Source organism: Atractosteus spatula, chromosome 24 (genome assembly GCF_055471065.1).
Source record: "Atractosteus spatula isolate fAtrSpa1 chromosome 24, fAtrSpa1.hap1, whole genome shotgun sequence".
Classification (NCBI taxonomy): Eukaryota; Metazoa; Chordata; class Actinopteri; order Semionotiformes; family Lepisosteidae; genus Atractosteus; species Atractosteus spatula.
In genome coordinates, this window is record NC_142729.1 from 2,103,993 (window position 1) to 2,164,940 (window position 60,948).

A 60,948-nucleotide genomic window follows, 5' to 3' on the forward strand; every position below is an offset into this window, starting at 1 on the left:
GAAGTTGTTAAAACGTGTTTTTCAGCACAAATAAAGACGTTTTTTCAACTTTGATCACCCCCATGTGACTTATTGGGCAGGAACTGGACACTTTTCAAAACGTGTTTTTCAGCCTGAAATAAACGCGTTTTCTCAACCTTTGGAATTCCAGTGTAACTGCCTGGCTCAGAAGAGTCCATTGAGTCAGCCCTTAACCCCAGTGTGCAGAAGTTGTCAAAACGTGTTTTTCAGCACAAATAAACACGTTTTGGCAACTTTGGTCACCACCATGTAACTTATAGGGCAGGAACAGCACACTTTTCAAAACGTGTTTTTCAGCCCGAAATCAACGCATTTTCTCAGCCCTTGGAATCGCAGTGTAACTGCCTGGCTCAGAAGAGCCCACTGAGTCAGCCCTTAACCCCAGTGAGCAGAAGTTGTCAAAACGTGTTTTTCAGCACAAATAAACACGTTTTGGCAACTTTGGTCATCCCCATGTAACTTATAGGGCAGGGAAAGCACACTTTTCAAAATGTGTTTTTTATCTAGAAAATAAATACGTTTTCTCAGCCCTTGGAATCGCAGTGTAACTGCCTGGCTCAGAAGAGCCCACTGAGTCAGCCCTTAACCCCAGTGTGCAGAAGTTGTCAAAACGTGTTTTTCAGCACAAATAAACATGTTTTGGCAACTTTGGTCACCCCCATGTAACTTATAGGGCAGGAACAGCACACTTTTCAAAACGTGTTTTTTAGCCCGAAATAAACGCGTTTTCTCAGCCCTTGGAAAAGCAGTGTAACTGCCTGGCTCAGAAGTGCCCACTGAGTCAGCCCTTAAGCACAGTGAGCAGAAGTTGTCAAAACGTGTTTTTCAGCACAAATAAATACGTTTTGGCAACTTTGTTCACCCCCGTGTAACTTATAGGGCAGGAACAGCACACTTTTCAAAACGTGTTTTTCAGCACGAAATAAACGCGTTTTCTCAGCCCTTCGAATCGCAGTGTAACTGCCTGGCTCAGAAGAGCCCACTGAGTCAGCCCTTAACCCCAGTGTGGAGAAGTTGTCAGAACTTGTTTTTCAACAGAAATAAACGCATTATTGTAAAACTTGAGCTTCTCAATGTAACTACTGGAGCCAGAAGAGATCACTGAGTCAACTCTTAGCCTCACTGTGCAGAAGTTGACAAAACATGTTTTTAGCCGAAATAAACACGTTTTTGCAAATTTGAAATCACAATATAATCGCTGGGGCCAGAAGAGTTCACTGAGTCAACCCTTAGCCCCACTGTGCAGAAGTTCTCAAAACATGTTTTTCAGCCAAAATAAAAGCGTTTTTGTAAATTTGAGCATCTCAATGTAAATAAAGAGTCTAGAAGAGCACACTGAGTCAGCCCTTAGCCCCACTGTGCAGAAGTAGTCAAAACGTTATTTTCAGCCGAAATAATCGCGTTTTTGTAAACTTGAGCTTTCCAATGTAACTACTGGGGCCAGAAGAGGACACTGAGTCAACCCTTAGCCTCACTGTGCAGAAGTTGACAAAACATATTTTTCAGCCGAAATTAACACGTTTTTGCAAATTTGAACATCACAATGCCACTGCTGCGGCCAGAAGAGCACACTGAGTCAGCCCTTAGCCCCAGTGTGCAGAAGTTGTCAAAACGTGATTTTCAGCTGAAATAAATGCGTTTTTGTAAACTTGGATATCCTAATGTATCTACAAGGGCCAGAAGAGGACAGTGAGTCAGCCTTAAGCCTCACTGTGCAGAAGTTAACAAAACGTGTTTTTCAGTCGAAATTAATACGTTTTTGCAAATTTGAACATCACAATGCCAATGCTGCGGCCAGAAAAGCACACTGAGTCAATCCTTAGCCTCACTGTTCAGAAGTTGTCAAAACGTGTTTTTCAGCCGAAATTAACACGTTTTTTCAAATTTGAACATCACAATGCAACTGCTGGGGCCAAAAGAGCTCACTGAGTCAGCCCTTAGCCCCACTGTGCAGAAGTTGTCATAACGTGTTTTTCAGCCAAAATAAACGCATTTTTGTAAACTTGAGCTTCTCAATGTAACTACTGGGGCCAGAAGAGCACACTGAGTCAGCCCTTAGACCCACTGTGCACTGAGCTACAAAAACCTAAATAAACACTTTTTTATAAACTTGAGCATCTCAATGTAACTACTGGGGCCAGAAGAGCACACTGAGTCAGCCCTTAGACCCACTGTGCAGAAGTTGTCAAAACGTGTTTTTCAGCCGAAATAAACGCATTATTGTAAACTTGAGCTTTCCAATGTAACTACTGGGGCCAGAAGAGCACACTGAGTCAGCCCAAAGCCGCACTGTGGAGAAGTTGTCAAAACGTGTTTTTCACCGAAATAAACACGTTTTTGTAAACTTGAGCATCTCAATTTCACTAATGGGACCAGAAGTACACACTGAGTCGGCCCTAAGCCCCACTGTGCAGAAGTTTTCAAAACGTGTTTTTCAGCCGAATAAACGCGTTTTTGCAAATATGAGCATCACAATGCCACTGCTGGGGCCAGAAGAGCACACTGAGTCAGCCCTTAGCCCAACTGTGCAGAAGATGTCTAAAGGTATTTTTCAGCCGAAATAAAAGCATTTTTGTAAACTTGAGCTTCTCAATGTAACTACTGGGGCCAGAAGAGCACACTGAGTCAGCCCTTAGACCCACTGTGCAGAAGTTGTCAAAACGTGTTTTTCAGCCGAAATAAACGCATTATTGTAAACTTTTGCTTTCCAGTGTAACTACTGGGGCCAGAAGAGCACACTGAGTCAGCCCAAAGCCGCACTGTGGAGAAGTTGTCAAAACGTGTTTTTCACCAAAATAAACACATTTTTGTAAACTTGAGCATCTCAATTTCACTACTGGGGCCAGAAGTACACACTGAGTCGGCCCTAAGCCCCACTGTGCAGAAGTTTTCAAAACGTGTTTTTCAGCCGAATAAACGCGTTTTTGCAAATATGAGCATCACAATGCCACTGCTGGGGCCAGAAGAGCACACTGAGTCAGCCCTTAGCCCAACTGTGCAGAAGATGTCTAAAGGTTTTTTTCAGCCGAAATAAAAGCATTTTTGTAAACTTGAGCTTTCCAATGTAACTACTGGGGCCAGAAGAGCACACTGAGTCAGCTCTTAGCCCCAGTGTACAGAAGTTGTCAAAACGTGTTTTTTCACAGAAATAAACGCGTTATTGTAAACTTGAGCATCACAATGCCACTGCTGCGGCCAGAAGAGCACACTGAGTCATCCCTTAACCTCACTGTGCAGAAGTTGATAAAACGTGTTTTTCAGCCAAAATAAACACGTTTGTGCAAATTTGAAAATCACAATACAACTGCTGGGGCCAGAAGAGAACACTGAGTCATCCCTTAGCCTCACTGTGCAGAAGTTGTCCTAACTTGTTTTTCAGCGAAATAAACAGTTTTTGCAAACTGAACACCACAATGCAACTGCTGGGGCCAGAAGAGCACACTGAGTTAGCCCTAAGCCCCACTGAGCAGAAGTTGTCAAAATATGTTTTTTAGCCGAAATAAACATGTTTTTCCAAATTTGAACATTACACTGCAACTGCTAGGGCCAGAAGACCACACTGAGTCAACCCTTAGCCACACTGAGCAGAAGTTGTCCTAACTTGTTTTTCAGCAAAATAAACACGTTTTTGCAAACTGAACACCACAATGCAACTGCTGGGGCCAGAAGAGCACACTGAGTCAGCCCTAAGCCCCACTGAGCAGAAGTTGTCAAAATGTGTTTTTTAGCCGAAATAAACATGTTTTTGCAAATTTGAACTTTACAATGCAACTGCTGGGCCCAGAAGAGCACACTGAGTCAGCCCTTAGCCCCCCTGTGCAGAAGTTGTCATAACGTGTTTCTCAGCCAAAATTAACGCGTTATTGTAAACTTGAGCATATCAATGTAACTACTGGGGCCAGAAGAGAACACTGAGTCAACCCTTAGCCTCACTGTGCAGAAGTTGACAAAACGTGTTTTTCTGCCGAAATAAACACGTTTGTGCAAATTTGAAAATCACAATACAACTGCTGGGGCCAGAAGAGAACACTGAGTCATCCCTTAGCCCCACTGTGCAGAAGTTGTCCTAACTTGTTTTTCAGCAAAATAAACACGTTTTTGCAAACTGAACACCACAATGCAACTGCTGGGGCCAGAAGAGCACACTGAGTCAGCCCTAAGCCCCACTGAGCAGAAGTTGTCAAAATGTGTTTTTTAGCCGAAATAAACATGTTTTTGCAAATTTGAACTTTACAATGCAACTGCTGGGCCCAGAAGAGCACACTGAGTCAGCCCTTAGCCCCACTATGCAGTACTTATCAAAACATGTTTTTCTGCCGATATTAACACGTTTTTGCAAATTTGAACATTACACTGCAACTGCTAGGGCCAGAAGAACACACTGAGTCAACCCTTAGCCACACTGAGCAGAAGTTGATAAAAAATTGTTTTTCAGCTGAAATAAACATTCTTGCAAATTTGAAAATTACAATGCAACTGCTGGGGCCAGAAGTGCACGCTTAGTCAGCTCTTAGCCCAACTGTACAGAAGTTGTCAAAATGTGTTTTTCACAGAAATAAACGCGTTATTGTAAACTTGAGCATCTCAATGTAACTACTGGGGCTAGAAGAGTACACTGAGTCAACCATTAGCCCCACTGTGCAGAAGTTGTCCTAACTTGTTTTTCAGCTAAATAAACATGTTTTTGCAATCTGAAAACCACAATACAACTGCTGGAGCCAGAAGACCACACTGAGTCATCCCTAAGCCCCACTGTGCAGAAGTTGTCCTAACTTTTTTTTTCAGCTAAATAAACATGTTTTTGCAAACTGAACATCACAATGCAACTACTGGGGCTAGAAGAGCACACTGAGTCAGCCCTAAGCCCCTCTGTGCAGAAGTTGTTAAAACATGTTTTTCAGCCGAAATAAATGCGTTGTTGAAAACTTGAGCATCTCAATGCAACTACTGGGGACAGAAGAGCACACTGAGTCAACCCTTAGCCTCACTGTGCAGAAGTTGACAAAATGTGTTTTTCTGAGAAATAAAAACGTTTTTGCAAATTTGAACATCAAAATGCAACTGCTGGGGCCAGAAGAGTTCACTGCGTCAACCCTTAGCCCCAGTGTGCAGAAGTTGTCAAAATGTGTTTTTCAGCCAAAATAAAAGCGTTTTTGTAAATTTGAACATCTCAATGTAAATAAAGAGGCCAGAAGAGCACACTGAATCAACCCTTACCTCACTGTGCAGAAGTTGACAAAACTTGTTTTTCAGCCAAAATAAATGCATTTTTGTAAACTTGAGCTTTCCAATGTAACTACTGGGGCCAGAAGAGCACACTGAGTCAGTCCTAAGCCCCACTGTGCAGAAGTTGTCAAAACGTGTTTTCTCAGCTGAAATAAACATGTTTTTGCAAATTTGAGCATCACAATGCCACTGCTGCGGCCAGAAGAGCACACTGAGTCAGCCCTTAGACCCACTGTGCAGAAGTTGTCATAATGTGTTTTTCAGCGAAATAAACACGTTTTTGCAAATTTGAACATCACAATGAAACTGCTGGGGCCAGAAGAGCACACTGAGTCAGCCGTTAGCCCCAGTGTACAGAAGTTTTCAAAACGTGTTTTTCAGCTGAAATAAACGCGTTTTTGTAAACTTGAGAATATCAATGTAACTATTGGGGATAGAAGAGCACACTGAGTCAACCCTTAGCCCCACTGTGCAGAAGTTGTCCTAACTTGTTTATCAGCTAAATAAACATGTTTTTGCAAACTGAACATCACAATGCAACTACTGGGGCTAGAAGAGCACACTGAGTCAGCCCTAAGCCCCTCTGTGCAGAAGTTGTTAAAACATGTTTTTCAGCCAAAAGAAATGCGTTGTTGAAAACTTGAGCATCTCAATGTAACTATTGGGGATAGAAGAGCACACTGAGTCAACCCTTAGCCCCACTGTGCAGAAGTTGTCAAAACGTGTTTTTCACAGAAATAAACGCGTTATTGTAAACTTGAGTATCTCAATGTAACTACTGGGGCCAGAAGAGCACACTGAGTCAACCCTTAGCCTCACTGTGTAGAAGTTGACAAAACGTGTTTTTCAGATAACATTTTTTTTACAAATTTGAACATCACAATGCAACTGCTGGGGCCAAGAGAGCTCACTGAGTCAGCCCTTAGCCCCACTCTGCAGAAGTTGTCAAAACGTGTTTTTCAGCCGAAATAAACGCGTTTTTGTAAACTTGGGTATCCTAATGTATCTACAGGGTCCAGAAGAGGACACTGAGTAAGCCCTTATCTTCACTTTGTAGAAGTTGACAAAACATGTTTTTCAGCGAAATAAACACATTTCTGCAAATTTGAAAATCACAATGCAACTGCTGGGGCCAGAAGAGCACACTGAGTCAGCCTTAAGCCCCACTGTGTAGAAGTTGTCAAAACATGTTTTTCAGCAGAAATAAACATATTTTTGTAAACTTGAGCATCTCAATGTAACTACTGGGGCCAGAAGAGCACACTGAGTCAACCTTTAGCCTCACTGGCAGTAGCTGTCAAAACATGTTTTTCAGCTGAAATTAACGTGTTTTTGTAAACTTTTTGCATCTTAGTGTACAGATGCAGCCATTCAAAATGCACGGTACAAACCCGCAGTATGGTAAACTACCCACAAGTCCCGCGGTGCCCCGTGGTAAGTGATTGGCTGGCCAAAATGACCGACAGGGGCACTAGTGGTGCATTGGTTGGTAGTGAAAAGATTTAATCATTTAATGTCTTTACTGTGCACATTTTAATCTGCTTAGTTTTGAATATTTATATGGAATTTTACCACTAAAGGGAAATTTTAGTAGCTGAGCATAAAAAGAAGAGGAGCATAACGCATCTGAAGATCATAAACGATATTAATTTAGGAACATAAACATTACTGTATGTACGTAAACTGTACTGTGTATGGCTGGTCTTGGTAGTTTAAAGAAAAAATACACACCAGTCTTCCATTTCTCCCTAAGCATTTTAAGCATGAACGTTTTATGAAACAGTACCCAAATATTCAATTGCTGTATAGAATGAATTTTAATTTCTACCGGACTGCTACATTTCTACCGGACTGTTACATTTCTACCGGACTGTTACACCAATGCATTAGCATGTTAAAGCGATTTCATTGAGGAGCCTAGATTTCTTAACTAGTAAGTACTGTACTTCCTTGGTTTTGGAGGGGGGAGGTGTCTTTCACTAGAAATCTCGCCCCCTTCTACTTTGAAAATAATGTGAAACCGGTTTAATTCGTCACAGCCAGCACTACCGCAGAGAGGGGGGTTGTACTCGTTAATGTCTCAGCCAGAACACATCATTATATCTCATTTTGTATTTCTATAAAAAAATTGTTTGCCCAGCCTAACACTATTGTTGTTATTGTTTTTATCCTGTAAAGCGCTTTGAGGAGCACAGCTTTCTCACCACTTAGATTACTTTTTGACACCACCTTACACAAAGCAGAAACTTCTTGTATTTTCTGATGACATACAAGTGGAAAGATTACAGATTTTAATCGTCTTTTTTCTGAACTAGGGAAAATCTGATCATGTTTTTCTATAATAATAATAAAAAACTTTATTTTACATATCACCTTTAAAAGTGGCATCTCAAAGCAATACAGTAGATGTAAACCACAGATCACAAAGTAAATACCCAGACAAACGCAAACACCTTTTTAATAAAATGCTTTTATTCATTCAGCACAGAGAGAGCGTAAAACCTGGGCGTAAAAGCTGTTTTCAAAACGTGTTTTTCAGCCTGAAATAAACGCGTTTTCTCAACCTTTGGAATTCCAGTGTAACTGCCTGCCTCAGAAGAGCCCACTGAGTCAGCCCTTAACCCCAGTGAGCATAAGTTGTCAAAACGTGTTTTTCAGCATAAATAAACACGTATTGGCAACTTTGGCCACCCCCATGTAACTTATAGGGCAGGAACAGCATACTTTTCAAAACGTGTGTTTCAGCCCAAAATAAACGCGTTTTCTCAGCCCTTGGAATCGCAGTGTAACTGCCTGGCTCAGAAGAGCCCACTGAGTCAGCCCTTAACCCCAGTGTGCAGAAGTTGTCAAAACGTGTTTTTCAGCACAAATAAACAAGTTTTGGCATCTTTGGTCACCCCCATGTAACTTATAGGCCAGGAACAGCACACTTTTCAAAACGTGTTTTTCAGCCCGAAATAAACGCGTTTTCTCAGCCCTTGGAATCGCAGTGTAACTGCCTGGCTCAGAAGAGCCCACTGAGTCAGCCCTTAACCCCAGTGTGCAGAAGTTGTCAAAACGTGTTTTTCAGCACAAATAAACATGTTTTGGCAACTTTGGTCACCCCCATGTGACTTATGGGGCAGGATCAGGACACTTTTCAAAACGTATTTTTCAGCCTGAAATAAACGGGTTTTCTCAACCTTTGGAATCCCAGTGTAACTGCCTGGCTCAGAAGAGCCCATTGAGTCAGCCCTTAACCCCAGTGTGAAGAAGTTGTCAAAACGTGTTTTTCAGCACAAATAAACACGTTTTGGCAACTTTGGTCACCCCCATGTAACTTATAGGGCAGGGAAAGCACACTTTTCCAATTGTGTTTTTCAGCCCGAAATAAATACGTTTTCTCAGCCCTTGGAATCGCAGTGTAACTGCCTGGCTCAGAAGATCCCACTGAGTCAGCCCTTAACCCCAGTGGGTAAAAGTTCTTAAAAATTGTTTTGCAGCATAAATAAAGACGTTTTGGCAACTTTGGTAACCCCCATGTGACTTATGGGGCAGGATCAGGACACTTTTCAAAACATGTTTTTCAGCCTGAAATAAACACGTTTTCTCAACCTTTGGAATCCCAGTGTAACTGCCTGGCTCAGAAGAGCCCACTGAGTCAGCCCTTAACCCCAGTGTGCAGAAGTTGTCAAAACGTGTTTTTCAGCACAAATAAACAAGTTTTGGCAACTTTGGTCACCCCCATGTAACTTATAGGCCAGGAATAGCACACTTTTCAAAACGTGTTTTTCAGCACAAATAAACACATTTTGGCAACTTTGGTCACCCCATGTAACTTATAGGGCAGGAACAGCACACTTTTCAAAACGTGTTTTTCAGCCCGAAATAAACGCGTTTTCTCAGCCCTTGGAATCGCAGTATAACTGCCTGGCTCAGAAGAGCCCACTGAGTCAGCCCTTAACCCCAGTGTGCAGAAGTTGTCAAAACGTGTTTTTCAGCACAAATAAACATGTTTTGGCAACTTTGGTCACCCCCATGTAACTTATAGGGCAGGACCATCACACTTTTCAAAACGTGTTGTTCAGCACGAAATCAACGCGTTTTCTCAGCCCTTGGAATCGCAGTTTAACTGCCTGGCTCAGAAGAGCCCACTGAGTCAGCCATTAACCCCAGTTTGCAAAAGTTGTCAAAACGTGTTTGTCAGCAAAAATAAACACGTTTTGGCAACTTTGGTCACCCCCATGTAACTTATAGGGCAAGAACAGCACACTTTTCAAAACATGTTTTTCAGCCCGAAATAAACGCGTTTTCTCAGCCCTTGGAATCGCAGTGTAACTGCCTGGCTCAGAAGAGCCCACTGAGTCAGCCCTTAACCCCAGTGTGCAGAAGTTGTCAAAACGTGTTTTTCAGCACAAATAAACACGTTTTGGCAACTTTGGTCACCCCCATGTAACTTATAGGGCACGGAACAGCACACTTTTCAAAACATGTTTTTCAGCCCGAAATAAACGCGTTTTCTCAGCCCTTGGAATCGCAGTGTAACTGCCTGGCTCAGAAGAGCCCACTGAGTCAGCCCTTAACCCCAGTGTGCAGAAGTTGTCAAAACGTGTTTTTCAGCACAAATAAACATGTTTTGGCAACTTTGGTCACCCCCATGTAACTTATAGGGCAGGAACAGCACACTTTTCAAAACGTGTTTTTCAGCCCAAAATAAACGCGTTTTCTCAGCCCTTGTAATTGCAGTGTAACTGCCTGGCTCAGAAGAGCCCACTGAGTCAGCCCTTAACCCCAGTGTGCAGAAGTTGTTAAAACGTGTTTTTCAGCACAAATAAAGACGTTTTTTCAACTTTGATCACCCCCATGTGACTTATTGGGCAGGAACTGGACACTTTTCAAAACGTGTTTTTCAGCCTGAAATAAACGCGTTTTCTCAACCTTTGGAATTCCAGTGTAACTGCCTGGCTCAGAAGAGTCCATTGAGTCAGCCCTTAACCCCAGTGTGCAGAAGTTGTCAAAACGTGTTTTTCAGCACAAATAAACACGTTTTGGCAACTTTGGTCACCACCATGTAACTTATAGGGCAGGAACAGCACACTTTTCAAAACGTGTTTTTCAGCCCGAAATCAACGCATTTTCTCAGCCCTTGGAATCGCAGTGTAACTGCCTGGCTCAGAAGAGCCCACTGAGTCAGCCCTTAACCCCAGTGAGCAGAAGTTGTCAAAACGTGTTTTTCAGCACAAATAAACACGTTTTGGCAACTTTGGTCATCCCCATGTAACTTATAGGGCAGGGAAAGCACACTTTTCAAAATGTGTTTTTTATCTAGAAAATAAATACGTTTTCTCAGCCCTTGGAATCGCAGTGTAACTGCCTGGCTCAGAAGAGCCCACTGAGTCAGCCCTTAACCCCAGTGTGCAGAAGTTGTCAAAACGTGTTTTTCAGCACAAATAAACATGTTTTGGCAACTTTGGTCACCCCCATGTAACTTATAGGGCAGGAACAGCACACTTTTCAAAACGTGTTTTTTAGCCCGAAATAAACGCGTTTTCTCAGCCCTTGGAAAAGCAGTGTAACTGCCTGGCTCAGAAGTGCCCACTGAGTCAGCCCTTAAGCACAGTGAGCAGAAGTTGTCAAAACGTGTTTTTCAGCACAAATAAATACGTTTTGGCAACTTTGTTCACCCCCGTGTAACTTATAGGGCAGGAACAGCACACTTTTCAAAACGTGTTTTTCAGCACGAAATAAACGCGTTTTCTCAGCCCTTCGAATCGCAGTGTAACTGCCTGGCTCAGAAGAGCCCACTGAGTCAGCCCTTAACCCCAGTGTGGAGAAGTTGTCAGAACTTGTTTTTCAACAGAAATAAACGCATTATTGTAAAACTTGAGCTTCTCAATGTAACTACTGGAGCCAGAAGAGATCACTGAGTCAACTCTTAGCCTCACTGTGCAGAAGTTGACAAAACATGTTTTTAGCCGAAATAAACACGTTTTTGCAAATTTGAAATCACAATATAATCGCTGGGGCCAGAAGAGTTCACTGAGTCAACCCTTAGCCCCACTGTGCAGAAGTTCTCAAAACATGTTTTTCAGCCAAAATAAAAGCGTTTTTGTAAATTTGAGCATCTCAATGTAAATAAAGAGTCTAGAAGAGCACACTGAGTCAGCCCTTAGCCCCACTGTGCAGAAGTAGTCAAAACGTTATTTTCAGCCGAAATAATCGCGTTTTTGTAAACTTGAGCTTTCCAATGTAACTACTTGGGCCAGAAGAGGACACTGAGTCAACCCTTAGCCTCACTGTGCAGAAGTTGACAAAACATATTTTTCAGCCGAAATTAACACGTTTTTGCAAATTTGAACATCACAATGCCACTGCTGCGGCCAGAAGAGCACACTGAGTCAGCCCTTAGCCCCAGTGTGCAGAAGTTGTCAAAACGTGATTTTCAGCTGAAATAAATGCGTTTTTGTAAACTTGGATATCCTAATGTATCTACAAGGGCCAGAAGAGGACAGTGAGTCAGCCTTAAGCCTCACTGTGCAGAAGTTAACAAAACGTGTTTTTCAGTCGAAATTAATACGTTTTTGCAAATTTGAACATCACAATGCCAATGCTGCGGCCAGAAAAGCACACTGAGTCAATCCTTAGCCTCACTGTTCAGAAGTTGTCAAAACGTGTTTTTCAGCCGAAATTAACACGTTTTTTCAAATTTGAACATCACAATGCAACTGCTGGGGCCAAAAGAGCTCACTGAGTCAGCCCTTAGCCCCACTGTGCAGAAGTTGTCATAACGTGTTTTTCAGCCAAAATAAACGCATTTTTGTAAACTTGAGCTTCTCAATGTAACTACTGGGGCCAGAAGAGCACACTGAGTCAGCCCTTAGACCCACTGTGCACTGAGCTACAAAAACCTAAATAAACACTTTTTTATAAACTTGAGCATCTCAATGTAACTACTGGGGCCAGAAGAGCACACTGAGTCAGCCCTTAGACCCACTGTGCAGAAGTTGTCAAAACGTGTTTTTCAGCCGAAATAAACGCATTATTGTAAACTTGAGCTTTCCAATGTAACTACTGGGGCCAGAAGAGCACACTGAGTCAGCCCAAAGCCGCACTGTGGAGAAGTTGTCAAAACGTGTTTTTCACCGAAATAAACACGTTTTTGTAAACTTGAGCATCTCAATTTCACTAATGGGACCAGAAGTACACACTGAGTCGGCCCTAAGCCCCACTGTGCAGAAGTTTTCAAAACGTGTTTTTCAGCCGAATAAACGCGTTTTTGCAAATATGAGCATCACAATGCCACTGCTGGGGCCAGAAGAGCACACTGAGTCAGCCCTTAGCCCAACTGTGCAGAAGATGTCTAAAGGTATTTTTCAGCCGAAATAAAAGCATTTTTGTAAACTTGAGCTTCTCAATGTAACTACTGGGGCCAGAAGAGCACACTGAGTCAGCCCTTAGACCCACTGTGCAGAAGTTGTCAAAACGTGTTTTTCAGCCGAAATAAACGCATTATTGTAAACTTTTGCTTTCCAATGTAACTACTGGGGCCAGAAGAGCACACTGAGTCAGCCCAAAGCCGCACTGTGGAGAAGTTGTCAAAACGTGTTTTTCACCAAAATAAACACATTTTTGTAAACTTGAGCATCTCAATTTCACTACTGGGGCCAGAAGTACACACTGAGTCGGCCCTAAGCCCCACTGTGCAGAAGTTTTCAAAACGTGTTTTTCAGCCGAATAAACGCGTTTTTGCAAATATGAGCATCACAATGCCACTGCTGGGGCCAGAAGAGCACACTGAGTCAGCCCTTAGCCCAACTGTGCAGAAGATGTCTAAAGGTTTTTTTCAGCCGAAATAAAAGCATTTTTGTAAACTTGAGCTTTCCAATGTAACTACTGGGGCCAGAAGAGCACACTGAGTCAGCTCTTAGCCCCAGTGTACAGAAGTTGTCAAAACGTGTTTTTTCACAGAAATAAACGCGTTATTGTAAACTTGAGCATCACAATGCCACTGCTGCGGCCAGAAGAGCACACTGAGTCATCCCTTAACCTCACTGTGCAGAAGTTGATAAAACGTGTTTTTCAGCCAAAATAAACACGTTTGTGCAAATTTGAAAATCACAATACAACTGCTGGGGCCAGAAGAGAACACTGAGTCATCCCTTAGCCTCACTGTGCAGAAGTTGTCCTAACTTGTTTTTCAGCGAAATAAACAGTTTTTGCAAACTGAACACCACAATGCAACTGCTGGGGCCAGAAGAGCACACTGAGTTAGCCCTAAGCCCCACTGAGCAGAAGTTGTCAAAATATGTTTTTTAGCCGAAATAAACATGTTTTTCCAAATTTGAACATTACACTGCAACTGCTAGGGCCAGAAGAGCACACTGAGTCAACCCTTAGCCACACTGAGCAGAAGTTGTCCTAACTTGTTTTTCAGCAAAATAAACACGTTTTTGCAAACTGAACACCACAATGCAACTGCTGGGGCCAGAAGAGCACACTGAGTCAGCCCTAAGCCCCACTGAGCAGAAGTTGTCAAAATGTGTTTTTTAGCCGAAATAAACATGTTTTTGCAAATTTGAACTTTACAATGCAACTGCTGGGCCCAGAAGAGCACACTGAGTCAGCCCTTAGCCCCCCTGTGCAGAAGTTGTCATAACGTGTTTCTCAGCCAAAATTAACGCGTTATTGTAAACTTGAGCATATCAATGTAACTACTGGGGCCAGAAGAGAACACTGAGTCAACCCTTAGCCTCACTGTGCAGAAGTTGACAAAACGTGTTTTTCTGCCGAAATAAACACGTTTGTGCAAATTTGAAAATCACAATACAACTGCTGGGGCCAGAAGAGAACACTGAGTCATCCCTTAGCCCCACTGTGCAGAATTTGTCCTAACTTGTTTTTCAGCAAAATAAACACGTTTTTGCAAACTGAACACCACAATGCAACTGCTGGGGCCAGAAGAGCACACTGAGTCAGCCCTAAGCCCCACTGAGCAGAAGTTGTCAAAATGTGTTTTTTAGCCGAAATAAACATGTTTTTGCAAATTTGAACTTTACAATGCAACTGCTGGGCCCAGAAGAGCACACTGAGTCAGCCCTTAGCCCCACTATGCAGTACTTATCAAAACATGTTTTTCTGCCGATATTAACACGTTTTTGCAAATTTGAACATTACACTGCAACTGCTAGGGCCAGAAGAACACACTGAGTCAACCCTTAGCCACACTGAGCAGAAGTTGATAAAAAATTGTTTTTCAGCTGAAATAAACATTCTTGCAAATTTGAAAATTACAATGCAACTGCTGGGGCCAGAAGTGCACGCTTAGTCAGCTCTTAGCCCAACTGTACAGAAGTTGTCAAAATGTGTTTTTCACAGAAATAAACGCGTTATTGTAAACTTGAGCATCTCAATGTAACTACTGGGGCTAGAAGAGTACACTGAGTCAACCATTAGCCCCACTGTGCAGAAGTTGTCCTAACTTGTTTTTCAGCTAAATAAACATGTTTTTGCAATCTGAAAACCACAATACAACTGCTGGAGCCAGAAGACCACACTGAGTCATCCCTAAGCCCCACTGTGCAGAAGTTGTCCTAACTTTTTTTTTCAGCTAAATAAACATGTTTTTGCAAACTGAACATCACAATGCAACTACTGGGGCTAGAAGAGCACACTGAGTCAGCCCTAAGCCCCTCTGTGCAGAAGTTGTTAAAACATGTTTTTCAGCCGAAATAAATGCGTTGTTGAAAACTTGAGCATCTCAATGCAACTACTGGGGACAGAAGAGCACACTGAGTCAACCCTTAGCCTCACTGTGCAGAAGTTGACAAAATGTGTTTTTCTGAGAAATAAAAACGTTTTTGCAAATTTGAACATCAAAATGCAACTGCTGGGGCCAGAAGAGTTCACTGCGTCAACCCTTAGCCCCAGTGTGCAGAAGTTGTCAAAATGTGTTTTTCAGCCAAAATAAAAGCGTTTTTGTAAATTTGAACATCTCAATGTAAATAAAGAGGCCAGAAGAGCACACTGAATCAACCCTTACCTCACTGTGCAGAAGTTGACAAAACTTGTTTTTCAGCCAAAATAAATGCATTTTTGTAAACTTGAGCTTTCCAATGTAACTACTGGGGCCAGAAGAGCACACTGAGTCAGTCCTAAGCCCCACTGTGCAGAAGTTGTCAAAACGTGTTTTCTCAGCTGAAATAAACATGTTTTTGCAAATTTGAGCATCACAATGCCACTGCTGCGGCCAGAAGAGCACACTGAGTCAGCCCTTAGACCCACTGTGCAGAAGTTGTCATAATGTGTTTTTCAGCGAAATAAACACGTTTTTGCAAATTTGAACATCACAATGAAACTGCTGGGGCCAGAAGAGCACACTGAGTCAGCCGTTAGCCCCAGTGTACAGAAGTTTTCAAAACGTGTTTTTCAGCTGAAATAAACGCGTTTTTGTAAACTTGAGAATATCAATGTAACTATTGGGGATAGAAGAGCACACTGAGTCAACCCTTAGCCCCACTGTGCAGAAGTTGTCAAAATGTGTTTTTCAGCAAAAATAAAAGCGTTTTTGTAAATTTGAGCATCTCGATGTAAATAAAGAGCCTAGAAGAGCACACTGAGTCAGCCCTTAGCCCCACTGTGCAGAAGTTGTCCTAACTTGTTTTTTAGCGAAATAAACATATTTTTGCAATCTGAAAACCACAATACAACTGCTGGAGCCAGAAGACCACACTGTGTCATCCCTAAGCCCCACTGTGCAGAAGTTGTCCTAACTTGTTTATCAGCTAAATAAACATGTTTTTGCAAACTGAACATCACAATGCAACTACTGGGGCTAGAAGAGCACACTGAGTCAGCCCTAAGCCCCTCTGTGCAGAAGTTGTTAAAACATGTTTTTCAGCCAAAAGAAATGCGTTGTTGAAAACTTGAGCATCTCAATGTAACTATTGGGGATAGAAGAGCACACTGAGTCAACCCTTAGCCCCACTGTGCAGAAGTTGTCAAAACGTGTTTTTCACAGAAATAAACGCGTTATTGTAAACTTGAGTATCTCAATGTAACTACTGGGGCCAGAAGAGCACACTGAGTCAACCCTTAGCCTCACTGTGTAGAAGTTGACAAAACGTGTTTTTCAGATAACATTTTTTTTACAAATTTGAACATCACAATGCAACTGCTGGGGCCAAGAGAGCTCACTGAGTCAGCCCTTAGCCCCACTCTGCAGAAGTTGTCAAAACGTGTTTTTCAGCCGAAATAAACGCGTTTTTGTAAACTTGGGTATCCTAATGTATCTACAGGGTCCAGAAGAGGACACTGAGTAAGCCCTTATCTTCACTTTGTAGAAGTTGACAAAACATGTTTTTCAGCGAAATAAACACATTTCTGCAAATTTGAAAATCACAATGCAACTGCTGGGGCCAGAAGAGCACACTGAGTCAGCCTTAAGCCCCACTGTGTAGAAGTTGTCAAAACATGTTTTTCAGCAGAAATAAACATATTTTTGTAAACTTGAGCATCTCAATGTAACTACTGGGGCCAGAAGAGCACACTGAGTCAACCTTTAGCCTCACTGGCAGTAGCTGTCAAAACATGTTTTTCAGCTGAAATTAACATGTTTTTGTAAACTTTTTGCATCTCAGTGTACAGATGCAGCCATTCAAAATGCACGGTACAAACCCGCAGTATGGTAAACTACCCACAAGTCCCGCGGTGCCCCGTGGTAAGTGATTGGCTGGCCAAAATGACCGACAGGGGCACTAGTGGTGCATTGGTTGGTAGTGAAAAGATTTAATCATTTAATGTCTTTACTGTGCACATTTTAATCTGCTTAGTTTTGAATATTTATATGGAATTTTACCACTAAAGGGAAATTTTAGTAGCTGAGCATAAAAAGAAGAGGAGCATAACGCATCTGAAGATCATAAACGATATTAATTTAGGAACATAAACATTACTGTATGTACGTAAACTGTACTGTGTATGGCTGGTCTTGGTAGTTTAAAGAAAAAATACACACCAGTCTTCCATTTCTCCCTAAGCATTTTAAGCATGAACGTTTTATGAAACAGTACCCAAATATTCAATTGCTGTATAGAATGAATTTTAATTTCTACCGGACTGCTACATTTCTACCGGACTGTTACATTTCTACCGGACTGTTACACCAATGCATTAGCATGTTAAAGCGATTTCATTGAGGAGCCTAGATTTCTTAACTAGTAAGTACTGTACTTCCTTGGTTTTGGAGGGGGGAGGTGTCTTTCACTAGAAATCTCGCCCCCTTCTACTTTGAAAATAATGTGAAACCGGTTTAATTCGTCACAGCCAGCACTACCGCAGAGAGGGGGGTTGTACTCGTTAATGTCTCAGCCAGAACACATCATTATATCTCATTTTGTATTTCTATAAAAAAATTGTTTGCCCAGCCTAACACTATTGTTGTTATTGTTTTTATCCTGTAAAGCGCTTTGAGGAGCACAGCTTTCTCACCACTTAGATTACTTTTTGACACCACCTTACACAAAGCAGAAACTTCTTGTATTTTCTGATGACATACAAGTGGAAAGATTACAGATTTTAATCGTCTTTTTTCTGAACTAGGGAAAATCTGATCATGTTTTTCTATAATAATAATAAAAAACTTTATTTTACATATCACCTTTAAAAGTGGCATCTCAAAGCAATACAGTAGATGTAAACCACAGATTACAAAGTAAATACCCAGACAAACGCAAACACCTTTTTAATAAAATGCTTTTATTCATTCAGCACAGAGAGAGCGTAAAACCTGGGCGTAAAAGCTGTTTTCAAAACGTGTTTTTCAGCCTGAAATAAACGCGTTTTCTCAACCTTTGGAATTCCAGTGTAACTGCCTGCCTCAGAAGAGCCCACTGAGTCAGCCCTTAACCCCAGTGAGCAGAAGTTGTCAAAACGTGTTTTTCAGCATAAATAAACACGTATTGGCAACTTTGGCCACCCCCATGTAACTTATAGGGCAGGAACAGCATACTTTTCAAAACGTGTGTTTCAGCCCAAAATAAACGCGTTTTCTCAGCCCTTGGAATCGCAGTGTAACTGCCTGGCTCAGAAGAGCCCACTGAGTCAGCCCTTAACCCCAGTGTGCAGAAGTTGTCAAAACGTGTTTTTCAGCACAAATAAACATGTTTGGCAACTTTGGTCACCCCCATGTAACTTATAGGGCAGGACAAGCACACTTTTCAAAACGTGTTTTTCAGCCCAAAATAAACGCGTTTTCTCAACCTTTGGATCCCAGTGTAACTGCCTGACTCAGAAGAGCCCACTGAGTCAGCCCTTAACCCCAGTGGGCAGAAGTTGTCAAAACGTGTTTTTCAGCACAAATAAACACGTTTTGGCAACTTTGGTCACCCCCATGTGACTTATGGGGCTGGAACAGGACACTTTTCAAAACGTTTTTTTTTCATCCTGAAATAAACGCGTTTTCTCAACCTTTTTAATCCCAGTGTAACTGCCTGACTCAGAAGAGCCCACTGAGTCAGCCCTTAACCCCAGTGTGCAGAAGTTGTTAAAACGTGTTTTTCAGCACAAATAAAGACGTTTTTTCAACTTTGATCACCCCCATGTGACTTATTGGGCAGGAACAGCACACTTTTCAAAACGTGTTTTTCAGCCTGAAATAAACGCGTTTTCTCAACCTTTGGAATTCCAGTGTAACTGCCTGGCTCAGAAGAGCCCACTGAGTCAGCCCTTAACCCCAGTGTGCAGAAGTTGTCAAAACGTGTTTTTCAGCACAAATAAACACGTTTTGGCAACTTTGGTCACCACCATGTAACTTATAGGGCAGGAACAGCACACTTTTCAAAACGTGTTTTTCAGCCCGAAATCAACGCATTTTCTCAGCCCTTGGAATCGCAGTGTAACTGCCTGGCTCAGAAGAGCCCACTGAGACAGCCCTTAACCCCAGTGAGCAGAAGTTGTCAAAACGTGTTTTTCAGCACAAATAAACACGTTTTGGCAACTTTGGTCATCCCCATGTAACTTACAGGGCAGGGAAAGCACACTTTTCAAAATGTGTTTTTTATCCAGAAAATAAATACGTTTTCTCAGCCCTGGGAATCGCAGTGTAACTGCCAGGCTCAGAAGAGCCCACTGAGTCAGCCCTTAACCCCAGTGAGTAAAAGTTGTCAAAAAGTGTTTTTCAGCATAAATAAACACGTTTTGGCAACTTTGGTCACCCCCATGTAACTTGTAGGGCAGGAACAGCACACTTTTCAAAACGTGTTGTTCAGCACGAAATCAACGCGTTTTCTCAGCCCTTGGAATCGCAGTTTAACTGCCTGGCTCAGAAGAGCCCAATGAGTCAGCCATTAACCCCAGTTTGCAAAAGTTGTCAAAACGTGTTTGTCAGCAAAAATAAACACGTTTTGGCAACTTTGGTCACCCCCATGTAACTTATAGGGCAAGAACAGCACACTTTTCAAAACATGTTTTTCAGCCCGAAATAAACGCGTTTTCTCAGCCCTTGGAATCGCAGTGTAACTGCCTGGCTCAGAAGAGCCCACTGAGTCAGCCCTTAACCCCAGTGTGCAGAAGTTGTCAAAACGTGTTTTTCAGCACAAATAAACATGATTTGGCAACTTTGGTCACCCCCATGTAACTTATAGGGCAGGACCATCACACTTTTCAAAACTTGTTTTTCAGCCCAAAATAAACGCGTTTTCTCAGCCCTTGGAATCGGAGTTTAACTGCCTGGCTCAGAAGAGCCCACTGAGTCAGCCCTTAACCCCAGTGAGTAAAAGTTGTCAAAAAGTGTTTTTCAGCATAAATAAAGACGTTTTGGCAACTTTGGTCACCCCCATGTAACTTATAGGGCATGAACAGCACACTTTTCAAAACATGTTTTTCAGCCCGAAATAAACGCGTTTTCTCAGCCCTTGGAATCGCAGTGTACCTGCCTGGCTCAGAAGAGCCCACTGAGTCAGCCCTTAACCCCAGTGTGCAGAAGTTGTCAAAACGTGTTTTTCAGCACAAATAAACATGATTTGGCAACTTTGGTCACCCCCATGTAACTTATAGGGCAGGACCATCACACTTTTCAAAACTTGTTTTTCAGCCCAAAATAAACGCGTTTTCTCAGCCCTTGGAATCGCAGTTTAACTGCCTGGCTCAGAAGAGCCCACTGAGTCAGCCCTTAACCCCAGTGAGTAAAAGTTGTCAAAAAGTGTTTTTCAGCATAAATAAAGACGTTTTGGCAACTTTGGTCACCCCCATGTAACTTATAGGGCATGAACAGCACACTTTTCAAACCATGTTTCTCAGCCCGAAATAAACGCGTTTTCTCAGCCCTTGGAATCGCAGTGTACCTGCCTGGCTCAGAAGAGCCCACTGAGTCAGCCCTTAACCCCAGTGTGCAGAAGTTGTCAAAACGTGTTTTTCAGCACAAATAAACACGTTTTGGCAACTTTGGTCACCCCCATGTAACTTATAGGGCAGGAACAGCACACTTTTCAAAACGTGTTTTTCAGCCCAAAATAAACGCGTTTTCTCAACCTTTGGAATTCCAGTGTAACTGCCTGGCTCAGAAGAGTCCATTGAGTCAGCCCTTAACCCCAGTGTGCAGAAGTTGTCAAAACGTGTTTTTCAGCACAAATAAACACGTTTTGGCAACTTTGGTCACCACCATGTAACTTATAGGGCAGGAACAGCACACTTTTCAAAACGTGTTTTTCAGCCCGAAATCAACGCATTTTCTCAGCCCTTGGAATCGCAGTGTAACTGCCTGGCTCAGAAGAGCCCACTGAGTCAGCCCTTAACCCCAGTGAGCAGAAGTTGTCAAAACGTGTTTTTCAACAGAAATAAACGCATTATTGTAAAACTTGAGCTTCTCAATGTAACTACTGGAGCCAGAAGAGAACACTGAGTCAACTCTTAGCCTCACTGTGCAGAAGTTGACAAAACGTGTTTTTTAGCCGAAATAAACACGTTTTTGCAAATTTGAAATCACAATATAATCGCTGGGGCCAGAAGAGCTCACTGAGTCAAAACTTAGCCCCACTGTGCAGAAGTTCCCAAAACATGTTTTTCAGCCAAAATAAAAGCGTTTTTGTAAATTTGAGCATCTCAATGTAAATAAAGAGTCTAGAAGAGCACACTGAGTCAACCCTTAGCCCCACTGTGCAGAAGTAGTCAAAACGTTATTTTCAGCCGAAATAATCGCGTTTTTGTAAACTTGAGCTTTCCAATGTAACTACTGGGGCCAGAAGAGGACACTGAGTCAACCCTTAGCCTCACTGTGCAGAAGTTGACAAAACATATTTTTCAGCCGAAATTAACACGTTTTTGCAAATTTGAACATCACAATGCCACTGCTGCGGCCAGAAGAGCACACTGAGTCAGCCCTTAGCCCCAGTGTGCAGAAGTTGTCAAAACGTGATTTTCAGCTGAAATAAATGTGTTTTTGTAAACTTGGATATCCTAATGCATCTTCAAGGGCCAGAAGAGGACAGTGAGTCAGCCTTAAGCCTCACTGTGCAGAAGTTAACAAAACGTGTTTTTCAGTCGAAATTAATACGTTTTTGCAAATTTGAACATCACAATGCCAATGCTGCGGCCAGAAAAGCACACTGAGTCAATCCTTAGCCACACTGTTCAGAAGTTGTCAAAACGTGTTTTTCAGCCGAAATAAACACGTTTTTTCAAATTTGAACATCACAATGCAACTGCTAGGGCCAAAAGAGCTCACTGAGTCAGCCCTTAGCCCCACTGTGCAGAAGTTGTCATAACGTGTTTTTCAGCCAAAATAAACGCATTTTTGTAAACTTGAGCTTCTCAATGTAACTACTGGGGCCAGAAGAGCACACTGAGTCAGCCCTTAGACCCACTGTGCAGAAGTTGTCAAAACGTGTTTTTCAGCCGAAATAAACACATTATTGTAAACTTGAGCTTTCCAATGTAACTACTGGGGCCAGAAGAGCACACTGAGTCAGCCCAAAGCCGCACTGTGGAGAAGTTGTCAAAACGTGTTTTTCACCGAAATAAACACGTTTTTGTAAACTTGAGCATCTCAATTTCACTACTGGGGCCAGAAGTACACACTGAGTCGGCCCTAAGCCCCACTGTGCAGAAGTTTTCAAAACGTGTTTTTCAGCCGAATAAACGCGTTTTTGCAAATATGAGCATCACAATGCCACTGCTGGGGCCAGAAGAGCACACTGAGTCAGCCCTTAGCCCAACTGTGCAAAAGATGTCTAAAGGTATTTTTCAGCCGAAATAAAAGCATTTTTGTAAACTTGAGCTTCTCAATGTAACTACTGGGGCCAGAAGAGCACACTGAGTCAGCCCTTAGACCCACTGTGCAGAAGTTATCAAAACGTGTTTTTCAGCCGAAATAAACGCATTATTGTAAACTTGAGCATCACAATGCCACTGCTGCGGCCAGAAGAGCACACTGAGTCATCCCTTAACCTCACTGTGCAGAAGTTGATAAAACGTGTTTTTCAGCCAAAATAAACACGTTTGTGCAAATTTGAAAATCACAATACAACTGCTGGGGCCAGAAGAGAACACTGAGTCATCCCTTAGCCTCATTGTGCAGAAGTTGTCCTAACTTGTTTTTCAGCGAAATAAACAGTTTTTGCAAACTGAACACCACAATGCAACTGCTGGGGCCAGAAGAGCACACTGAGTTAGCCCTAAGCCCCACTGAGCAGAAGTTGTCAAAATATGTTTTTTAGCCGAAATAAACATGTTTTTCCAAATTTGAACATTACACTGCAACTGCTAGGGCCAGAAGAGCACACTGAGTCAACCCTTAGCCACACTGAGCAGAAGTTGATAAAAATTGTTTTTCAGCTGAAATAAACGTTCTTGCAAATTTGAAAATTACAATGCAACTGCTGGGGCCAGAAGAGCACACTGAGTCAGCCCTTAGCCCCCCTGTGCAGAAGTTGTCATAACGTGTTTCTCAGCCAAAATTAACGTGTATTGTAAACTTGAGCATATCAATGTAACTACTGGGGCCAGAAGAGAACACTGAGTCAACCCTTAGCCTCACTGTGCAGAAGTTGACAAAACGTGTTTTTCTGCCGAAATAAACACGTTTGTGCAAATTTGAAAATCACAATACAACTGCTGGGGCCAGAAGAGAACACTGAGTCATCCCTTAGCCCCACTGTGCAGAAGTTGTCCTAACTTGTTTTTCAGCAAAATAAACACGTTTTTGCAAACTGAACACCACAATGCAACTGCTGGGGCCAGAAGAGCACACTGAGTCAGCCCTAAGCCCCACTGAGCAGAAGTTGTCAAAATGTGTTTTTTAGCCGAAATAAACATGTTTTTGCAAATTTGAACTTTACAATGCAACTGCTGGGCCCAGAAGAGCACACTGAGTCAGCCCTTAGCCCCACTATGCAGTACTTATCAAAACATGTTTTTCTGCCGATATTAACACGTTTTTGCAAATTTGAACATTACACTGCAACTGCTAGGGCCAGAAGAGCACACTGAGTCAACCCTTAGCCACACTGAGCAGAAGTTGATAAAAAATTGTTTTTCAGCTGAAATAAACATTCTTGCAAATTTGAAAATTACAATGCAACTGCTGGGGCCAGAAGTGCACGCTTAGTCAGCTCTTAGCCCAACTGTACAGAAGTTGTCAAAATGTGTTTTTCACAGAAATAAACGCGTTATTGTAAACTTGAGCATCTCAATGTAACTACTGGGGCTAGAAGAGTACACTGAGTCAACCATTAGCCCCACTGTGCAGAAGTTGTCCTAACTTGTTTTTCAGCTAAATAAACATGTTTTTGCAATCTGAAAACCACAATACAACTGCTGGAGCCAGAAGACCACACTGAGTCATCCCTAAGCCCCACTGTGCAGAAGTTGTCCTAACTTTTTTTTTCAGCTAAATAAACATGTTTTTGCAAACTGAACATCACAATGCAACTACTGGGGCTAGAAGAGCACACTGAGTCAGCCCTAAGCCCCTCTGTGCAGAAGTTGTTAAAACATGTTTTTCAGCCGTAATAAATGCGTTGTTGAAAACTTGAGCATCTCAATGCAACTACTGGGGACAGAAGAGCACACTGAGTCAACCCTTAGCCTCACTGTGCAGAAGGTGACAAAATATGTTTTTTCTGATAAATAAAAACGTTTTTGCAAATTTGAACATCAAAATGCAACTGCTGGGGCCAGAAGAGTTCACTGCGTCAACCCTTAGCCCCAGTGTTCAGAAGTTGTCAAAATGTGTTTTTCAGCTGAAATAAACGCGTTTTTGTAAACTTGAGAATGTCACTGTAACTACTGGGGCTAGAAAAGCACAATGAGTCAGCCCTATGCCCCACTGTGCAGAAGTTGTCAAAATGTGTTTTTCAGCCAAAATAAAAGCGTTTTTGTAAATTTGAACATCTCAATGTAAATAAAGAGGCCAGAAGAGCACACTGAATCAACCCTTACCTCACTGTGCAGAAGTTGACAAAACTTGTTTTTCAGCCAAAATAAATGCATTTTTGTAAACTTGAGCTTTCCAATGTAACTACTGGGGCCAGAAGAGCACACTGAGTCAGTCCTAAGCCCCACTGTGCAGAAGTTGTCAAAACGTGTTTTCTCAGCTGAAATAAACATGTTTTTGCAAATTTGAGCATCACAATGCCACTGCTGCGGCCAGAAGAGCACACTGAGTCAGCCCTTAGACCCACTGTGCAGAAGTTGTCATAACGTGTTTTTCAGCTAAATAAACATGTTTTTGCAATCTGAAAACCACAATACAACTGCTGGAGCCAGAAGACCACACTGAGTCATCCCTAAGCCCCACTGTGCAGAAGTTGTCCTAACTTTTTTTTTCAGCTAAATAAACATGTTTTTGCAAACTGAACATCACAATGCAACTACTGGGGCTAGAAGAGCACACTGAGTCAGCCCTAAGCCCCTCTGTGCAGAAGTTGTTAAAACATGTTTTTCAGCCGAAATAAATGCGTTGTTGAAAACTTGAGCATCTCAATGCAACTACTGGGGACAGAAGAGCACACTGAGTCAACCCTTAGCCTCACTGTGCAGAAGTTGACAAAATGTGTTTTTCTGAGAAATAAAAACGTTTTTGCAAATTTGAACATCAAAATGCAACTGCTGGGGCCAGAAGAGTTCACTGCGTCAACCCTTAGCCCCAGTGTTCAGAAGTTGTCAAAATGTGTTTTTCAGCTGAAATAAATGTGTTTTTGTAAACTTGAGAATGTCACTGTAACTACTGGGGCTAGAAAAGCACAATGAGTCAGCCCTATGCCCCACTGTGCAGAAGTTGTCAAAATGTGTTTTTCAGCCAAAATAAAAGCGTTTTTGTAAATTTGAACATCTCAATGTAAATAAAGAGGCCAGAAGAGCACACTGAATCAACCCTTACCTCACTGTGCAGAAGTTGACAAAACTTGTTTTTCAGCCAAAATAAATGCATTTTTGTAAACTTGAGCTTTCCAATGTAACTACTGGGGCCAGAAGAGCACACTGAGTCAGTCCTAAGCCCCACTGTGCAGAAGTTGTCAAAACGTGTTTTCTCAGCTGAAATAAACATGTTTTTGCAAATTTGAGCATCACAATGCCACTGCTGCGGCCAGAAGAGCACACTGAGTCAGCCCTTAGACCCACTGTGCAGAAGTTGTCATAACGTGTTTTTCAGCGAAATAAACACGTTTTTGCAAATTTGAACATCACAATGAAACTGCTGGGGCCAGAAGAGCACACTGAGTCAGCCGTTAGCCTCAGTGTACAGAAGTTTTCAAAACGTGTTTTTCAGCTGAAATAAACGCGTTTTTGTAAACTTGAGAATATCAATGTAACTATTGGGGATAGAAGAGCACACTGAGTCAACCCTTAGCCCCACTGTGCAGAAGTTGTCATAACGTGTTTTTCAGCGAAATAAACACGTTTTTGCAAATTTGAACATCACAATGAAACTGCTGGGGCCAGAAGAGCACACTGAGTCAGCCGTTAGCCCCAGTGTACAGAAGTTTTCAAAACGTGTTTTTCAGCTGAAATAAACGCGTTTTTGTAAACTTGAGAATATCAATGTAACTATTGGGGATAGAAGAGCACACTGAGTCAACCCTTAGCCCCACTGTGCAGAAGTTGTCAAAATGTGTTTTTCAGCAAAAATAAAAGCGTTTTTGTAAATTTGAGCCTCTCGAAGTAAATAAAGAGCCTAGAAGAGCACACGGAGTCAGCCCTTAGCCCCACTGTGCAGAAGTTGTCCTAACTTGTTTTTTAGCGAAATAAACATGTTTTTGCAATCTGAAAACCACAATACAACTGCTGGAGCCAGAAGACCACACTGTGTCATCCCTAAGCCCCACTGTGCAGAAGTTGTCCTAACTTGTTTATCAGCTAAATAAACATGTTTTTGCAAACTGAACATCACAATGCAACTACTGGGGCTAGAAGAGCACACTGAGTCAGCCCTAAGCCCCTCTGTGCAGAAGTTGTTAAAACATGTTTTTCAGCCAAAAGAAATGCGTTGTTGAAAACTTGAGCATCTCAATGTAACTACTGGGGATAGAAGAGCACACTGAGTCAACCCTTAGCCCCACTGTGCAGAAGTTGTCAAAACGTGTTTTTCACAGAAATAAACGCGTTATTGTAAACTTGAGTATCTCAATGTAACTACTGGGGCCGGAAGAGCACACTGAGTCAACCCTTAGCCTCACTGTGTAGAAGTTGACAAAACGTGTTTTTCAGATTACATTTTTTTTACAAATTTGAACATCACAATGCAACTGCTGGGGCCAAGAGAGCTCACTGAGTCAGCCCTTAGCCCCACTCTGCAGAAGTTGTCAAAACGTGTTTTTCAGCCGAAATAAACGCGTTTTTGTAAACTTGGGTATCCTAATGTATCTACAGGGTCCAGAAGAGGACACTGAGTAAGCCCTTATCTTCACTTTGTAGAAGTTGACAAAACATGTTTTTCAGCGAAATAAACACATTTCTGCAAATTTGAAAATCACAATGCAACTGCTGGGGCCAGAAGAGCACACTGAGTCAGCCTTAAGCCCCACTGTGTAGAAGTTGTCAAAACATGTTTTTCAGCAGAAATAAACATATTTTTGTAAACTTGAGCATCTCAATGTAACTACTGGGGCCAGAAGAGCACACTGAGTCAACCTTTAGCCTCACTGGCAGTAGCTGTCAAAACATGTTTTTCAGCTGAAATTAACGTGTTTTTGTAAACTTTTTGCATCTCAGTGTACAGATGCAGCCATTCAAAATGCACGGTACAAACCCGCAGTATGGTAAACTACCCACAAGTCCCGCGGTGCCCCGTGGTAAGTGATTGGCTGGCCAAAATGACCGACAGGGGCACTAGTGGTGCATTGGTTGGTAGTGAAAAGATTTAATCATTTAATGTCTTTACTGTGCACATTTTAATCTGCTTAGTTTTGAATATTTATATGGAATTTTACCACTAAAGGGAAATTTTAGTAGCTGAGCATAAAAAGAAGAGGAGCATAACGCATCTGAAGATCATAAACGATATTAATTTAAGAACATAAACATTACTGTATGTACGTAAACTGTACTGTGTATGGCTGGTCTTGGTAGTTTAAAGAAAAAATACACACCAGTCTTCCATTTCTCCCTAAGCATTTTAAGCATGAACGTTTTATGAAACGGTACCCAAATATTCAATTGCTGTATAGAATGAATTTTAATTTCTACCGGACTGCTACATTTCTACCGGACTGTTACATTTCTACCGGACTGTTACACCAATGCATTAGCATGTTAAAGCGATTTCATTGAGGAGCCTAGATTTCTTAACTAGTAAGTACTGTACTTCCTTGGTTTTGGAGGGGGGAGGTGTCTTTCACTGGAAATCTCGCCCCCTTCTACTTTGAAAATAATGTGAAATCGGTTTAATTCGTCACAGCCAGCACTACCGCAGAGAGGGGGGTTGTACTCGTTAATGTCTCAGCCGGAACACATCATGTATTTCTATAAAAAAATTGTTTGCCCAGCCTAACACTATTGTTGTTATTGTTTTTATCCTGTAAAGCGCTTTGAGGAGCACAGCTTTCTCACCACTTAGATTACTTTTTGACACCATCCTTACACAAAGCAGAAACTTCTTGTATTTTCTGATGACATACAAGTGGAAAGATTACAGATTTTAATCGTCTTTTTTCTGAACCAGGGAAAATCTGATCATGTTTCTCTATAATAATAATAAAAAACTTTATTTTACATATCACCTTTAAAAGTGGCATCTCAAAGCAATACAGTAGATGTAAACCACAGATTACAAAGTAAATACCCAGACAAACGCAAACACCTTTTTAATAAAATGCTTTTATTCATTCAGCACAGAGAGAGCGTAAAACCTGGGCGTAACAGCTGTTCCTTTTTCTGATCGCTCTGGATAAACGTCTCGCCTGTCCTGTTCTTTGTTTTCCTAATTTGCTGATCATGCCTTCTGCGATCCACTCCTTCCCTCACACCTAAAGAAGACTATTTTAAATGTCTTTGTGCGGTCCATTGTGCAATTAACCCTTGTATGTGCTGTCCTTAAGATGATATCACATAAAGGTGATATGTAAAATAATGTTTTTTATTATTGTTATAGAGAAACATGATCAGATTTTCCCCGGTTCAGAAAAAAATATCTAAAGTATATTAGTTTGTCACTAGTATACTTTTAATACAGTCTTTGCTGTGTTCTTGAGATACTTGTGATATTTCGAGCTCTGGTTGAATGATAAGTGTCGCAGTTTAAATCTCTCTCTCTCTCTCTCAATTCAATTCAAGGTGCTTTATTTGCATGACAGATGGGTACAATCAGTGTTGGGTATTTACTTTGCTTTGAGATGCCACTTTTAAAGGTGAAGACTAAGATATTAATTTATGTTGCATTTGTCTGATTGTGAATCAAAAAACACATATATTTAAACCCGCTTTTGCGATTTAAATCAAAACGCGATTTAAATCAATATAAATGTTTACATTGTAACGCCTAGGTGACTATTCATTGTTATTAAAATGACTTAAATTCCATCATGTTGTGATATTTAGAAATATACATTTGTTTGGTGCGAGTGACGTTTTATTTAATCTCTGAGCCATACTGATTCTTATGGAAGCCAGTTTCTGCCAGGGAGTAAAAAAAAAACACACTATGGTATTCTCTCCGATGCAGTGCAGTTAAAAACATATCTCTGATGCTGTTCCTAAATGAATATCGTTTATGACCATCAGACGCTTTATGGTCCTTTTCTTTTTTCCAGTGGATTGAACAGGGAGAGGCATTTCATGATGTACTTTTCACTGATGAAACAACAGTGGCTCTGGAACAGTTTTCAACCATGTCGTTTTATAAAAAGGGGAGATATGTACGCGTTACTGAAGCTAAAAGTTTGGCCTTTGTCACTAATGAAACCACTAAATAAAGACATATAGAAATCCTTACGTTACAGACTGTATATGGCTGGTATTGGTAGTTCAAAGAAAAAATACACACCAGTATTCCACTTTCTCCCTAAACATTTTAAGCATCAGAGTCTTACATGTGGTTATTTCGGAAACGTTTGTACGTGCTCCTTCTGACCATGTTACTGTTTACTGTTACTGACCATATTAAGTTAAAGTGCCTGTGGGCACTTTTCCTGTCCGTGGGGGGTGGACCGTCTTTCATTAGAAGGTTAGTCTGTTCTACTCTGAGAATGTAGAGGGGGTAGAAAGTAATAGAAATAGAATAGGGTAGAAAGTCCGTGTCGCATCAACTAACCTCTTCAGTTTATTCTGCCAGACAGTACATGAATATAATTATATCATTATTAATTTGTTATATTCCCTGTTAATCAAATTCTAAAAGTATGCATTTGTTAGATAACAAGCAAATTCACAGAAAAGGTTAAAAGACTATCACTTTTCACAAAGTATATAATCCTAATGTAAGTCTAAATCCTAATATAAGTCCAAACAGTATCAGCTTTATTTACGGGTTGCAATTTAAAAAAAAGTCAAAAACTGCACTCAAAATGCAATTTAGAGCTTTCTGGCAAGAGGAGACACCCAAATTAATAATGTAACATGCCACTGTTTGTGCATGAACAAGGTTATACTTGTTCCCCGGCGGAACACATTCCACAATAATCAGCGCTTTTATATATTGCCTTTAAAGGTGGCTTCTCAAAACGCTTTACAGGATAAAAACAACAAGAACAGCAACAACAACAATATTGTATTTCATTGCACTTTGACAGATCGTCCTTAAATCAATTGTTGACTTTTCTCTCTTTACTACTGTACTTGTTTGGATTGACTGAGCTCCGCTCTGTATCACACAATGATCCTCCCAGAGTCTCTGCCCCGGGTGATTTGGGTTTTTTTGACAGAGGGTAAAAAACTCTCTCTCTCGCTTGCCCTCCCCCCCCAGTGTATTGTCTGTTTTTTTTGTGCTGTCCTTTGACAAAACAAGCCTCGCCAGATAACGTGAATCGAAACCTGTTTTTCTAGGTTTTAAAGTCGTGCGATGTGTAAGCGGGAACACATCATTATATCTTACATATGAAAAATACATAATATAGCTCCCAAACAAACGCAAACGTGTTTTTAAGAAGATGCTTTAATTCACTCATAATCCGACAATTTCAGGAAGACTAAGGAAGGACTAAGGGAATTGTCATCTGTTGTTGAATCTCTGTGAGCTTGGTGACTTTGAGACCACTTGTTATCCCAGGTTGTTTGAATCACCACAATTCAAATAGAGAAAAAAGAGCTGACTGACAAGATTTAAGATGTGGCTGTCAATGTTGGATTAAAAAAAAACACATTGCCCGACGTTTGTTGCATTGCTTGAAAAATAACTTTATTTCGAGAGACTGGATAAGTAATTCAAGTGTTTTTTTTAACTTCCTGAAAAACAACTAATAATTTAACTATATTTGCAAACGTTTTATGATATGTTGCTGTTGTGAATGTCTGTGGACATGTGCTGGCTGGACAGGAGGCTCTACTGTACACAGAGAGGGGCAGGAGGGAGGGACAAGCCGATACATACTGCAAAATTCTTGATTAATAGGGAGTATAATATAAAAATATAGTACTAAAAATAAGATACATTCACAACAGCGACTGTCAGAAGATAGGACACAACGGCTCAGACACCCGCTGAATGGAAAGGGGCACTTTAATGTTCTGTATGGCTAATACTAAAGCCAATACTTTAATATTCTTTTCTGTATGTTTAACAATAGTGGGTACTGGCCTAATTCGGCCCTGCTCCCGTTGTTAGGTGTTAATGTGTTGTTGTTAAGTGTGAATTTGTACCTGTTTCCCTGAGGTCTGGCTTTTTTTCTGGAAAACCATAACTCTGGTCTTGTCCAGATTGACTGTCAGCGCCCAGGTCTGACAGTGCTGCTCCAGCAGTGCCAGGTTCTGCCGCAGCCTCTGTTCTGTGGGTGACAGCAGGACCAGGTCATCTTAAAATGATTAGGGAGAAATGGAATACTGGTGTGTTTGTTTTCTTTAAAGTACCGAGTCCAGCCATATACTGGATGTTTATGTCCCAAAATTAATATCGTTTATGGCCTTCACACGCGTTACAGTATGCTCCTATTCTTTTTATGCTCAGGTACTAAGATTTCCCTTCAGTGGTAAAATTCAATATAAATATTCAATACTTAAACGGGCACAGTTAAGACATTAAATATACATATACATACTGTATACAGTACAGTTTGTATACGGTAATATGTTTATGTTCCTAAATCAATCTCTTTTATGAGCATGTGAAAGGCATGGTGAATCGATTCTCAAAAATTACTGTACTTTGCATGATTGGAAACAAATGCGTGATTGCGAAATGCTGTGGTGTTACTTTTACAAAGACGGTCAATGAAAAAAAGAATGTGGACCAGGGCAATACTTTGAGTTTACAGCTTGTCCAAGGTCATTCATTATTAATACTATTAGTAATATCTTCATTAAAGACTTTGATGGCGACAGCTCAAACATGAGAGGTTGAGCTTTATTAGCTCCACCTTGTGGAAATTCTGGATACTGTTATTTTAATTGTGGTATTATAGGAGAATTTACGGTAACTCGCGGTAGACCGCGTAAAGTGCACCGCAAAATAATGCGGTATCGCCCGCGCATTTTGAATGGCTGCATCTGTATAAGGATAGGCTCTCTCTCTCGCACTGCTTTGTCCTTTCTTTCAAAGCTGTTAGAGAAGATAAGTTGGGAAAGGTATACTAAAAGGTTCACTTTAATTTCGCCCTAATTATTTCTCTTATAACATTTACAGGTGAAATGAGTTAAATCATGCCTATCTAGAAGACAGAACATCTTTCAAATTGACCTTGGCTCATTTACTTCTCTGTGTTTTCCATTGCTGCTTACATCTGAGGTGTTCTCTTGCTTGACTGAAGCACAGTATCCCCGTCACCGGTATTGATATGTATCAGCAGCAGCAGAGAAGGATTTGCTGTTTAAACAGTTTTGATTAACATTGCTTGTGGAAAGTATTGCTGCAGAAAGCATAATACTAGTATTAAATAATAATACACGAGAATACATTTATTAATATATAAAATGTGCATATAAACATAACAGATCTTATAGTGATGGTTAGCAGAATACAAAAGGTATATATTCAATAACGAAGAGTTACAAACCAAGAGAGACATACATTCAGTATACCATTCATTTATACCTGTCACGCCCTCTGCAGCCCTCTGCAGCCAGCTCCTACTCTGCCCTGTCCCTAGTTTCCTGTGCTTTGCTCTCCTTCCGGTGTCTCTCTCTCTGGGGCTATATATTTCTGGGTCTCTCATTCTCCTTCACTCAGCATTGACGTTTGGATGTCCTGAGACCCGCCTAGCACCAGGTCGCCACTCTGTCCGTGGCCTGAGGGCATTGGTTTCTATTCGACAATTCCAGAACTTTTTGCACTGCTGAGTCCGGGCTAACTCCCTGTTCCGCCGCTTCGCATTGGGTCTTTTTCCTCTCTCTTGTCATTCCACTGTTCATCCTTTCCGACATACGTGATAATACTGTTTCGTTAATGAGCTTTGATTACAACTTCTACACTAGATACTCAAAAGCAAGTACTTCACTCATAGGAATTAAATTGATATCAACTGGGGTTGAGTTAACAATTGAATTATCGAGCTGTAATGCAGAATGTTAAATACTCATCCAATCTGTGTGGATTCAGATCTCCTGGGGACACAAAGGAACAGCAACAGGCTGTTGCTGCGTCCAATCGGCATCCTCTGGCCCGGTGCCAGGCAGTCCTATTTCGGCTTGAGGTGGGTTAGAAGGAGGGAGAGATTCCTGCTGCTGTGCGCTGGCAGTTACTAGCTAGTTAGTAACCGGCTAGTTAGTCCTGGTTGAACTAACGAGAGTTTGTGCACATGAAAAAGTGACTGCGGGTCCAAGCAAGTCACGCTCTTTAGACGGGAAGAAGACCGGTTCTTTCCCGATGTAGCACTAGTCCTGAATACTGAGATTCAGTTGTCGACAGTTCCGACCGTAGTTCACTCGTTGATCAGGCAAGCGTTCGCGGTGGGGTACCGGCACTTCACGAGGCTTGCTGCTGGGCTAACCTTGGGTGGATCCTTTGGTTACACGTGGACGACCTCCGGTCTCGACTCTTAGAACAAAGTAAAGCCCTGGCACTCGGACACACTGGTCATCACATGATTGTCCCAGATGAGTCTGAGAATGTCCTGGAGGGGCACCTTCTGGGCCCTGTTCTGCCTGTTTTATCTGGAGGAACTACGGTCGTTCATTGGTTTAAAGTTACGCGGGCATTCAAGACCCACGTGGGGTTACCCTGCCCTACCAGTTCCTGATTTGGCTGATCGAGGTGGAGGATGGGTAACAATGCACTCTGTCCTTAGGGTTGTAAACCTTGGGATGAGACTCTCCCATGGAATTAGGGTGGCTGGAGAATCTCAGCCTTGGGAGTTGTTACTTATCAGGAAACTCTATCAGACAGAAAAACACATTAAATCTGAGCCACGTGGAATGGCCTTTCTGTGTCCAGCACCACTGAGATGAGGGAGAGGGGGACTGGCAAGGGAGAGCAAGCTTAATTCCTGTATTATTAATAAGCCATGCCGCTACAAAGTACACTTCATATTCAGCTATTTCTGTTATTATAAATGGATGTGATGCCACAGATTATCTATATATAGGACTGACCTTTTGAACTAATTTGATTTTATGCTGTCAGTGTTGGGTTGGGTCTGGCTTCTCAGATTTACAAGTTAAAAGTAGTCAAATACTTAACATAAACCTATAAGGGTAGTTTTCTTTGTAACATAATGTCCTCCCAGTGGGCAGTGATTCGTCCAATATACGTATACAGTATATTACAGCGAAAAAACGGCTATAGGTATATATAAAGTGGTGTGAAAAAGTGTTTGCCCCCTTCCTGATTTCTTATTTTTTTGCATGTTTGTCACACTGAAATGTTTCAGATCATCAAACAAATTGAAATATTAGACAAAGATAAAACAAGTAAACACAAAATGCAGTTTTTAAATGAAGGTTTTTATTATTAAGGGAAAAAAAATCCAAATCTACATGGCCCTGTTCCCTATGATGCATATATCACAATGCATTGCTGAAATTCGTTGGTCGCCATTTTGGTTAAATACTGTCATGTTTTTCAACTAAGACGAAATCAGCAAAAATCTCGAAAATCCTCTTTTGACTAGTAAGTGTAAATAATAATAATACTATTTGAACAAATACAGGTCTTACTTAATATCATTTTGATTAAAAATAGTACGTTAATAAGCAGTAAATAGCACATAAAAATAGTGTGAAGGTGAAGATCACACAAAATCAACTACAAATGTGGGAATTTTACATTTTTAAGATTATAAATTGCATGTAGCACATTAGCAACACTACAGTAATGCTAATATAACAATAGTGTAAGAAAATCCTGACTTAATTCCTTTCAAATGCTGATACAAAATGTGAATGATTTCAGAGTTGAGTCTCCTGATAGAGATCAGAGATGAATTGAGGCATGTGGGGAGGTGTACAGAACCGGTGGACTCCCAATTCCATATCAAGAGGCTGAGCACAATGGAAGCGTTCTGTACACACAAGCGAGTCCTTGCTGCTGGTATGATATTATATTCTCTCTGTGGTGTAGAAAATATTCACTACTAGTATTCTTGGTTACAGATAGGTCATAATATGACAACCTACATCTAATTAATAGGATCCGTCTCTGGCATACTTTCTTTTTTGTAGTTTATAATGTATAATCTTGCTTATCTTTTAATGCCAAAATAAAGTGTTTTACAAAAATCTCAATGTTCTAAAAAGTTACTACAACTTTTGAACTTTGAAATGTGGTCACTTTGTATTCTAAGGCTGAGCTAATACTGCAGAAAAGTGCAGTTAATATGTGAAAATGTGTTCGTTCCATTGAATGGTCATGTGTAATGTGTATGTCTGATTAGTTGATTAATGAAGATTCAGTAGTAAAAATAGCTTCTAATATTATTTCTAATATAATATTATTTCCAGATAAACCAACTTTGGAGAGTAGGTGGCAGTGATGTCAGAGAGAGTGTGTTCACAGTGTTGTCAAGGTATTGCTTATTGATTTTTAAAATGTTTTTACATTACATTTTTACTGTGATCAAGTTAAAATATCCACAAAATTTAGCTTATAGATACCTATGTGTTAACCACTGAACTTGCAAAGTGTAAAACTGCAAAATTGTCTTTTAAAATATAAGGATTACAGTAGTACATTTGATCCTAAATATTTGAGTAAATAAATGTTGAGTGGAAACTCACCTGAAAAATGTCTAAGCTCAGTGAGAATTTGTTTTTCAGACTTAAGACAACTGAACTGATGATGGAATTCAACTTCGCTGGCACAAACTGGAAAGATCAACGACAAAAGAGGGGCCTGGGAGACACAAATCTTTATAGAGTAATTAAAGGTACTCTTATTCTATGTTGTACTTTCAAACCTTGTGTACTCTTTAATTAGGACAGACTTTATTGCTCAATTACTATGACGCAAGCTAAATTTAATACATTGATTAAGCTTTGAGCTTAGTAAACCTTAATGGTTCTTTTTTGAGATTATATTCAAGAAGAGATTAAACATCATTTATTTGAGTACTAATATTATAAAATTTTCTCCTAGCTGCGGTGCTGAAGTCCCACCCAACAGCAACAGAAAAAGAAATAAAGGAGCACACAATGCATTATTTGAAGAATGTATATGCCAGGCAGGGGGCCTGGAAGTCTGGACACACTGAAAATGATAAGTTGCTGGTTCTAACTGTTAGGACAATTAGACAGGGCTTTGCAAATGGTGGACAGTAAAAATTGTCTTAACTTCACATTGTAATAATATTTTCTTGGAAATATAGAAGTTGTAAATTTTAAAACTTATATTTGAATCGAAATGTGGTTTTGAGTTAAATATTAGCATGTTCATGTAATTAATTTGTGTTTGTCATTGCTATATATATTGCCATGTTACTTTAATTTGTAGCTGAAGTTTACTAGTTCTGTTTTTTATGATGCTTAGCCATATGTTGAATACAATATTGTATATAATGTATAATTTGAACTAGATATTTTTCAGATGTGAATGATTGTATATTTTCAGAATAAATTTCTAAACCAAATCATTGGCTTGATTTACTAGTTTCTACACCTATAAAACCTATCTTTGATGTATAATAGACTTTTAACCATATATGTATAATAGTCCTCTAAATGTATCCGTATAATAGAACTCCAACCATATATATTTAATATCCCTCTAAATGTATCCGTGTAATAGAACTCCAACCATTTACGTATAATTAACATATAATCATAGATGTATAATTGACGTATAACGATATACGTACAGTGCCTTGCGAAAGTATTCGGCCCCCTTGAACTTTTCAACCTTTTGCCACATTTCAGGCTTCAAACATAAAGATATAAATTTTTTATTTTATGTGAAGAATCACCAACAAGTGGGACACAATTGTGAAGTGGAACGAAATCTATTGGATTTTTGAAACTTTTAACTAATAAAAAAATGAAAAGTGGGGCGTGCAAAATTATTCGGCCCCCTTGCGTTAATACTTTGTAGAGCCACCTTTTGCTGCGATTACAGCTGCAAGTCGCTTGGGGTATGTCTCTATCAGTTTTGCACATCGAGAGACTGAAATTCTTGCCCATTCTTCCTTGCAAAACAGCTCGAACTCAGTGAGGTTGGATGGAGAGCGTTTGTGAACAGCAGTTTTCAGCTCTTTCCACAGATTCTCGATTGGATTCAGGTCTGGACTTTGACTTGGCCATTCAAACACCTGGATACGTTTATTTGTGAACCATTCCTTTGTAGATTTTGCTGTATGTTTGGGATCATTGTCTTGTTGGAAGATAAATCTCCGTCCCAGTCTCAGGTCTTTTGCAGACTCCAACAGGTTTTCATCCAGAATGGTCCTGTATTTGGCTGCATCCATCTTCCCCTCAATTTTAACCATCTTCCCTGTCCCTGCTGAAGAAAAGCAGGCCCAAACCATGATGCTGCCACCACCATGTTTGACAGTGGGGATGGTGTGTTGAGGGTGATGAGCTGTGTTGCTTTTACGCCAAACATATCGTTTTGCATTGTGGCCAAAAAGTTCGATTTTGGTTTCATCTGACCAGAGCACCTTCTTCCACATGTTTGGGGTGTCTCCCAGGTGGCTTGTGGCAAACTTTAGACGAGACTTTTTATGGATATCTTTGAGAAATGGCTTTCTTCTTGCCACTCTTCCCTAAAGGCCAGATTTGTGCAGTGTAAGACTGATTGTTGTCCTATGGACAGACTCTCCCACCTCAGCTGTAGTTCTCTGCAGTTCATCCAGAGTGATCATGGGCCTCTTGGCTGCATCTCTGATCAGTCTTCTCCTTGTCTGAGCTGAAAGTTTAGAGGGACGGCCAGGTCTTGGTAGATTTGCAGTGGTCTGATACTCCTTCCATTTCAAGATGATCGCTTGCACAGTGCTCCTTGGGATGTTTGAAGCTTGGGAAATCTTTTTGTATCCAAATCCGGCTTTAAACTTCTCCACAACAGTATTACGGACCTGCCTGGTGTGTTCCTTGGTCTTCATGATGCTCTCTGCGCTTTCAACAGAACCTTGAGACTATCACAGAGCAGGTGCATTTATACAGAGACTTGATTACACACAGGTGGATTCTATTTATCACCATCAGTCATTTAGGACAACATTGGATCATTCAGAGATCCTCGCTGAACTTCTGGAGTGAGTTTGCTGCACTGAAAGTAAAGGGGCCGAATAATTTTGCACGCCCCACTTTTCATTTTTTTATTAGTTAAAAAAGTTTCAAAAATCCAATAGATTTCGTTCCACTTCACAATTGTGTCCCACTTGTTGGTGATTCTTCACATAAAATAAAAAATTTATATCTTTATGTTTGAAGCCTGAAATGTGGCAAAAGGTTGAAAAGTTCAAGGGGGCCGAATACTTTTGCAAGGCACTGTATATTTGAATTTCATTCTAGACTAATTACGGACCACTTTTATACGTCTAAGGTATGCGTTTAATAGACGTATATTCTACATCTTTTGCCCACTGGGCTTGTATACTTAAATTTTAAAACGGGAAAAAAATGGAAAAAACTAAATTGCATATTTAAGGTACTGTATTTCAGAACTAAAACCACATGTTTAAAATATGATATGTAACAGATCTGAATGCTGTAAGAGTTTCTGGACTGTTTGTAAGCCTGTTCGCTGGTACCTGTATAAAAAAGTTTCAGCTACTGAGCCATTTTCATACATGAGTCATTTACTATTGACAATATCTTAAACAAGACAGGGAAGGTAACACTGATTTAAACTTGGTAATAATATACAGTAATTCAGTCAGGAAAGCACAGCACAGTGAAAGTGAAAGTCTGTGTAGCTGTTCTGTGTTTGATTCCAGAGTGGGGCCCTCTGTGTGTGGGATTTAAAGGTCTCCCCAAGTTCATGTGGATTTTCACCATGTTGCACACATCCAAAGTCTCTGAAATATCTTTATGTTGTTGTGTGTGAGTGTGTTCTGTACAGGGTGTGCTCTGTACTAACTGGAAGGGCTTTGTGTCAGTATGACCCCGAGCAGGAGTAAGCAATTTTCTTAAGAGACAACTTCTCTAGGGGATTAATGAAGCCTGGATTGAATTTCTGTGAAACTGAAACTCCTTTTTCCTTATCAAGTGATGTACAGATAGTTTCCTGTTTTGTAAGATCATCTATCTATATTGATGGTGCCACAATTGTGCAATGAAGTTGCTGACTGATTTTATTTTGTTGCACTTTAGGAACAATGGCTTTACAGTACCATACAACTGCCACAACGTTATTGCATAAAAAACAACAAAAGTGCTTGTTGCCTAAAAACCTTTATTACTATCTATCATATCCTCTATTAAAGCAGAGAGTGTTCATTGTGTAACAATGTATTTCCGACGTGTGTATTTAAAGTTTCCATCTGCTGTCACATTATGTATTCTATGTAGTATAAAGTTGAAAGCATCTTACTAATTAGGGATAATCCTATAGTTAGTACAAAGCTTATTACCAAACGTCCTCATGCTGGTTTAATCTAATTTTATTATCTTTCTTAAGCTACAGCATACAGTAGTATACATTTAATATATTGACCTCCCACAGTTTTTCATATTGATTTATTTTCATTTAAATATTCCCTTGTTGGTACAAAGACAATTTATTTAAAATATAAAATTTATTAATATTTAAATACATTAAAATGTATTTAAATGCATCATTATGACACTCTATAGATAAAGAATGTAAATATAACTGTTTATAAAAACATTAAAACACTAATTATATGTAGGGCAGCTAAGGAGAAACAAAATCAGAACTAGAAATGACTAGTTTTGCTTTGGGTGTGCTGAAATGTGTAGTTAATTGCACAACTACCAAACAAGGAAGTAAAGTAAATTCTAAGAAACTTAAAAAAAATACCCAGCATGGATTAAGCAAGTCAGCAGGTCAGCAGGTCATATCCTCCTGTATAAAAATGAAAATTTGTGTTCTTAGTCACCACATAATCAACGATCACTGTTTCACTTACAGTAACAGTCCAAATCAGCACCATGCCCTTGTCTGTGACACACAAGTTGGTTGAGGACTTTGAAACTATTGAAGAATTCTGGGCAAAATATGGAGAAGATTTACAGGTACTATACAATGCTTTTTTATATATCTTGCAAAAAAATAAATTATTGCAACATAAAAGTCAAATAAAACATGCATATTGGAACCTTTTACAGCATACATGGCGTTGTATGGGAAGAAATGTAAAACATTTTACTTTCTGTCGAAGCTCTGAACTTGAATACATGTACTATGTTTGTTTTCCATGCTAGAATACATTACTATTCATATATTTTTCATAATTAATCAAATGCTTAATAAACACATATAAACTGTTTATCCAGTATACTACTGTACATTTTAAAATATGCTGGAAATTATACTTTGTTCACATTCATGACATTGACACCCAATCAGTGGTTCCAATCAATATTTAAGTATAGTCTTAAAAGACGTATTGGACAATTAGTGCTTATAAATTGTATACATATAAGCATTTCATTTGTGTCATTTAATTTGATGACCGAGTATCTGCATTAAAAACTGACCGCTGACAGTGAATTTTGAAATGACTTCTTGTACAGCACAGTATTGTATGTATTTAATAAATAAACGATATAGTTTCATCAGTCACAGTATTGATAATTGAGGCATGCATGAAGCACAGCTACAAAACAGTGCTGGCAATGCAGACTATTATGTATCGAATTAATCTGTTTGAAGTGTAATTCATGTAAAGAAACAGAGGTAAAGGAAGACTTTCTGCTGTCTTTCTGCTGTCTGTCGTCATGCTTTTTTCAGCAGTTTGGAAACATTGGCATTTGCGGAGCGATTCCCAAAACTTTGAAGCTGTCTCAAACTGTCTCTGGGTATATTAAAAGTCATTCAAAATCCTTTTATACAAAAGCTGGATTTTCCATGCAGTGACAGAATGATTTTGTGTTACAGCCTGAAGCTGAAAAATTCAAGCAGCAACCAGAAGTGATTGAGCAACCAGATCATCTGCTTTATGTTTCTCAGAGAGAATATGCAACGATTGACCTTAGTAAAGGTAGAATCCTGAAATGTATTTTATATTCAAAAAACGTTGTTTCCATATAAGTTTACATTCCATGAATCTGCAGATTGTGGGGAAAGAGGTAGACTTTGTTGCTGTGTTTTCAAAGAAGTTTTATATTGTTCCTTAGGTATTCTTAATTGCACCACTTCTGTTGAGTTATGTGGAGTGATGGTGCTCTAGCTGTTATGCTTTGCAATATAAAGGAGATTACAAAACATAGCAAAAGAATGACTTTTTATGATGAATTGTTTATTGTCTTTTATGAAAAAGTGTCAAAATCATCATTTACAGTCAAAACAGGGGGATCTGATGAGGGCTTAAGCAAAAGAAATAAAGTAGAACAAAAACACAAGTACAACTAAAGTTAGATTATTATAAAGAAAAGCAAATACATACTGTATAGCCCCATTGCAGGAGAGGTGACTACAGATTTGACAGTTCAAGACGGTGGGAAACAGTTGAAAAGATGGAGATGGGGGAAGAAAGGGAGGCGAGATGGGGTGGAGCTGGGGAGGATTTTATATCCATTGATGAATGTCATTTAAAAACAGATGACAAGACGTGAAATCACTTACCACTTACAATTTACTCAAAGCTTTAATTTTGTGAATAACTTCAAATAAAGTACATGACCAGTGACCTGTGCTGTGGACTGATATGGTAGCTGGGTCATATTTTGGAATAAAAATAAAGTTTCTTATAAAAAGGACATTTTTATTACATCAAAAGGTTTAATGCCAACGTTGAAATATGACCCCAAAGTACAACTGAACCATCTAGGAATGTTCGTTTCTATGTTGAGTCAACATATCAGGTTCTTTAAAGACAGTTTAATAATATTATAGGAGACAGGAAGTGTTAACAATAGCTATATCCATCTTGAATGGATTACAAATAGTGATAATCATTGTTTTACTATAAGGTGAAGTATTTTAGAAAAGCACATAACAAATACAGGGAGAAAAGAAGCCAAACAAAGACTGAAGTGCAAAGAACATTTTGTGACATTTTTTTCCAACTGCTACAGGACCTGTGACTAGAATCGGAAGTGATGAGGCAACCACCTGCCACATTATTGTCCTCCACTGCCCAGGTTAGTTACTGCTTAACTGGAGCAGACAAGTAAAAGTAGCAAGACATTTTTAAAAAGGACTCTACAAGAACATGGAAGCAATGTTTTTTTTTATTTCAGAAAATAGCAACTATTATCTGAAAATAGTTATAAATGAGTACTTTTCTTTCATTTTTCCTTTACATTCTGACAGGACTTTTCTGACATTTGGCTAATCTAGCCTGCTTTGTAGTGAGTACCTACTGTAACTGGTCCAAGAATCTACAGATGCAGCCATTCAAAATGGGTGCGTTATTTTGCGGCATACCCCGGTGGGCGTGTCGCGGTATCACGCAGTGTCACGTGGTTAATCGCGCGTCATTTGACGCTCTGCCGGAAACTATCCGGCGTCACCTTGTAAAACCGCCAGGGGGAGCTTAACCTCTCATGTACAGCATTTGAGCCTTTAATTTTGAACAGTGTATTACAGCATGTTAATCTTCAGTCATTAAAATGTTGGTATATTTTATGAAAGCAAGATTGCTCAGTTGGACAAAAGTACACAACCTACCTTTATCAGAAATATGTATGCATCAAAGCCTTTACCGAAGATATTACTAATAGTATTAATAATGGATGACTTTGGACAAGCTGTATACTCAAAGTATAATTTCTTTAGCACATTTGTACAAGCACTTGGAATCTGTCCAAGCCATACTTTGTCAGGCATTTTGTTTTACTTCAACGGGCATAAAAACTTCCTTGCTTTTAACAGGGCGTTTCATAATTTCTAACTACGAAAATGATTTAAAATGCGACACCTATCATTCAACTAGAGCTTAAAATATCACAAGGAAAAATACACACCGGTATTCCATTTCTCCCTAAACATTGTAAGCTTCGAAGTCTTTAACTAACGTGATACTGGAGTCAACAAGCATACTTTTAGAATTTGATTAAAAGGGAATATAATATGGAATCGCGTGTCTCAAGAATTTAATAACGGTATGATTATATCCGTGTACTGCGGCAGGGCTGTGTAGGGCTGTTTCGCCTACCTGCTCATGTGAGCTGTCTTGTAGCCGACTGGTCTAGGTGCGTGCCTGCCAACGGGCAGATTGTGTGCTCGAATTCAGCTGGTGCTGGACCTTCCAGTTTTATTTATTTATTTTTTAATCGCGTAACATATTACCGTATGCAAACTGTACTGTATACAGTATGTATATGTATATTTAATGTCTTAACTGTGCCCGTTTAAGTATTGAATATTCATATCTAATTTTACCACTGAAGGGAAATCTTAACATAAACATACAGTATATGGCTGGTCTCGGTACTTTAAAGAAAACATACACACCAGTATTCCATTTCTCCCTAAACATTGTAAGCTTCGAAGTCTTTAACTAACGTGATACCGGAGTCAACAAGCATACTTTTAGAATTTGATTAAAAGGGAATATAATATGGAATCGCGTATCTCAAGAAATTAATAACGATATAATTATATTCATGTTGCAAAAGAACTGCAACGGACATAAAAACTCCCTTGCTTTTAACAGAGCGTTCCATAATTTCTAACTACGAAAATGCCAGGTGAAAGGATTTGTAAACATATTTTGTTAAAGCAAGTCAGTTTTTTCTGCAACACATAAAATACATTTTTCCAAGAAAGTTTAGCCTTTGTCACTAATGAAACCACTAAATAAAGACATAAATATAGAAATCTTAAGATTTGTTTTATTTAATGTTGGTAGCAGGATGAACTGTCAGAGTGTATATTTTGCTCGCAAAGTTGCTGCAAGATGTTAACAGTGAAAAAGGTATTTAGAAATGAGTTATTTCAAGATGAAAAAGAAAACATACACGAAACATGGTTTCATTACGACCAGAATCGGTCTTGAGATATTCTTAACTTGATTTACAGTATTTGAGAGGTATGTCTTAACACCGATACTACAGTGCTTAAGTACTGCTCACTTATATGTTTCTAGGTTTATATTATGCATTTCATACGGTCAAATTACTTTTGAGCAACTAATAAGAAGCGCGAAACGGTATGCATTTTACTTTCGTTTTGTGCTGGGACCCGTGGATTGATTAGAGATATCAAGTACATACAAGGCATTTTTTAAATGTTGTAGTTCGTCTTGAAAAAATGTTACGAGTACATCATCTATCAACAATCACACAGGTTCTGTTTCCATATTGCGGATTTTGGTTAGGTATTATCAAATCCAGTGGCGCTGTTAGTTTACTGAGTCCCATGTCACATGGTCTGTGATTGAAGCCAGTTAGACCGGTTTAATTCGTCACAGCCAGCACTCTTCAGGTGTGAGGGTCTTCTGCTCAGAATGAAACGCTAAAATGTTTGTGTATATTCTAATGGTAGTGGGGGCAGGGTGTGTGGGAACAGGTTTGGTTGAAATTGCATTAGAGATCTATGTTCTTCACACCTGAAACATTTTCTCTGAAAGCATTTTCTTCGCAGTTTAACCGATCTTGTTACAGCATGTTACAGTTTACTTTTATTAACCATATTAATTTTAAGTGCTTAATGTAAAATCTTGTAAAAATATATTTTCATTTCATTGTTCAAATATACATTAAGTCTGACTATCATATAATAAGTTAAATACAAAACTAAAGAAAAAATAGGGTTAAATATAATTCAAAATATTTTGCTAACAATGTTAACTGTTTATGAATAATAAAATGTATTAACTAAGGAGTAGGATGGCACAGTTGTTAGTATGTTTTTTGTTTTGTTTCTTTTTCATAAATACAACAGTAGTACCTGATGTCTCAGTGGCTTTCAAAATTAAATTATGCAATAAATAACCACATGTAAGACTCTGATGCTTAAAATGTTTAGGGAGAAAGTGGAATACTGGTGTGTATTTTTTCTTTAAACTACCAATACCAGCCATATACAGTCTGTAACGTAGGGATTTCTATACGTCTTTATTTAGTGTTTACATTAGTGACAAAGGCTAAACTTTTAGCTTCAGTAACGTGTACATATCTCCCCTTTTTATAAAACAACATGGTTGAAAACTGTTCCAGAGAAACTGTTGTTTCATCAGTGAAAAGTACATCATGAAATGCCTCTCCCTGTTCAATCCACTGGAAAAAAGAAAAGGAGCATAAAGCTTCTGATGGTCATAAACGATATTCATTTAGGAGCAGCATCAGAGGTATGTTTTTAACTGCACTGCATTGGAGAGAATACCATAGTGTGTTTTTTTTTTTACTCCCTGGCGGAAACTGGCTTCCAGAAGAATCAGTATGGCTCAGAGATTAAATAAAACTTCACTCGCACCAAACAAATGTATATTTCTAAATATCACAACATGATCGAATTTAAGTCATTTTAATAACAATGAATAGTCACCTAGGCGTTACAATGTAAACATTTATATTGATTTAAATCGCGTTTAAATCACCTTTATTTAAAACCCATAAATAAAGCTGATACTGTTTAGACTTCCAATTATTTAAAACTGTATTAAAGCAGCACGATACACAATGCAACGTAAATCGCTATCTTTGTCTTCTGTGTAATAATGTTCACCTCTCTGTCCAGCAAATTTACAGGTTAAAAACAATACTGTTAGGCTGGGAAAACGATTTTTTTTAAGAAATACAAAATGAGATATAATGATATGTTCCGGCTTAGACATTAACGAAGAGCATAACGCGTGTACTGCATACACTGCAAGTACAACCCCCCTCTCTGCAGGAGTGCTGGCTGCGACGAATTGAACCGGTCTCACGGGTATTTTCAAAGTAGGAGGCGAGATTTTCAGCGAAAGACACTCCCCCCCCCCCCCCCCCTCAAAAACCCAGTAAGTACAGTACTTACTAGTTAAAGGCTAGGCTCCCGACTACGGCGAAAGGAACCCTTCTTTCATTAGAATACAATGAACATATTTTAGCCCTGAATGAATAAATAGCAAACATGGTTTACATAAAAGACATTTTTCCAAGAAAGTTTAGCCTTTGTCACTAATGAAACCACTAAATAAAGACATAAATATAAAAATCTTAAGATTTTTAAAATGCATGACTTTGCTAAAATTTATTTGAAAATAAAAACAATTACAACCGCCAGGGGAGAGAGAGAACAGGGGAGGGATGTTGGTTTTGCATAAGGGGCGGGGCTATGGAAATTAGGTCTGTTTGGGAATGTGTAGTTACATGTTCTGGCTGTTTGTGAATTATCGTTGTTGAGTATGGAGTGTTGAGGTATTGATTTTGTGTAATGCTTTATGTTGAAAATTGAGGTGGATTTTGTTTATGATAAACAGGATAAACTGGGATGGGAGGAAGGTTTGGTTTTGCATAAGGGGCGGGATTATGATAATTGGAGGACTTTGCGAGAGTGAAATGGTTTGATATATTTGATTTTGTATTGTGGTTGTTATCTATGTTTTTGGTTGGTATTATGTTTATATGGTTGTTTTTGTTGGTTGGTTGTTATTATGGTTATTAATAATACGATCTATAGTTGAAATCTGAGCCTAAATAAAAAGAAAAAGCAAGTGATTAGGTTTATGAGCAATCTAATTACTTATTCGTTTAAAACGCTATATAAAATAAAGTTTATTATTAATTTGCTGCACAGAGCGGTGAATATTATTATGCATAAGACAAAGATAACGATCCTGATCAGTTTAGAAATCTGTGTACGCTGTAAGGTTTTTACTTCTTAAACTTTTAAAATACACGTTTTGAATAGAAAGAAATCCTCTTCCTGTTACAGTATGTATAGCAAACCAGCACGTCTTTTTTCTCCAATCAGAGGGGTGTCAGATGGTGTCAGCCAATCACCATTCTGCGTTGGGTAGCAACGGGTGACTGTTCTCAGGCGGAAGATGTAAACAGCTTAATGTTCGTGTTAAATAATTTTTTTAAATTCAATTAAACGGGCACAGTTAAGACATTAAATATACATATACATACTGTATACAGTACAGTTTGCATACGGTAATATGTTTATGTTACGCGATTAAAAAATAAATAAATAAAACTGGAAGGTCCAGCACCAGCTGGATTCGAGCACACACCCTGCCCGTTGGCAGGCACGCACCTAGACCAGTCGGCTACAAGACAGCGCGCATGAGCAGGCAGGCGAAACAGCCCTACACAGCCCTGCCGCAGTACACGGATATAATCATACCGGTATTAAATTCTTGAGATACGCGATTCCATATTATATTCCCTTTTAATCAAATTCTAAAAGTATGCTTGTTGACTCCGGTATCACGTTAGTTAAAGACTTCGAAGCTTACAATGTTTAGGGAGAAATGGAATACCGGTGTGTATTTTTTTCTTTAAAGTACCAAGACCAGCTATATACTGTATGTTTATGTTCCAAAATTAACATCGTTTATGGCTTTCACACGCGTTACAGTATGCTCCTATTCTTTTTATGCTCAGCTACTAAGATTTCCCTTCAGTGGTAAAATTCAATATCTACAACGGGCACAGCAAAGACGTTTTTACTGTAAGTCTTTCTACGACAGACCAACGGACCACGAGTGCCCCTGTCGGTCAACCAATCACTTACTGCGGTGCCACGCGTCATCTTGCGTCATACTGAGCGACGTCACCTGCGGTACGTGTCTGTGACGCGCACTTCGAATGGCTGCATCTGTAATCTAGCCATTTCCTGAAAGCAGGGACACTTTGTTATACAAAGAGTTTATACTAAACATAAGAATGAGATCAATTAGCTATTTGTAACTAAACAGGAGATGAATGGTTTCCTCTCATTTATAGCCTTCATAGTGTCCTTAGATTTTTTTATTACTTGCTCAGATTTACTTATACACAAGCAAGAATGTGTTATTTTATACAAAACAATAAATATGTTACTAAACTTCCAAGCTGAACTCTCTTCAGCAAAAAACAGTTCACCTGTCACACATATGTAGTAGTGTTCTTGTTTATTTAGTCAGGAGTCACGTTTACCATCCTGCACACCACTGTGCATATTTTAATGTTGTTAGTTTTCCTATCAAAAGCTTTCTGGGATATTCTTTCTGCTTTACAGGTAATTGTTCAGCAGTGCTTTATCTCACACAACCCAACTCTGTCCCTCTGATAGATAAAATAATATAATAGCTGTTTTCACACTGGACATTTCACACTGCCAACATTTAGTACTAGCTGCTCTGCTCTTTTTCAGGCACTGGCAAGGTCAGCTTGGCTCACATTGATGGCTCCAAAGTGGGTGTTGGAGTGAAAGCATTGGTTGAAGAGATGAAAAAACAATGCAAGGATTTCTCACAGTATGTCATTATAAATAACAATCCTTATAATAGTCCTACACATCAATATTCTAAGACTAAACAGGAACTGTATTTTGTGTAGCTCAGGAGTATCATACATGCAGAAAGTACATTTCTTTGCACATTTCTGGTGCTGACTATCATACTCTGGGTCCTGCTTAGTTAGATCTGATGAAAGTATCCATCCATCAATGTAGTAGTCAGGATACAACCTGGACAGGACACCAGTCCATCACAGAGTACACAAACACAGACACACACGCTCACACCAGAAGGAAACCCACACAAACATAGGGAGAGCATACAAACTCACACAGATAGCACCCAGGTCCAGAATTGAACGCAGGGCCCCAGCAATACAAGCCAGCAATGCTAACCATTGTGCCACCCTCTGCTGAAACCATACTTCACAATTTTACAACTGGTAACAACTGGGCAAGTTTAAAGAAAGTGTATTTTTTTTACAACAGGCTAGATCTCTACATGGTTGGGGGATTCATTGATAAGAAAGGGATTTCCCATGACAACACCATGAAACTGCTTCGTGAGTGAAACTGGCTTAATATTTGTTACAGGCTGTAACAGTGTAATTCAAATTAGAATCTTATCAGAACATAAACTTTGATAATACTGTATGTATAAAGTCGTGGTCTCTATTGTAAATTTTACTTTTGAATTTCAGAACAGAAAATAAAGTTATAAATTGTTCTTATAAGCATAGCAAAACTACAGGTAATCAAAGGTGCATGTTTTTTTTATTAAAACATTGTGATGGCTTGCTTATCTTTATAGATTAATTTCACGATCCACACATCTCACAGATCTAAGAACAGGATTAGTGGAGTGGATGGTTCAAAGGTGCACAAACAAAAACAGAAATAAAACTATCAATCAATCCATTTACTATTTGCTTCACACAATGCAGGCTTACAGAGGAGCCGAAGTCTACTGTATCTCATCCAGCAATTCGCACAAGTTGGGGTACACCCTGGTCAGGACACCAGTCCATCACAGGGCACACACAGACACATAGAGGCAAAATACACATTTTAACAGACTTTCTTACAGGTATCCTTCATTTCTCATTTGTGTAATTGCAGGTGAATTTATGAAGTAAGACTGACAAATTGAACTTCAGCTGGCCTGTGTGTCAGGTAATGCTGCAGACCCAGAAACCATGTGTAAACGTTTTCATAAGGAACATTTGGATTGGTTTCTCAGTCTCCCACAAGGTGGCTCCAGGCTTATATTTTCCTTTTTTTTCTAGAGCTGAATGATGCTGTCAGACAGGGGAATCACTGGCCAGTGGTATATGGTGTAGGTAAGACCATTAATGCATTAAAGCTATGAATACAGACTCAAAAGACATGCAGAAAGAGCAAAATCAAATTATTACTCAGCATTAAACGAGGAGAAACAGAATTGAATATGTGAAGGAAGGATATATCAAAACTGCCTAAATGTTATAACAAACTGTACAATTACTTTCAGAATTCTTGAACAGTACATATAAGGTTAGAAGACACTGTCAAGCTTGGACTGGGACTGACTTTCATCCCACTGTTGCCAATGGCAGCCCCAGCACTTGCATGAGCTCACAACCAACTACTGAGCATGTGTACACTAGGCCGAGGAGCCTGTCAGTCAGACCCACATTCCAGCCATCAAAGCAGGTCTTCATCAGTTTAACAAACTCCTTATTTAAGGCAGCTCATTCCGTTGTGCGTTTCTGTGCATGCCAATGCTTCACTTTTCTCCTGAAAAAAAACTACTCCTACTGGACCACTGATACAGTGGAAATCGTCTTTTTCTTTTTTCTGCAAGTGCGCTCAGGATTCTCCACAGGCAGTTCACCATTTGTTTGTATCCCATCTTTTAGCAGTTCCATCTTTTTCCCCAATGGGAGCCTCGTCCATTTTCATTCCTCTCTCATTTTAACCTCAATCCCTCTCACTTAGTTTCAGGCAGTCTATTACTTCAGCCCTTTACACCACATTACCTGTCTGCCCACATTTTCTCTCTCTCTTTATTTTCAGAAGTGCCCGAAATTCTTTGCTTGGGCTTCAGCCAGTCCCCTGGCTGCAGATTTTTTTTCTAAACAAAAGCTGCAGCAAGACACTCTGAGTATGAGTATCTGTATAATGCCTGATAATTGGAAGACACGATTGTCGAGTTTTTTCTGATTCCAACCACTGAAAAGGAGAAGCTGTAATATAAGAACTGAGTGAAAGATCTCAGGAAATCAACTCATATTTTACTTTAGATAATAGCCAGGCTTTCTTGGCACATTAAAATGTTATGTAAGGGGTAACACTTTATTCAGAACTACTTTTTGCTTTGAATCCAAAGTACAGCACCTAGCAATTAAAATGGGTGTCAGGAAACTTTTCCTCTCGGTCGCAGGTTCTTTTTATTTCTCAGAACTACTAGTACATCCACAGACCAGACAAGACAGTAATCATCTAAAATATCATATTTTATTACAGTATTCTGATCTTCCCATCACATAAACATAACACAGTCATTCCAATAACTACACACCCAATGCACAGAGCACATGATGTGACTCACTCATAGAGCAGTCAAGGGCTCCAGTTACCAGAACAAATGACCCAAATGATTAGTCTGTCACTGCTTCTCTCCAGAACCTGCCTGTGTCTCCTTACACTACGGTGAACATCCCTAGAGGGATTGGATTCATCCCCAGAGGGATTGGAAGTGCACCTGTGATGTCTTGGGTGGAGGCAGAGCTAACTGCTCAGGGCTCATTGAAGAACTGGCTGAGCCAGATGGGGAGGTTTACATACATTGTGAATTTACACCCTGTTCCAGAATCCCCTTCAGGTAACAGGCACAGTCAAAGCTGCCTTGAAACCCCACCCCACCAAAGTGTGTGGTAATTAATGGCATCTGTGCTATGTGGACCTTTGGTCAGGGTAAGAAATTCAAAGACCAAGGCATAGCATTAACACTACCCATTCAATGACCACTTATGATCAATCAGCCCCAGACATCTTTTGTCCCACACCCATTATTTTTCACTCTGTGACAAAATTAAGGCAGAAGAACCAAACCAAGGGGAAAATTTAGGAAATTAAGGTAACACAGTGTGAAAATGACTCAACAACAAGAAAAAAAATCACTTTCCATCTTACCTTTATTGACATCTGCCTACAAGAAACAATTGCAGCTCTCATCACCAATCGATTTAAATAATGTCTATTTTTCCTTTACATCCATCCTCTTTCTAGGTGTGAAGATGGTTGGTAACTCTTTTCACATCTATCCGGCTACATTTCCTGATAAGGGCCCTGATACCACTCTGAGAAGAGCAAGACTGACAGTCGACAAGATGGTATAAAAAGCTGCGTCATAGTACCGTCTGGGTGATCTCAGAAGCTAGTCAAAAAGAAGCAGTAACACTTTGCGACCCCCACACATTCTGAAACACAGAATCACAATGCACGTAGAAAAGCACTGTGTTTTAAAATACTGGAGGATATTTTGCACGTGTAATACAGTTGGTCATGTGGACCACTGGTTACTAGAAATGATCAACTCAGGCAATATCCTTAAAGGAAAGTGTCAGTGTTTTCAGAATAAGCCTTTTTTATAGCGTGATGACATAACATTTGTTTCCATCAGACTATGACATTGGTGTTTTTAAATTTCAAAATCACTGTGCACTGAAATACAAATAAGATTTTAAATGAACTTGGAGGAAATTACAGATTTACAGATATTAATTGTGGTATTCTTTTCCAAAAAGAATGAAGATTTTGCACGTAAAATAGCACCATAGATAATGGTACACTAAGAAATATTGTCTCCTTCTTTTTTGCCTACAGGATGGTCTCAATGGCAGCTCAGAAACAGGAAACAAAATTTGATTTGAAGATGAGCCTGAGTTGACAAATTGGACACAGATAACGAAAAATCAGTAGATTTTGAAAATTAATTTTAAATTAATTAAATTAAAACAGATTGTAGGAGTGACAATTTTTGGCAATTATTTTTGCCATCAGAATGCGTGTTTTGTGTGATTGGCTTTAATTCACAGTCTGGATCCTGACTATGATTCACCAGTCATTATACACAGGCATCTTACACTGGTCAGCAGCCTGTATTATTGAACAGTCTTTGTCCTCTAACACTGATTTTAAAAAATTTGTATTGTTAATATGTGGTATTATATTTGTATGAATAGAAGTTTGGACAATGTTGGGGGCATTTTAGAAACTATTGGGGCAGTTAATAACTAAAACTTTGTTTTCCAACAACCTTTGCAGAAAATGTTCTAGTAACATTATACTGTTCTAAAATGCAATGAGTACAGAGAGTTTATTTCTGTGGATCACAAACATAGTTTAAGAAAGAGGAAAATACAATCTACAGTATATTTAGTTTTTTTTTTTATTTGCTTCCTCCACCTTTTGCTCATTTGAGACTCCCTTCCTAAATATCCATTAAGCCTATTGGTAACATGTGCACATGTCTGTGTGAAATAGAAAAAGGCTTGAATGTTTTAATGACAGTATAACATTGCAATGTTATTTGGTATAAAAATGCACATCTCTACCATATATACTTTTTGAGTGAAACTGTTATTCATATTCATCAGCAAAATTATATAATACATTTGAAGTGATTTGCATTTATATTAATTGAATATGTATTTATAGAGATTTAGGTGGGTAGCTGCGTCAGCATGCGTAGGCTGCAAAGGAACAAGTAATAGGTTTATTCCATGCTGAAAAAAAGAAGAGAGAAAAAACACAACGTTTCGGCCGTGGAGCCTTCTTCAGGTGTGAGACAGACAAGGCAGTAGGCAAAGGTAATGTAGTGGGAGAACAAAGGCTGGGAGGGAGGAGGGGTTAGAGGCGGGAGCAGGGGACAGAAAGAGAGGCCAATCAAGAGGTGTGAAGTCAGGATAGGTGTGAAACGAAACTTCCAATGAATGGAGAAAATTTAGTAGAATAGTAGTCTGTCGTTAAGAGAAGGGGGAAGGTGTGATCCTAGCTGCAGGATAAGTTTGGTTTTGGTAGTCTTTCTGATGTATGAGTTCGGAAAACCATCTTTGAGAACACAGACGGAGAGATTAGAGTGGTCGTGGCCGTCAGAGGTGAAATGAGAAACAATGGGCTTGGAGAGATCTTTAATCTTCACAGCCTTGACGTGTTCTCTGAAGCGGTCTCCAAGTTTCCTTCCTGTTTCTCCAATGTAGAGAGAATCTGGGCATTTACTGCAAGAGATACAGTAAATAAGGTTGCTGGAGGTACAAGATGCCATCTGGGTGATCCGGAATTGTCCTGAGGGGCCTTGAATGAGTGTGTTGTTGGATGTGTACTTGCAGGTGATACAGCGAGCTCTGATGCAAGGGGAAGTACCTGGTGTGGATGGTTGCTGAGTGCGGTCAAGGGAGCTGTGAACAAGAAGGCTATGCAGATTAGGTTATCGGCAATATGAGATGATGGGGCAGTCAGAAAAGAGGGCCCCAATGGAGGGATCATCCTGTAGGATGGAAAAGTTGTCGTTAATAGTCCTGGGGATAGGAAGTGTGTTAGGGTGGTAGGGAAGCACCAAAGGAATGCGGTTGTTACGGCGGGAGTTCCTGATTGGGTTGATGGTCCGAGGGGTGTTTTTGGCTCGGGCAAGGACCCTGTCAATAACACTGCTGGGGTATCCTCTGTTGATGAAAAAGGAGTACATTTTGAGGGCTTGGTTCTCGAAGTCGATGTCATCGCTGCATAGTCGTCGTAGCCGAAGGGACTGTGAAAAAGGGAGAGAGTTTTTATTATGTTTGGGGTGAAATGAGCTATACAAGAGATAGCTGTGTGAATCCGTGGGTTTGTAATAAACCGAAGTGGAGAGTCGGGGGTAGTTGATGGAGAAGTTGATGTCTAGAAACGGAAGAGTAGTGGAAGATATGTTAACCGTATATTTGAAGGACGGGTGGAAGTTGGTGAAATAGTGCAGGAAGCACTCAAGCTGATCGTAGGAGCATGTGGCCGCACCGACGCAATTATAATTATAATTATTTTATAATAAAGATGTGAAGGAAAACATTTCATTGGAAACAGGAGAGTCATTAGACTTTTACAGTAGTATAGTAGTGTTGACAGAGAGCCTTGTTCAGTACCAGTACTTTTCATTTACAGTACTTGTGGCTACACAAGATTAAATTGGAATACTTCTGCTGTTTTATGTTTATTCTGTAGATGCGTAGAGTGTACGACACTGAGAGAAACAGGCTGATTGTTGGACCTTACAACTTCTTTGAAAATATATTGAAGACTGACGATGACAGCCGTGATTTGACAGATGGGGATATAAGAAGGGTAAATTTGATCAGACGTCTGTTAATATCCATATAGATGAGGATGAAGTCAACGACTGACATCTAGATTTAATTTCTACACGTGTCTTCAAGCACTTTTAATCTTTTTCATTTATACTTTCAATTAAGCCAAAAATAGTGTTTCTGTGGATGTGTGATAATATAAATGTGGTATAAAACAGAATAAGGTATTACTTTTTCATCTTTGATTACAATTATCCCTTCTGAACATAATAAAGAAGGTATAAGTATACCTATTTTGATCTATAAAAATGACTTCAATAACAGTAATTCTAAAATATCAAAGTAGTATAAAAACATCTCCACAGAAATAGGCCCATACTGGTAGTGAGAACAAATATTATACAGTACATTTCATATGGGAAATTTACAGTTTCACAAAGATATGCACAAAAGGGATCTCAATGTTTATTTAGATGCTTCTATTAAGGGCCATAGAGGAATGAATTAAAAAATAAATTATAGCACAAAAAGTGAAATTTAAACTCTGGCACATTATGATTAAGTCTTACAATGCACTAATCAGACTTTACTTATAGTCATGGAAAGAGTTCAAAGTGTACCAAATAAAATGGTTATTGATCTCCGGGTCTGCTTTCCTGTCATATAAAGACAGGTAAAGAAGTTGAATATCTGTAAGTTTTTGATGTAATACCAGTTTTGTCAATAATTTGCATTCAACTGCAGAAGACTGAAATCATTTGTTTTGAAATTCCAGCTCATCAGGCCATACATTTATTAACCCCTCTAAGGAATTAACGGCTATCAATATAGCAGAAAAGGCTTCAGTATAAAAGGAAAACAATGGGTTTCTTTAATCATCTACTGAGTTAATCACATAAATTACATGTGAGTTGACTGACTGATTAGATGTGTGGAGAATTGATTTGATCCTGGGATTGTCTACAAAATAAGCAAGTCAGCTTCTGCAGCTACAGTATTTCATAGACAGGTGTCAGTAATGTAATTTGCCTGACAATTGTTTATATGTATTGACAAATTAAAATTTGTGCCACTTATAATAATAAACTTTATTTTATATAGTGCCTTGAAAGGTGGCTTTTCAAAGTGCTCTACAGAATGACAACAACAATAAAAATAATTTTAGAAATACACAAGATAAACATGTTGAGAATACTCAGAGGAGACAGTAGATGGTGGTACTAAATACAGTAAAGGACTTGACATGACAATACAACCATAATATGACCTATTGAGAAAACTATGATATAATATATAATGTAAATGACATTCATTCTGTTTCATATTTTCTACAGGCTTTTTCAACCTCACCTCTTGTTGAAAGGCCAGAATTCATCCAAATGATAAAGGAGCAGTACAAGTATCTTGCAGACCATTTGAAGCTACAAATAATACCCAGTCTTCCTATTGAATATTTAATGAACCATGGAAAATGGATTCCATGCACTAACTAAATAACACATTATAAAAGAAAATAAGTGACACGACTGCATTTACTTCCCAAGTCCCTCAACTAAAAGAATGTTACTAAAATTCAAAGAGTGATGGGTCAGTCCACTTAATGCTTTTGATCGCAAAAAATAAAAAGAATGTTGATTTCTTTCCTGCTACATTTACAAAAATAAAGAGGATTTTGAAAATAACATGTTTTAATTATGAAATTATGAAATTCTTGATAATGTATGCTTATCGATGGTTTCAACTTATAGTGAAGGGACTGAATAAATCTAATAGCCCATATACGCCAGTCATTAATATTGATTTTAAAGTGGATGTTGATTTGCTGATTGATTACTGTTGATTATCTTAGTATTGCTTACTCTTGTTCATGTCTGTATACTCTTGTATCATTCCGGTCTAAGTCTCAAGATACGGTATGTAGCGGCAATGCTTGTTAATAAGACAGAATTAAGTGTTGCAGTGCTTTCCCAAATGAGGCCCCATCTCTCTGTTCATCTCTGTGGTGCAGCCACAGAGAAACTATTCATGCAGGCTGATTTAAAGATGTTTTCTTTTGATAAGGGACAGCTCCCAAAGGGGGATGCACTTAGCTAAGCCTGGCTATCATGATCAATGGTCATCCATTGGCGCCTATCTGTCTAGGGAGTGCCAGATGGACATCTGGACTGCATTCCTAGGTGTCAGGAGTAAATGACTCATATCTCACCTTGATCAACCAATCAGGGACTGGTAGGGCCGAGTAACCCACGTGGGACTCTGATGCCCATGGAACTTTCAGCCAATGAATGAGCTGAAGTTTCTCCAGGTAAAAACAGGCAACACAGAGCTCTGAGAATTCTGTGGACAATTCAAAAGGGAATTCAAAGGAGATTTCCAGGGCAGGACAGCCCAGGAGCAGAAGGCTCCCAAGGGCAGGACATTCTCGCAGCGTGCCTCCTGACCATCCTGAGACTCAGCCCGGACAACCACGGAACGGCCAGTGTGTCCGAGTGCCAGAACTTTCCTCTGTTTTAAGAGTCTAGAGCGGAGGTTGCCAGAGAGTGACCCGAGGATCCACCCGAGGTTAGCATCAGCACCAAGCCTCGTGAACAGGTCGGAACTGTGGACAGCTGAATCACTATTCAGAACTAGCGCTTCATCAGGAACGAACCGGTCCTGATGAATCCCCAGAGATTGGATGAGTATTCAACTTCAATGCATTACAACTCGAGAATTCAATTGTTATCCCAACCAGTTGATATAAATTTAATTCCTAAGAGTTATGTACTTGTTTTGAGTATCTAATGTAGAAGTTATAACCAAGTTCATTTATGAAACGGTCTAAATGAATGATATACCGAACGTATGTCCTCTTGATATGTGTAACTCTTTGTAACTGACTGAATATATACCTTTTGTATTCTGATAACCCTCTCGATAAGATCTGTTAGGTTTATATGCATATTCTATGTATTAATAAATGTATCCTCGTGTATTAGTCCTGTGTGTGTGCATTGTTTGAGTTATATCGCATGGTTGGATTCTAAAGCCATCAAAAGAGTCAATTTTGTGATTTACTGCTACAATTAATAATTGTCCCAGTAAATGCCCAAACCCTGCAGAACTGGTGCCTTCAGAGAGCACACTACAGGTACATGAAGCTGAAATCCCACATTCCCCACAAGAACATGTGTGTCAAGCAGTCAAGAAAGACATAACACAGCCTTGATTGCAGAGTTCGGAGGGTGGTGGACCAGAAGATGTTGTACAGCAGCTAAGGGTTGGTAGAGGTTTCATTAAAAACCTCTAAAGGGGAGGTACTGCCCACACCTGTTCAAGAGGACACCAAAGTCATCATCCCTGAAATGCATGGCGATGGAAAATGGAATCGAGGCATTAACTAAATAACAATATAAAATGTGTAAAAAATGGAAAATGGATTCCAATTAAATAACAAAAGATAAAAAAAGAGTGACACGGCTGCATTTACTGCCCAAGTCTCACAACTAAAAGATTGTTACTAAAATTCAAAGATTGCATTGAATGTTGATTTTTTTTCTTGCTACATCAACAAAAATAAAGATGATTTAAAAAATAAATAATCATTGTTTTAATTACAAAAAGTCATCAATGGTTCCTAATAATGTATGGTTGTCGATGCTTTTAACTTATAGTGAAAGGACTGAGTAAATCTAATAGCCCATATTCTCCAATTATCAATATTGATATTACCACTGAAGCTGATTTGCTGATTTATTACTGTTGTCTTATTATTGCTCATTATTACTGTGTGTTCATGTCATGATATTCTTGTATCATTCTGACCTAAGCCTCAAGATACAGTACATGAAGCTGACATCCTACGGGAACATTTAGAATATGTTACTTAAATTGTCACTGAAGCCCTGATGAGGAACACAGCCTTGATGGAGGAACTCAGTGGGTAGTGGACCAGAACATATAGCTTAGGGTTGGTAGAGGTTTTATTAAAAACATCTAAAGGTTAGGTGCTACCCACACCAATTGATGAAGACATGAGATGAGGGAGACTAGAGGGGAGTATTATGGGGTGAAATCTAGGAGAGTAGGTGGGATGGCTAAATGATAGGTATTGCACTAGGCAATTTATTAAGCAGTTAGGGCTAGAAAGTGGGATAGAGGTGGGAAATAGTTAGCCAGGCACTCCCAACTAAAAGTGTATTGAATGCCAGGTGCTTGCTCATATTCTTTGGGATTCCTGATTTTGTGGAACACTCGCTGTGCACTTCAAGAATCGAATAATATCTATCCGAGGCAAAAGACTTCTTTCAGTCGAGCCTGGCTGCTTGCCTCCAACCCTGACAATGACAGCGTGGGCTTCAAACCATGAAATGTCTTTTGAAATGGAAATGAAGGTTTCTTTTAACTAAAGGCAAGATGAAATAAAAACTTTGGAAAATGTTGTTCAGCCTCATTTCAGTGATTAGAAAAATCACACAACTTCTCTAATTATGGTAATAGAGGTACATTTGAGCAGAATTCTCTTTTACATCTCTCTCGGTTCTACAGTTTCTTTCATCTTAGCTCCTTGCCTTAGCAGTTCAGTGCAGGCAGTAATGGTGGCAGTCCTGTGACTAGTTGTGAAGTCACCAGGACCTTGGAGAGCAAGGGCAGAATGTGATGCAACAAACCAATATAACACCTTCCTCATTTCTGGATCATTCTGTTGGAGTGTAAGCCTACCTTCATTCCTCCTTGAACTGCAGTCTGAGTGGCATTGGTTGAGTCATTGTTTTACTTGTGGGATCTAAGGGCATACACATACAGGATGGCTTGTTTTAAGTTATCACAGTTTTGTATAACACACACTCCTGAAAAGCTGGCCTTTGAGATGACCATTGCCTGATTTAGGTTCAATGCAACAGAATAATGATGAACTAATTCAATGCAACAGAATAATGATGAACGAATTCTAAACTAATACAGTAATTCTAGCTGAAAGCTGGTCAGAGCTGTTACACAGTATACCGTGAAATTTGATTTGGATTTCTTAATTTTCCTACAAACTTACTAACAGTTAGTTACAAACTTCTCAGTAGTTTTAACTTAATCCTGTTATACTGTAGCATGGTGTGTACTGTATGTGAATATAGATATGGTTCTGGTTCTCAATAATTATTTTGCAAATTATAGTCAAGCACACAAAATGTTGTTCATAGCTATCTAAAAATTTACATCTGACAAAGCTCAGCTTGATACTTGAGTCTTTTGCCTTTTTTCAAAATATTTTACTTGTTTTTCTTGAGGCAAAAATCTATTATTTTTATCTACAGTAAATGAATTATCTCAACTGCAGGGTATTATTACTCTTCATGTAATAGGTTTCTGTCTGTGAGATGACGAACAGACCTGCAGTGATCGCTGACTTTAATCAATACCTTCGCCAGCAGGTTAGACTGTTAGCAAGGGTGTTCTGAGGAATAGTTGTGGGTTTAGCCATTGTCAATACAAGATAGGAGAAAGGTTTCTCTCTTTATGAGAAAAATAAGAAGGGTACTTTAGCTTTGGAGTTGCAGTGAGGTTCTGTGATGAATTCCTGAGCAACCGTGTGAGGTTCATATATAGAGTCTTCACTTTAAATGGAGCAGCTGTAGTTAATAATCTGGCTGCATTCGCACACAGCTTTCAGATCCCTGAGATATGAGGTGTTGTTTCCCAGCTCATGTGTCAGTCAGCAGATAAAAAGATGATAGAAAAATTGATTGTTGGCACTACAACCAAAGTCACACAGTTATGCCTTAAAAGTACTACAAATTGAACAATTTCAATCTCAAATGGAGAATTTTCTCTCTGAATTGTGAATAAGTGGATGATTGCAGCTATTTATTCTATGAAATAAATAAAAGTTATGATTAGGAGACCTACCACATTGTTTGCTCAAAT

At 39.5% G+C, this 60,948-nt stretch overlaps 1 protein-coding gene and 1 pseudogene across 1 annotated transcript; one reads left to right on the forward strand and one right to left on the reverse strand.

Annotated features, from left to right (window-relative positions):
* Positions 1-40,307: 40,307 nt before the first annotated feature.
* On the forward strand, positions 40,308-57,170 carry LOC148815766 (protein N-terminal asparagine amidohydrolase-like). Its single transcript, XM_088904780.1, has 10 exons — positions 40,308-40,425; positions 41,291-41,393; positions 42,430-42,495; positions 48,644-48,746; positions 49,217-49,290; positions 49,847-49,900; positions 50,014-50,067; positions 51,998-53,580; positions 54,965-55,084; positions 56,382-57,170. Exons 1-6 carry the CDS (start codon positions 40,342-40,344, stop codon positions 49,861-49,863), a joined length of 447 nt encoding a protein of 148 aa, XP_088760906.1. The 5' UTR covers positions 40,308-40,341; the 3' UTR covers positions 49,864-49,900; positions 50,014-50,067; positions 51,998-53,580; positions 54,965-55,084; positions 56,382-57,170.
* LOC148815767 (uncharacterized) lies at positions 53,574-54,785 on the reverse strand (annotated as a pseudogene).
* Positions 57,171-60,948: the final 3,778 nt, after the last annotated feature.

Coding starts and splice junctions, on each gene's coding strand:
- LOC148815766 (XM_088904780.1), top strand. CDS start 40,342: ATGCCCTTGTCTGTGACACACAAGTTGGTTGAGGACTTTGAAACTATT. Junction 41,394..42,429: donor AACGATTGACCTTAGTAAAG/GTAGAATCCTGA, acceptor CAACTGCTACAG/GACCTGTGACTAGAATCGGA. Junction 42,496..48,643: donor TATTGTCCTCCACTGCCCAG/GTTAGTTACTGC, acceptor GCTCTTTTTCAG/GCACTGGCAAGGTCAGCTTG.